We start from the raw sequence: 72,089 nt of genomic DNA on the forward strand, positions 1-72,089 counted from the left end.
CTCATCATTCCCATATGTCCCTCTGTCCCCTTAACTGAGCATGAAGATCCTTCTCAAAATGACCATTTCATTGTTCCTCCACTTCCTGTTCCTAACATTTCCAAAGAGAACTACCAACTCTTTTTTTTTTTTTTTTTTTTGGTACGAGGGATTGAACTCAGCACTGGAAACAACAGTCAGAAGTCAACAAACCACTGTCCTTGATATTGAATTTTGAAAAGGTAGAGGAGAAGGAGAAGTATGCTCGCAATTGTAGAAGTCCAAGCCCCTCACGGGTTGACTTAGCCACTCAGCGACACTGAAAGGATGTATTATTGTCTCACTTTACAGATAAGGTCTTACAGCTAGGGAATGGGAGTCAGAAACACTTGAGCCATTTCTCATTGCTAACCCCTGCAGCCTCCCTGACTCCTGCAGTGTCTCCAGTCCCTTAAAAGACAAGAGTACATCACTCCACTGATGGATTATTAATTGCAAGGAGAAAATGGCAACTATGCAGTTGAGACACCTGAGCACACATGCCAGCTTCACTGATGTGGTCTTCTGGCAGGACCACTTCACTGGAAACCAGTCCTGAGGAAACATCAGGGAACCCCCAATAGAGGAACATTCCATGAAGTCATTATAAATGGCCTCTGTTTTTCAAATATTTCAATGTCATGAAAGACAAAGGGATTGAGATATGCCTTAGTGGTAGAGCACTTGCCTTTAGCATGCACAAGGCCCTGGGTTCCATCCCCAGCATTACTAAATAAATAAATAAATAAGAGGGAGGGAGGGGGAGAGAGACAGACAGACAGAGATTGAGGAACTGTTCCAGAATAAAGAAAACAAAACGGATATAACACTTAAGTGTTGTCTGTGATGCTGAATTTGATTCTGCATTTGGTGGAGGAGATGCTCTCAAGCCCTAAGGCGGCAATTGATAAAACTGGAATATGGAATATGGACTAGGAAAAAAATTACTGTATCCATGTTAAATGTCCTGAATTTGATAATTGTACTTTATGTAAGAAAATGTCTTTCTTCTTAGGAAAATACATGCTGAGGCATTAAGAGGTAAAGAGGTATGCTATTTCAAGCTACTCTCAAATGCATGGGAAAAAAATTAAATATTGCTTCAGTGTTCCTTACAACAGCCAGCAGAGCGCTCAGCTCAGGTAATGAATTAAAAATATTTGATTACTTGATTAAACAATTCCACAGTCTCCTGACATTAAGGAAAATACTTTTCATAGTGGTTTTCTTGGCTTCTAACACTTCTGCTTTATTTCAGAGAAGGCACAAATAAAATTCTGATCCTTTACTGACTCCCTTCTCACTCTACTCCCAGCTGTTCTAAGGAAGGGGAAAACCCTCCTGTGAATTTGTTTTACCTCAGTATTATTTATAAACCCCTTCACAGTTCCTGGAAATTTATTTGGGATTTTTATTAATCTTATTGTATTAATAGGGTGGGGGAAAAACCGGCAGGATATGCTGAATGATTTCTCTGTTCTTTTCACCTTCTGCTCCTATGAAAATCTGAAGTCAAAATCTCATCCTACCAGATGGAGGGACTGAATGAGGCCTCTCTTGAAAAGGAATGTTGACTTTGATTTGATAAATATTGAATGCCTACTCCATGTGGTATAGAGCTCTTATCCTAGATATGGTAGAGAAAAAAACGCACTCTATTACTGAACCAAATGTTTTGGAACTACCTCCCTGTTCTTCATTGCTGAGCACCGTTTCATTAAGACAGAATTACAGCCCAGTCATTTTTGGCAGGATATACCTATATTAGTCAGGGTCTAAGTCGCAAGCAACATAACCTGCCTTGGATGATTTAAACAGAAAATAAACTATTAAGGGATATTTGGGAGCTCACAGAATCTCCAGGAGGGCCACAGAGACTGGGTGGAGGCCATCCAGCTGGGAATAAGGCCCAACCACGCTGTGGGCCCTCAGAAGGGGCTCCTGCCACCTCCCTGCTAAACAGTCTCCACCACTCACACTTCTGATGCTATAAGAAGCACCCCTTGTGGCACCAGGCACCTTAGCTCAGTCCAAATGCCTGGATAGGAAGCAATTCCTCTCAAGGGGCACTATTTGATGGGCAAATCCCAGCCACAAGAAAAGGGTAGGAGGGTGAGTTACCAACTTCTTAGGAAGGCAGAATGTCACATAATGTAGAAAAGCCCCTAAATATAGGAAGAGTTAGTGAAGATGGTTAGTGGCCACAAGTCATGACCAATATCATGTGGGAACAGCTAGCCAAACACAGGAAAAATTCCCAGTTTCTAAATTGTCTTGGTATTTATTAGTGAGCCACTGCTTTTTTTTTTTTTTTTTTTGGTACTAGCGATTGAGCCCAGGGGTGTTTAACACTGAGCATACAACCCAGCTGTTTTTATTTTCATTTGTTTCTGGGTGGTTTTTTTTTTGGTTTTTTTTTGGTACTTGGGATTGAACCCAGGGGTGCTTAATCACTAAGCCATGTCCCCAGCCCTTTTTCAGTTTTTATTTTGAAATAAGGTCTTGCTAAATGGCTGAGGCTGACCTCAAACTCGCAATTCTCCTGCCTCAGCCTTTAGAGTCGTTGGGATTGTAGATATATATATATATATATATATATATATATATATCACCACGCCCTGCTAGTGAGGTCGTCTTCTCTCCTGTCTTTTGTGATTTGAGCATTCTAAAGCTTATTCTGAATATGAAGGAGGAAAAAAAAAAAAAAAGCCCCAACCCTGAAAACTCTTGAATCTTGGTTCTAAAGTGAATCTCTGAAGAAGGGAGTGTGAGTGGTAATTATTCCAAGCACCTGGAAACATGTTGTTTACAGAGGAGGAAACAGGGCCTAGGAATGTGCAGTGTGGCCCTGGCTACACGGCTGGGTGGTGGCTGACATCAGGATGTCCCAGAGTGTGCTTTGCATAGTAGTCCTAGGTGGTGGGCCCAGGAGGCAGGTGGGAGGGAGAAGGGAAATGAGAAAGAAGGAGGGAGGGAAGGAGATAAAGAGATCCCTTGTCCCAGATAAAGTCCAGTTAGTTTCCTTCCCACAGGACTTCTGGGAAACTGTGACATGTTGCCAGGGACATTTATGTTGCATTTCCCTAACTGTTTGAATCAGAGGGATGTGAGGCATCTTGCTCAGGAGCACTCTTGGGGAAATACAGTGTTGCCCTGTGCCGCCTCCTTAGAACCCTGCAGAACACTTCGGTTCTCTAAATTCCAACTCTGTGACTTTCATGCAAATACAAGTGATTTTAAATGTCACTGGTTTCAGAGCAATTTTGCGGGGCTACTTTCAAAAAGGAAGGAGTGAACAGCCCTCTAGCCCCTTTCAAGCTCTCTAACTTGAGAACAGAATGTCTTGGGCAGTTGCTTTGCCCATCACTAGTTGATTTAGAAGTGCAGCCTGAGATCATTTCAGACCCCTGAGTTGAACAGGCCAGCTTTGTGGTCCAATGACTATAACTAACACGGGGTAAAATAAGGTTATCTAGTGCAGCAATGAGGGTATTTGTTTCTTATGAAGTCAATTTAACACATGTAAAATTTCAAATATATTTTGTTCAAACTGAAAACTAACATTGTCATTAGCTGGTTTCAGGTTTATTTTGTTGTTTTGTTCACTGCCAAGTTCAACTTGACAGATCAACTTCAAACTAACACATCTACACATACAAAACCTGCAAAAAAATTTGGCTCCCATGTGAGCTGGCCCCCAAGCCCCCTCAGCAGGACAGCTGCATAAACCACGGCATGCCATTTGCCTTAGTAATTCTTGGAGCACTTAATATTGAGATAATTTCACAGCCTGTTAAAATGCCCCCATCACTCCTGCTTTTAAAGGTGTTGTTTGGTTTCATCCAAATGGCCATTAAGATGTTGAAAAAGAAAACCATCTTTGAGGTGTGGCAAGCCCTGATGAATCTCATATTGTAAAAGCATTGAATTGTGAAGGTTACTATGCACCAACCAGTCCAGTTACTTTAAAAAAAAATAGTGCCTATCTTTTTTAAACATTTTGTTTTAGTTGTAGATGGATACAATATCTTTTATTTTTTATGTGGTGCTGAGGAGAGAACCCAGTGCCTTATACATGCAAGACAAGCGGTCTACCACTGAGCCACAACCCCAGCCCGTGCCTCACTACTTTTTAAAATCACAATATTCACTTCTTTTAATAAAAGTATACTTTTAATAAAAGTAAATAGTTTATGTGATTTTAAAATAAAATCACGTAAACTATTTAATCCCAACAAGAAAAACTAAAGGCAGATTGGCAATGTGAATGGTCTTATGGTTAAACTTGCTTGATGTGTTCTTGAACTATTTATATATAGGCTTTGATAGGACTAAATATTAAGAAACCTAAAAGGAATCTGTTTTCAGGGCCTTTCAAAAACCAAGCCAGTCATCCCACTCCTTTCTTGGTGTTCTCATTTCATGTGAAAACACATAATCCAGGTCCTAACCCTCAAATATCCCATGAGTCTGTGTGAATTACACTCTTGCACATCTGAAGTACTTTCTTGCGGCTTTTTTTTGGGGGTTTTGCTTTGTTTTGTTTATCCTACACAACTTCCTTCCTTCCTTCCTACCCTTTCCTCCCCAGGGCTTTTAGAGATAGGATAACCAGTAATCATGTCCTCCTGTAGTAGTGATGGGAGACCTAGATCCCACTCCTCCCTCAGCTTCTGGCCAGAGGAGGATGTAAGTAATAATGGCCACCTTGAACAACACTGCTATTCAGAGCATGGAGATCTGGGAAACATCCTTGAATTCAGAGAGCAAAATTAGCTGCTTCTTAAGTAATGTGCAGCTGCTCTGCGTGGAAGCGGAGGTACTGTCTCCCAGAAGGCAACATCCTCTTGCATGTCTTAGCCCCTTGCAGGAGGCCTTCCAATAAGTTGTCCCCACTGACAAGAGCCTCCCCCCACCCCCAGAGTGCTCATGCACTTGCCACCCTCAGTGAATCCACAAACAGAGGGCAAGTTCTTAGGAAAGCCAGGCAATTCAAATGCTTCCTTCCCAAGTGTTCTTCTGAAGGGCCATTGGGATTCCAGGAGCCACTGTGAACCTTAATAGCTGACATTCTTTCCATTTCTTGCCTTCCTGTTGTGAGTGGAGAGTTTGAAAACGCCATTGACTCATTTGTCAAGTTCTGATTTAAATCCAGGGCCTTGGGCCAGAGCGAACACCTGCTATGCAAAAGCTAAGCCTACCAAGGCAAAAGCCCAAATGGATCAATCTCCTAAGTGTGACAAGCTCCTTCGATCTAAATGCCAGTGGCCAACGGGCCCGTGCACTTGTTCACTCCCAGGGCTTCCACTTAATTTTCTTCATGGGAATGATTTGCTGGAAACAGAAGAGCAACCTCTTGTGAGGCACTTCATATCAAAGCGCTTTTGAAACTGCACTTGGGACACCAACCACTCCAGGCTGGGGACACTCGATTTTTTTTTTTTTAATTGTTGGGGGACACTCGATTAACTTGGAGTTAAATTAAGGCACATAAAAGACGTTGTTCCTGAGGCCTCTCGAGTGAGGGATAGGGTCAAGACAAGTCTCCCAAATTGATAGAGATGGACACAGAGACAGGAGAAAATGATCATGAGGTGTGAGAAGCAAGAGATGCTTCAGGTCAGCTCTGGCTCTATGACCTCCAAGCTCTGAGTCATCGATCCTTTATTTTGGGAGGAAGGACAGTAATGAGCTATATTTCCAGTCCATTTATTTAGTTATTTATTTAGACAGGGCCCTAAGTTGCTGAGGCTGGCCTTGAACCTGTGATCCTTCTGCTTCAGCTTCTGGAGTAGCTGAAATTACAGGCTTGTGCCATTGCTTCCCAATGAGTGAATGTTCCTTACTGTTCCTTACATCTCCCTTTTCTCATTTTATAAAGTGAAGATGAGAAATTCGTACTTGCATTAAATGAGAATGCTGGTAAAGTACTTAAGGCACAGCACCTGGCACTTAGTGGGTACTCAATAAATAGCGATGGTTATAGCTTTCTGTTGTGTCCCTGTTGTTGTTATTGATTCCTAGGGTTAATTTTAGGGCCAGATGACCTCTTTTGGCTCTGCCCACAGAAAGTCAAGGCGCTTTTAAAAGTTCAATAAACACTTGTTTAAGATGCATTCTTGTCTCCAAAAGGCAGTAAAACAAGGCAGGAAAGTGCAGCTCCTCTCCCAAGAGGAATCGGAAACAAAGGCCCTTTGAAATAGATGAGACTGGTTGGACTTTCCTTTGTAAAATGAAGGCACAGGAGGAGCCCTGTACAGTAAACCCCAGGATTCCCAAGAGTCCTGGTGACTATCTTTTAGGCACTGAGTCTTTGCCTCATTCTCTTAGAATAACTTCCAATTACTGAAACCTTTGGACAAACGTACTGAGATTCTTATCAGTTTGTAGCTGACTCCCTAAAAAAATGTCCTGGTTTCTGATTCATGTTTTTCCAAGTTCAAAGGACCCCTTCTAAGACTGTTGTCTCAATTTCTGGAGGTAAATCCAGGTATCTGTATTGTAATTAGCTTCCCAAGAGATTCTTATGTATCCCTAAGATTGAGAAGCACTGACCTGAATGTTGCTAGAAAGGAAAGGAAGGGGTGTGTGTGGGGGCGCTAGTTGGGGTTGGGGGTTGGGAGGGGAGGCAGAACACCGTGAAGACTAGGAATTCTTTAGTCTAAGTGGAAATCATTTACGCCAATATTGTCACAAATCCAAGATATCTGGAGTAAATGGTTTCCTCATTTCTCCTTCATAAATCAGCGTGGATATTCTTGGCAGGCTTTGCTCCTCTGCAGGGTGGGCAGCTGTGAGTCAAGCAAAGGGTTTATCTCCTCCTCTTCTCCTGACCTTGTCTTCCTGCCTTTTGCAGATGCAATTCTTTCCCGGGCTGCCTTGCAGATAATTATTTTAGCAGACAAGCTCAGGGCCTGAAGGATACAGGGTTTATTCTTGAAAGTAATAACTCCAATGAAAGGTCTCAGCTTCTGAATAAAACCAGTGAATGGGAGTGAGCTGCCATTTGGTTTAAGTTACCATTTAGCAAATGGAGGCCTCTAAGAATTTAAGGTGCTCTCTAGTATTTCATTTTATTTTAAAAAGTGAGGGGATCTAGGGAGCAGCAAACATTTTTGTGATCTGGGCCATACACAAAAGTTTTCCAGTGTCACTGATTTGATGGTGGGGATGAGGGTGAAGGCACCATAAATCCAGACCTCTTTAGATTCTTAAAACATGGGAATTTCAGTACATTAATCTCCCCTCTCACGTATTTATTCAACAAATCCACAAATGCAACAAAACAAAGAAAACTTTCATTTAGAATGTTCAAGGAAGTCTTTCTTATTCTTTCTAAAGAAACTGAAGGAACTTTTGTTGGCGCACATCACAAATCTTACCTTCTTTTGAATGGTATGAACAGATAAAAATGTTTAAGCTTAAAAGAGTGTTGTGTGTAAGAAATGCAAAGTATCATTATTTATCCAACTCTTTTCTGAGACAAGAGGATTAACCAAAACTAAAGAAATGAACATGAAATTGTTATACCACTTTTTTAAAAAATAGCTGAAATCAGAAAACAGTTTCCTAGTACCTCCTATATCTTACGTATTTGACAAAAGTAAATAATACTGGGGCTGGGATGTGGCTCAAGCGGTAGCGCACTCGTCTGGCATGCATGCGGCCCGGGTTCGATCCCCAGCACCACATACCAACAAAGATGTTGTGTCCGCCGAGAACTAAGAAATAAATATTAAAATTTCTCTCTCTCTCTCTCTCTCTCCTCTCTCACTCTCTCCTTAAAAAATTTAAAAAAAAAAGAAATGTACTTATAGCAGTTATTAAAATTAAAGTGTAGCCCAGCATATGTAAGATTATGGGTTCTATCCCCAGCACTGAAAAAAATAGGGGACTATTGGTAATTATGAACAATTAAACACTTCCACAAATTTCACAGCAAGGTTTCTTTTTTTCTTCTCCCCACCCCCCTTTTTTTTTAAGTGCTGGGGATTTAACCCAGAGGTGCTTTACCAGCACTACATCCCCAGCCCCCTTTTAAATTTTGAAACAGGATCTCACTAAAATGCCAATCTGGCCTCAAACTTGCAATCTTCTTGTCATAGCTCCCAGTAGCTGTGATTACAGGCATGTACCATCATGTCCGATAGGACTAACAAGATTTCTATTATCTGATCTGCATGTGTAATGAATTATACTATCAGATAGTGCTTAAAAGGCTGGAAGACATTTGTTGTGTGTTTTAGAATAAAATGGTAAATTTAAGGGAAGCTTTCATGGTTCAAATTGTAAGAATGGAATATGCAGGCAAACAAATAGTAAGAAAATATACCTATCATCAACTGTATACTGCCTAGATAACACTCTTATAAAAGTTCACTGGTATGGGCTATATAATTGGGTTGACAAAATAAAAGTTATTTTTTCTAACCTTAAAGGATCCTTAAAATGCTCCGTAGGGTTCCTGCCCTAAACACTAGTTATCTGTTTATGCACATATCTGCAGCTAGTACTTAATGTTTGTATATAAGATATTTAATGTATAACATATATAAAAATATATTTACCATATATGGTCATTTTATACTTACTATACAGTTTGCCCTCCCTATCTGTGGGTTCCGTATCTGGGGATTAAACCCAACACAGACTGACACTGCATTAGGTATTATAAGTCATTTGGGAATGAGCAAGTACTATGTCATGTCATATGACACTTGAGCATCCTCAGATTTGGGTATCTGTTGGCAGGGTGTGGGGCTCCTAAAACCAACCAATCCCCTGCAGGTACCAAGGGAGACTGTATATTTAAATATATTGTTGGGGCTTGGGCTGGGGCTCAGTGGTAGCGTGCTTGCCTAACATGCACCTCATACAAATAAATAAAATAAAGTTCCATCAACAACTATAAAGTATTTTTAAAAAATAAATATATGGGACATTAACTTAATATACAGTTGTACACACTCAGCACACACCCTTTTTCAAATCTCTGGCTGAAATTATCCCTGGCTCAAGAAAGCAAATGCAGGGAGGGCTAAACTTCCCTTCTCTTGCACTAGTATCAACTAAAATAATTCCACAAACTTCCAACTTTTGGAATCCAATTGGGTTAATATTCTAAAAATCCAGTCAAAAGACAAAGGAATTATGTAGAGATGCATCCAAAAATTTGCTCATTAGTAGCATGCACCTTGAAATACATCCTCCCCAGAAGTAGAGTTGTCAGGCAGGTAGCTTTCTTGGCCAAACTGCAAATCACTTCCATTCATGAAGGAGCTGTGAGGAGAAAGCAACTCTGCTATGTCACCACTTGTACCACTCAACTCCCATCTGCCCAGGATTCAAGTCTTATTCTAAAAACTAAATATTGACTCAGAAGCCCTTCAGGACAGTTACAGACCTTCTCTTCACTTAAATCACAAAGAGCTGCTAACCGTCCTTGGGTGTGAGAGTCTCTGGACTTCCTTTCAATCCACACAAATGAGTGACAGAGGATGCTTTAACCTTCCCATAATTTGCATTTGTCTTTTGAGTGAAGGATGTTTATCACCTACTTGAGCATTCATTTGTGAGAGGTGGGGGTGGAGGTCAGCACACTGGAGACCAGCTCTGGGAGTTAGTCTCTAAGTGGTTCTAGCTTTCCAAGGCTTCTTTCCTTTTCTGAGTTTTTACAACAAAGAGAAAGCAAGGGCTTGTAGGAGTGGGTGGGTGGTTCATCCTTTGGAGTCTGATTATCATCTTAGCACCCTACAGCACGAGCATGAAAGCTAGAAAAGAAGCAAACCATCGCCCCAGATTCTGTAGGTCCAGAGTGGATTTCAGAACCTTTATATTTTTGCAATGCAGGGGCTCAACCCCAGGGCCTTGTACATGCAAGGCAGGCACCAAAAGAAACCCCCAGTCCTTGCTTTTAAAGTTTAGATAATTATACTCCAGCTATAGCATTTCCTATAGGATAGTTAACGTATTAAAGAGGAAAAGGTGATATGATTGCATTTTATTTTAGGTGCTGGGAATAAATTCAGGGACTTGGACATGCAAAGCACTTGCTCTACCACTGAGACATCACCGCCCCCCAGCCTAATTTCATTTTCATTATACAGTCTTTTCCAGTCTTTCCTTGGTGGGTGGGAGTTGAAGGGGTAGATATGAATAATGTAGAAAGTCCCTTCTGCCAAAAGAGAGAAATCATTTGGATTTCCCCTTACCCAGTCAGATACTTTACATCTGCAGATAATGAAAACTGAGATAGTAAGTAGACTTTTTGTCACTGTCATAGCATAGAGGATTTAAACAAAAGTAAATAAATATAGGGGGCTGGGGTTGTAGTTTAGTGGTTGAGCACTTGCCTGGCATGCATGAGGCACTGGGTTTGATCCTCGGCACCACATAAAATAAATAAATAAAACAAAAGATAGTCTACCTACAACAACAACAACAAAAAAAACACAAAACAGATTAAAAAAAAAAAAAAAAAGTAAATATGGGCCAACATGATGGCACACACCTGTAATCCCAGCAGCTTGGAAGGCTGAGGCAGGAGGATCCAGAGTTTAAAGCCAGCCTCAGCAACAGCAAGGCGCTAAGCAACTCAGTGAGACCCTGTCTCTAATACAATATAAAATAGGGCTGAGGATATAGCTCAGTTGTTGAGTGCCCCCGAATTCAATCCCTCAGCACCAAAAAAAAAAAAAAAAAAAAAAAAACTAAATATGGTTCAATAGTTTTCTTTTTTCTAATTTCAGTTATAAAACAATGGAAACAAAGATGTTTTAAAAAACATTAAATTTGGCCAGATGCAGTGGCACACACCTGTAATCCCAGGCACTTGGGAGGCTGAAGCAGGAGGCTCACAAGTTCGAGGCTAGCCTCAGCAATTTAGCAGGCCCCTCAGCATTGTAGCAAGACCTGTTTCAAAATAAAAAAAATCAAAAGGACTTGGGATGTAGCTCAATGGTAAAGTGCCCCTGGGTTCAATCCCCTGTTCTACCAAAAAAAAGTTGGGGGGTGTGGTATTAAGTTTAATGTCCAATTCACTGAAATTTATATAATAGCTGCCTTGTTTGTGTCTTCCCTAACTCATTTACTTCTATTCTATGACTCAGGTTCCTTATAATGCAGTGGTTAGGCACTAATTTTGCCCTTATAGGTGGGTATTCCCACATGCAAATGTGTTTTCCTAAGTCCATTTCCTTAGCAAATCCACTTACCTCAGATGTAGCATTTTCCATCTTTGAATAGGCCAAGGAACTTGAGCCAGAGGGGAAAAGTGACCTTAAAATATGCCAGAACTAGCTGGGCACAGTGGCACATGCTTGTAATACCAGTGACTCAAGAGGCTGAGGCAGAAGGATCTCAAGTTCAAAGCCAGCCTCAACAACAACTCAGTGAAGCCCTAAGCAACTTAGCAAGAAGTATCCAAAAAAAAAAAAAAAGGAATAGGGTTGTCGCTCAGTGGTTAACCCCCAAATGGTAATACTAAGCTAATGTCAACACTGGTTTCTGGTTCACTTCAGCTAGATACCCTCTTTGATGGTTCTAAAATCAGCAGGAGTTAATAAATTCACAGTAGTCAAAGTTTGTGGTAAAGGAAAAAAAAAAAAAAGAGCATTGAGATTATATCCCTTCTCTCTATCAATAGAGATCCTGCCACTACATGATTCTTCTGGCAACTCAGAAAAGACACCAGAGGTAACCCTCAGGATGTTCTGAGGGACTCAGGCTGTGAAAGAATAACAAGTATAAAAGTTCATTAAGGAAAAACAAAAATACTTCATGCCTGCTTCCCAGCTCTCATCGCCCCACCCAAGGCTAGTATTAAAAAAAGGGTCCAGGTCAGTCAGATATTTTCATTCTGCTTTAGTTATTTTGTTAGGAGTATGCCTAAAAGTCTGCAGATGAGCTGAAAATGTCCGTAAGAAGCATGTTACATACAGGTCTATCTAGCATTGATAATACTGTGAAAGCCACCTTGGGAACGAAAATACTGTGTCGAAGAAAAAAAATCTCTAGTATAAATGTAATTTGCCCTCATTTCTAATTTTTTAAAAATATTTATCTAAAAATCATACTAGAAGTGAGTTTTGTCAATAATAGCACATTATGGTGAACTGAACTTGATCTAACAACCAGCATAAAATTTTCAACCCATCTTGGATTAGCAAAAATTAAAAGTATAAATAAAAACAAAATAAAAGAAACACTATAAAAGGAAAAACAAAGACAAAAGTTGAATTTACTGTGAAAAATCTGATTTTATTTTCTGAATCAAAAAGAAGTGTATTTGTGTTAAATTTAGAATGTTTAGTTTTTCCATTCATTTTTCAAAATACTTTCCAGACAGTGCTCAGAACTGTGTAAAAGTTACCATCCAATACCATGTTTTCTAGGAAACCTTTTCTTCAAGGCATTGGCAATTCTAATTTTAAAGTAAAAGAATTTAACTACTATTAGAAATCTCAGTGACAATGAGTTTCAAGAGCTAAATCATATTTGTTTTAAAGCAGAATTTAAAAAAAAAATTCTGAGGGACTCACATCTGACAACTCCAATGAAACATAATACCTCCCAACGTCCAAACTATTAAATGCATCACTTCAATAAGATAGGAAAATTATAAAATGGAATTTTATTGTGTGTGTGTGTACACACACACACGTATATATAAATATACCATTTTAACTGTCATGTTTGGTAGCAGAATCATGAAATAAAAACAAAATCTACATTCAAGGGACAATTTCGTAAATACTCTTTTTGTTACTTAAGAGTCCATCCTATTCTTTGTTGTTTTCTATTCCTGTATTTTAAAATCACGACCAAAGGCCAAGAGTTGATCTGAACTGAACAGTCAGTAGGTTCTACTGTTTCTACATACAGTACATGTGTCCTTTAACAAGCCCAGGACTCAAAATGTTGGAGAATTTCTAAAAAAACATATTTACGAATACTTGAAAATTCAAAGCGACTCTGAAAGCCACATCCCAAAATCTAGTAGACATTCTTCAAGGGCTGTTCAAAGGTACTGAAGCATGTCCAGCATGCACACAAACTTACTTGTTCAAACTGAGGTAAATCAGTGAACAATACAACAGAAGTTGCATAATTAAGACTAACCTTTTTTTGCTTATTCCACAAACTTTTAAATTTTCTCATAAAAAAAGAGAGCCAATTTTTCTGATTTCAGCCACTAAAAAATTAAGCCATTTCTTGGGGCGGGGGCTATAAACTCGCCAGTTGAGTGCTTGCCTTGCATGCACAAGGTCCTTGGTTCAATCCTCAGCACAGAAAAGAAAAGAAAAGACCATTTCTTTCAAATTTCAAACCCATTATTAGTGAAGAATGTTTTAAAGGAAAACATTTCCCCACAGAACCTAATACAATTTCTTATTATTTTTCAAATTTAGAAAGAACTCACGCCTGGATTTGATATTTTTTCAGACAGCAAGCAATACTGACAGGATTCATAAATAGGATTTTCTGACACATGCAGGAAAGTCTGCTAACATTCACAACATTCCAACCACTCTTCTTTCAAGCATAAAAGATGGCTGAGAATTGGCAGTTATTAGTTTTCAGTACAAATACACATTTAAGCCTTGATATTTTTTTTTTTGCCAACATTTTAAATAGTCAAATTTTATTCCACTTCCAGGGTTCAAATCAAACAAACAAAAAACAAATGAAAATTACAACTGGCAACAAGTCCCATATGCCAATGTTATTTTTAACCAGTAATTGTAACCTACTGCCAGTAATTATTTACATGTATCTGCTTGTTTTATTAAATAAGCACTGGTCAGTTATATAAGAGAAAATTTGCAAGAATGGTACTTGGCAATGGGTTATCTTAAAGCTTCTGGAATAAATAAGCATTTAGAAAACGCCAGCTCTTAAGCATTTTTTTTTTATCTGTAATTTGAGTTAAAAAATGCATTTTAAATGTTACTTTTCCACTGATAGATTCTGGGAGTCTAGTCCCAGGTAACATGGGTGACTTGAAATAAACAAAATAAACAAATCCCTAAGCCACATAGTAATGGAATAATATACTTGCTTTTAATATGATATGGAAACAGTTCCAGGCAGACAAAAAGAAGAAAATCTGTCAAATCAAAGTACTGTAAATAAGGTTCATTTTATATACCTCCAGCAGAAAACCTCAAAAAAATCACAATCAAAAGATTACCTACTCCCCCCACCAGGCAAAAAAATCATTTTAGTTCTGAGCTTAACATTTCCCTAGGATGTTAATAGGAGAAGATTTAAAGCACTTAGAGCTGCAGCAGTAACTGTAGAAAGCGCAACACTACAGAGAAAAGCCCTAAAGGGTTCAGGGCTGCCCACCCATCCATCCCTCACTACCCCCACACCCCAGTAATATGTAAAAGTTTTTCTTATGCTAATAAAGGCATACCACCTATTGTGCTAAAGACTAAAACTAGCAACATTAGAGCAGTAAAGTGAAAATAGGAAGCCTATAGGATTTATCTAAATGCCTACTTAGAAGAAACAAAGCAGCAGACAGGACCCTTTGCCCCCTGGTTGTGTTTGCAGGGAAGTGGTTATATTAAACAGCCAGATTAACTCATTTAAAAAAAAAACAAAAAACCAACAAACCTTCCCCAAGGTACCAGAATAAAACTTGACCTTTTCAGTCAAAGGGCACAGAGAGGCCTCTTCATGTCCTGGAGTTGAATGAGTTCAAAGATTGGCAATAAAGGAAGAAAGAAAGCGTTAGGGGTGTGATTGGAACAAGCCTTGCAGTTTATCGAACAGTCACACCAAGTTTTTCCAGCACGCGGACACCCTTTTCTTGGTACTCCTGTCGGGTCATCCAAAAGTTGTCTTTGTCTTTCATGATATCTGCTAGAACTGCGCCACCCAGGAAGACCATGTGCTTTCTGCGAGGTGGGTCTTCAATTCGAATCTTAAATTTCTGAAGAAAGGATAATAAAATGTCACGTAAACATAGGGCTTTCTATTTCATGAAAATGACTTTTTCCACATATTCACTTGCTGAATCTAAAAACAACCCATAATATAAGTAGGACAGCAGGATTTGGGATCCGAGGCCCAGAAACATTTAGCAATTTCTCCCGTGCTCCACTCTAATGTACTTGGAACAGTTCAATTCACTCCTATTGTCTCATTTTTAACAGCACCCCCTTTCATTCTCCAAAGCATGCTGATTTGAGCAGGGCAAGGTGGCGCATGCCTGTAATCCCAGCAGCTCGGGAGGCTGAGGCAAGCAACTCAGTGAAACTCTGTCTCTAAATGAAAGATAAAATAGGGCTGGGGATGTAGCTCAGTGGCCAAGTGCCCCTGAGTTCAATCCCTGGTACCAAAAAAAAAAAAGTACACTGACTTGACAGATAAGTTACACAACCAATCACCTTACCAAGAGTCAAAATACCAGATGATGGACAATGATGTTGAGGACACCAGAGTAACACTGAACCAGCTTTCCTTCCTTCTTATTTTTTTTCCACTGCTAGGGACTGAACCCAGGGTCTTGTGCACCCTACATAAGGGTTCTACACTTAGCCACACCCACAGTCCTTAAGTTCTTTTCTTGTAAGGAAAGCTCACTTTCTAAGGTCTCAAATTCAAATGAAATGTTCTTCAAATAAACAAGGCCAAATATGGTCAAAACAAATCATGGGGATGTTGGAGAAAATGAACACAGTAACTAAGACAATTGAGAAAAGTTTTATACTCTGTAGCTACTATAATTGTCTAAAAAGGATAAATCCTAATCTGTATAGTCAATATCTGAAAGAGAAACCTTCAAATGACATAGTTATTTTATGTCACAAATTCTGCAAAAAAGACTTAAAAGTAACTATGTCCTCCTGCATTATGGCTTTATGTCAATAAATAGAATTAGGAATCTGATAATCTATGAAACAATTTACTCATTAGTCAATTCTGAGACCAACCTACTGTTACTCTTTGCTATTAAATAGGAGTTGGCAAATGTTCTTTTGTAAAGGGCTAAGACAGTAAATACTTGGGGATTTTCAGGTTTATGGCTGCTACACCCATATGTAGCCAGAAGACAGCCATACACAGTATATAACAATAGCTAACACTATTGTAAACAAATGGGCCTAGCTATGTTCCAATAAAATTAACAAGGGCTGTAATGTACCCACTTCTGTTCCAAGGGAAACTAAATAGCCGCTGAAGACACACTGCTTCGCCTGCAGCTTTCACAACTGGCTGCTATTCTTCTGCTCATACTACCTTCCTAACCCTAGTTTGGTAACAGGAGTTCTTGTTCTTCATTGCTTCTTTTATCTCCCTCCTCCCTGAACTCCACAGCTGCTCTGAAACTCATTCTATCCAACTACTCCATCCATCAATTTTCCTTGTGGAAGTCCTGTTATCTATAGATTCTTGCAGACATCTACACATCTCCAGGTTATTTCCTCTCATACCTATTCTTGGTTCATGAATGCACATATTCTCTCCATTTCCTGAGATTCTTGGTAACTTTCTTCTTCTCTTCCTCTTATACTCACTTAGCAAATACCAACTTGGGTTATCACCTTTCAACTTTGCACCTACCCTCAAGCAGCTGAGTTGGATAGGAAAGAAAATCAACCACTTGCTTTAAATGTAAACGCGTCACTAACCTAAAAAGGGCCTGAGTGCTAAATGGCAATCCTATTGCATTTCTCCACTCTCTGTTCCATTCTTCAGGAAACCAATTCAACCTTCTCCATTTTAAACCTCTAACATTTCCATCTCACTTCTCCAAACTATGCTTCTCCATCTACCTTTGTTTCCTTCCCCTCTACGAGTCTATTTACTATAGCCAACTTATCCTTTTAATACATAAATCAAATCTTATCATTTCTCTACTCAAAACCCTCTCAAGACTTTTTTTTTTTTTTTTTAAGTTCCTCCCTGGAAGACTTTTCCCTTGATCGATACAGGTCTCTCATTAAAAGTGAGAGAGACCTTATCAGAGAGGTCTTTCCTGATCACACTTATAAAGAAACATACCACCTCTCCAACCACTAACATTGTTTTGCTTTTAACCTTATTTTTCATTATAGCACTGATATATTACTTAAACTAAAAGCAGGGACTTTATTTTGTTTACCACTATTTTGTTTGTACCAGCACCTAGAACAATGTTTGGCACCTAGATGGAGTCCAAGAAATGTTTGCTGAATAAATAAATGATCCTATGTGATGGATTTTAAATTATATGTATAATTCAATAAAATCAGAAAAATGAGCAAAGTACTTAGACAACATGGCTCCTGTAGTCTTAATTTGTTTAACATATGTTAAGTCCATACTCAATTTAATTTCAATTTGAGTCATCTGTGAAAGATGTAACATTAGTATTTCCAAAACATACAGTACTCCATAATATATAATCTCATTATCTAAAAAAGATGACCAAAGACAGTGAAACAAAGCTTAGAGATTAACTCAAGATTAAAAGACTCTTAGTTGAGTACATAAAATATATAGCATACTTCATATAGTCCACAGCATTTTGGTTTGTTTTTCTTTTTGTTTTTGGATACAGGGGAGGGCATATGCCAAAGAAGCATCAATTACCCCCAGTGTAAAAGTTTCTAATGTACACATTAACAATGACCAGTTAAAGTCTGTTCTAAGAGCTAATGATGGTTACAAGGATGCACAAGAACTGAACATATGATAGGAGAGATAAGACATGTAACAAATTGCCAGAAAATAACCTAAAGTCAGAATTATGATAGGCTAAGAGTAGTGCTGAAGGCCAACTACATATTCAAAAAGTTAAAAACAGAACAAAACAATACCCCAAATGGAACATTTATTGTTTCATAGTATATCAGATTCTCCTTCTGCACTTAGTGGCATGCTGGAGTCCAGGATGTGTGTTGTTGAACTAGGACATTTGGCCTGGACCTGGTCACCTCAATGCACTAAATAAGTGGTGACCTGGTAGCAACACCATTCTTGGATAGAATTTACCTTGAACCATTTACTTCCAGGCTACACTTCATTGCAGCAGGAATTTGTTTAGGAAGACTTCTTGCTCCCTCTGGTGGTTGTAAAGATCCACAAGCTTCTTTACATGGTTCTAAAATAACATTAACTACTGCATTGTTATTACTTACAGAAAGTTTTTCCACATCTCCTTTTAAAACTCTTTCTAAGTAAAGCTGTTTAAGTTCTCGTTCCAACCTTGATGGCAGGCCAGGATACATAGTAGATCCTCCAGAAAGCACAATGTGCTTGTAGAACTCAGATCTAAGAAGAGACAATAGGTATTCATTTGGGGGTTTCAGATTAGGAAAACAGTTAAGTCAGGGTTACTGCTATTTATTTTCTTTAATTTTTTTTTTTTTTAAAGGACAAAATCTTGCTATATTGTCCAGGTTGGCCTGGAACTTCTGGGCTCAAGTGATCCTTTGGGGGCCTCAAACTCACTACTATATCTGGTACTAGGGTTACTGTTAATTTATGTCAGCCTCAGGGGGGCTGCTGGGCGGATTAAATAAAATACCACACATAAACCACAGGGCTAAATGTTTGCTATTGCAACTGCTATTGGAGAACAAGTCCTCTTTACATATAAAGTATTAAAATCTGATGAAAATATTTCTAAAAGCACATGATACACTTATTACATATGTAATAAGTGACTACGGTTTACATTGAAAACCTCCAGTATTTAGACTGTTATCACAGTGTTTCCCTGAAGCCACGGGGATATGTGTGTTTACTATGATTAGCTATACTGTACTCTCACTGAATTCCCACTTTTCAATTTTTCCATTTGCCCTTTTAGTTTTCCCTTTTGTTCTTGTGCCTTAAGGCTGTCTTTCATTATTTGGCTAGAAAGATAGATGTGTCTGCTTCTCCTAGCAGTCAGTCCCTTTCTACTTTTTTAAATATGCTGCTGTTGGCTATGATTTCAGAAAATCAAATCTAAAATATCTTCATGTAGTAAAAGTAACAGAATCTTTTTTTTTTTTTTTTTAATATTTATTTTTTAGTTCTCGGCGGACACAACATCTTTGTTGGTATGTGGTGCTGAGGATCGAACCCGGGTCGCACGCATGTCAGGCGAGCGCGCTACCGCTTGAGCCACATCTCCAGCCCAGTAACAGAATCTTGATGAGAGTCTGAGAGAGTCTTCTCACAATAAAGTTTGGAGGCTGGGTCATTTCCATTTTTTAGCCAATTCCAACTGGCTTCTCAGTTTTTACCTGTCTCCAATGGCTAAGGCTTTTAGAAAACCTCTGTTTCCTATTTAATTGTGGAAATAGGAATTATGAAGTTAGCATAAGCCACACGTGTGAAATGTGGTTTCATGTGATATGCACATATATATCAGCATCCAGAATACACAAAACAAAATCAGTCGTGCCATTTTTCCTATGCAAGCTCTGTGGAAAGGGTTCTAAATTTGATGTGCTTTAGGAATGCCAGAACTTTAATCACCACCAATGGGCATGCACTCTTAAATGTAACTCTGTTGTTAATGTCATTAAATCAAAGGACAAAAAGACCTGCCTAAATAATTACCATGAGAATTTACCACAATTATGAAGGCCAGATTCGATTTTTTATCATCTTCTATTAGGCTTATAGTTTGTTGTAAGCCAACTGCTATTTTTTTTTTTTTTAGAGAGAGAGAGAGAGAGAGAGAGAGAGAGAGAGAGAGAGAGAGATTGAGATTTATTTTTTAGTTTTCGGTGGACACAACATCTTTATTTTATTTTTATGGGGTGCTGAGGATCGAACCCAGCACCCCACGCATGCCAGGTGAGTGCATTACTGCTTGAGCCACATCCCCAGCCCCCAACTGCTATTTTTATTCATTTCTATTATTATCTCTCCCCAGCCATCATAAGAAATAAACAAACAAATAAATGAATAAACACATACTTGCTTTACAAAATTGCTCCTGGGTCAATTTCTTTATAATTTGGGTATAGAGGACAGCTTTCTATGACTCAAGCTCTGGGTGCAACAAAAGATAAGATTTCAAATCTTTTGATATAACTAAATAAAAACAAATTTTTGCACAGCCAAAAACACCATGTGCAAAAAACAAATAGCAAATAGTGAGAAAGATACCTGCAACTGTTATCACAGAGCTAAATGAGTTTTTAAACACGGAGGAAAGGGTTGGGGATGTAGTTCAGTGGTAGAGCATGTACTTAGCAACGTGCCTGGATTCAACACCTAGCACCACAAAAGTAAAACAAATGAACAACACAGAGAGAAAAAAACAACCACACACACACAAATTCTATAAAACAGTCAAAAGCCACGGAGCAGACAATTCACACACATACACAAAATACAAAAATTGGCCCCTTCCCCAGCACCACTGTAGAGGTATATGGCAAAAAAGTGGCCCTTAAGCATAAGGCCTTGCTTTTAAGTTGCTGAGGCTGGTTTTGAACTCTCAATCCTCCTACCTCAGCCTCCCAAACTGCTGGGATTACAGGTGTAACTTCACTCTTAATAATAAAAATATATATATATAAAACAGGGCATGGTGGCAAACACTTGAAATTCCTGTGACTGGAGATTGAGGCAGGAGGACCTCAAGTTCAAGGCCAGCCTCCACAACTTAGTGAAATCCTATCTCAAAAATAAAAATTAAAAATAAAACAAGTTGGGGGCTGGGCTGTAGCTCAGCAGTAGAGTGCTTTCCTCACACATGTGAGGCACTGGGTTCGATCCCCAGCACCACATAAAAATAAACAAACAAAATAAAGATTAAAAAAATTTTTTTAAATAAAATAAAAAAAATAAAACAAGTTGGAAATGTAGCTTGGTGGTAACTCTCTCTCTATATATATATACCAAATGCTCCTGAGTTTGATCCCTAGTACCACATTAAAGAGAGAGAAAAAATACAAATTAAAACTAGACAGATTAATTTCTCACTGACCAGAGTGATTTAAAAGTAATAAAATTGACAAAACTTGGAACAAGGATGTGGGCAAAACTACTACCCTCATATGTTCCTGGGGGAAGGAGAATTTGATGGTACCTAACAAAAATATATGCATTTACATAAAACAAGAGCTTTTGCACAGCAAAAGAAACAACAGAGTAAAGAGGCAAACTATTAAATAGCAGAAAATATCGAAAAACTATACATCTGATAAATGGTTAATATCCAAAATATATGAGGAACACAACTCAAAAGCAAAAAATCAGATTTTAAAATGGACAAAGGAACTGAATATTCATTTCTCAAAAGAACACATACAAATGAACAACTGATATATGAAAAGAAATGCAATTAAACCAGAATGATGTATCACCTTATACCTGTGAGAATGGCTATTAGCAAAAACATGGAATACAACTTTTGGTGATGAGAAAAGGAAAACTTTGTATACTCTTGGTGGGAGGTACATATATTAGTACCGCCATTATGGAAGATAATGGAGATCCTTCAAGAAATTAAACAATAGAACTAACATCTGCTTTAGCAATCCACTCCTGAATATATACCAAAGGACTTAAAATCAATATGCTGAAGAGACAAGTGCACTCCCATGTTTGCTGCAATATCAGTTACAATAGCCCAGATATGGAATCAATCTAAGTGTCCCTTAATAGATAAATGGATAAATAAAATGTAGTATTATATGTAATATAATATAATTTCCCTTAAAAGGGAAATACGGTCATTTATAGCAACCTGGATGGATCTAGAGCAGATTATGTTAAGTGAAATAAGTCAGACATAGATAAATACCACATGATTCCACTTCGATGTGGAATCTCAAAAATTTGAACTCATGGAAGCAGAGAGTAGAATGGTGGTTACTGGTTACCACAGGCTGCGGGTAGAAGTAGGGAGATGTTGATCAAAGGTTATAAAACTTCAGTTAGACAGCAGGAATGAGTTCAAGAGTTCTATTGTATACTATGATGACTGTATTTAATAACAAAATAATAGATACCTGAAAAATCACTGAGTAGTTTTAAGGAGTAGGTATTAAGGACCGAACCCTGAGCCTTTAACATGCTAGGGAAGAGCTCTACCTCTGCTACATCCCTTGCTCTTTATATTTGAGACAGGATCTCATTAAGTTGCAAAGACTAGCCTCAAACTTGCTATCCTTCTGTCTCAGTCTCCCAAATAACTGGGATTACAAACCTGTGCCACCATAATCAGCTAAGAGAGATTTTTGAATGTTCTCATCAAAAATTGTATGTGAAGTAATGTATGGAGTTAATAAATTCAAATTTATCCACTCTATAATGTATTCCTATTTCAAAATATCACGTACAAACAGAAGGACAATTTTTGTCAATTAAAAAAGGCATGCATGCTAGGTTCAGCGGTGCACATCCATAATCCCAGTGGCTCAGGAGGCTGAGGCAGGAGGATCATGAGTTCAAAGCCAGCCTTAGCAAAAGTGATGCATTAAGCAATTCAGTGAAACCCTGTCTCTAAATTAAAATACAAAATAGGGCTGGGGATGAGGCTCAGTGGTTGAGTTCAATCCCCAGAACAACAAAAAATAAAAAGGCATGCATTTACCAGTTGACATAGCAGTCAGAATATACACATCCAACAATACAATACACACGGACACACATATGTTATTTGTCATCATGATATTGGAATCTATTAACCAATAATAAAAGATTCATTGAGCCAGGTACACATGCCTGAAATCTCAGTAACTCAGAAGGCTGAGGTATGATGACCATAAATGTAAGGCCATCTTGGGAAATTTGATGAGATTCTCAAAATAAAAAATAAAAGGATGGGGATGTAACTCAATGATAGTGTCCTGAGGTTCAATTCCTAGTACCACTCCCCTGCCCTGCAACAAGGGGGTGGGTTTCATTGAATGAAATAGAATATATTCACATAATAGAGTACTACACAAATGGAAAAAGAATGAAGACAAACTCGATGAAATGATATAGCATTATTTAAAATATATTGGTAAGTGAAAAAAAATTATAAAAAAGTATTTAAGTAAGCTACCTTTTTTATAAGAAAAGCAATAAGAAACACAGAAAGGACAAACCAGAAACTAATGAGATCATTTACCTACAAGAGAGGGAGGACTAAGGAAAGGTACTACTAGGTATACTTTTTTGTATAGCTGATAGTGTAGACAATGTTCTACATATCAAAACACATAAAAACTGATGGGGGGAATGTCAAAGGACACAGAAGCCTGCTTGGAAGGGACTCCTATTGGCCAAATCAGGAATAATGTAAGCATCACAACAGACAGCAATAAATTATAATTCACTGAGTAAAATCATGAGTCCAGGTTGATTAAAAATAATAATAATAATAATAATAATAATAATAATAATAATAATGAAGTCTGGGCTTAGTGGTGCACATCTATAATTCCAGCAATTCAGGAAGCTGAGGCAGAGGGATTCCAAGTTTGAGATCAATCTCAGCAATTTAGCAAGGCCCTAAGAACTTAGCAAGACCCTATATCAAAATAAAACATAAAAATAGAGCTGGGGGTCTAGGGTTGTGGCTCACTGGTAGAGCTCTTGCCTAGCATATGTAAGGCAATGGGTTCGATTCTCAACGCCACATATAAATAATAAAATAAATTTCATTAAAACCTAAAAAAATTAAATAAAGGGGGGGTCGGTGTTGGGGATGTGGCTCAGTGGTTAAACAACTCTGGGTTTAATTCCTGGTACCAAAAAAATAAAAATAAAAGAAAGAAAGAAAAAAGAAAAACAGAGTAGGAAAATAATTCCTTACACTGGAATATCAATAAAACAGAAGAAATAAATTAAAAAACCAACTCTCCACAGTCATTACAATAAAAATGGATTTAGGCAAAGAACACACATGGACGCCAAAGGCAGAGACAGGAATGACAGAGTGATGAGGAACAAAAATTTACACAGCCTCAATGTATTTCTCTACAAATTATTAATGAGAAAAGCAAAAACAGTAAATTTCACTAAGAGCTTAACACTAGCATGAATAATAACCCTAACCTCTGAAAGTAATACTCTGAGAAGGGAACATCATTTTACATAGTATTCTAGCCAAAAAATGCATATCTTGAATCTAACTGTAAGAAAATAGACAAACACAATTAAGAGAAATTCTCTACAATAACTGGCCTGTAGTCTGCAAAAATGTCAATGCCATGAAAGACAAACAACTGTACCAGATAAAAGGTGATTAAGAGAGCTGGGCACAGTGGTGCACACGTTTAATTCCAGCGGCTCAGGAGGTTGAGGCAGAAGGTTTGCAAGTTTGAGGCCAGCCTGGGCAATTTAGCAAGATTCTGTCTCAAAATAAAAAATAAAAAGGCCTGGAGTTCAGTGCAGAGGTCCTAGGTTAAATTTCCAGTATTAAAAAATTAATTAATTCTTATAAACTTGACAGCCACATTGTGACTTTCTAAGAGAGTACTTTCTTTTCTTAGGAAACAAACTGGTAAAGAGAACTGGTGCATTTGACTTAACTCTCAAATGGTTTTGGAGAAAAAAAGAATGATAAAGCAAACGTATAGAACATTAAAATTACTAAAACAATGAATGTAGACGAGTTTTCTGTAGGTATTAAATTACTTCAAAATAAGTACAAAGTGGCTTCTGAAAGTCAAGAATGATATGGTTTCTCTATGTGGAAGTTAGAAAGGAAAAAGGAAAAGAAGGGGGAATCTGCTGAAAAAAAGGGAGATCAGTAGGTAGAGAAAAGGGACAACAGGTAGGAAAGAGGGAAGGGAAAGGGGAAATACTGAGGAACGATATTGGCCAAATTATATTGTTTATATCACGTGCATGTATGAATAGGTAATAACAAATCTCCCCATTACGTGTAATCATAAAGTACCAATAAAAAACGTGGAAAAAAGAAAGTGGCTTCTGAGACACAATCATGTATTATATGTTATTCAACATCCAGTACTGTCCTATCAAAAATTTGTTTAATAACATGAGATAACAGACAACTTGTTCATTCTAACTACTGATAAATAGATCCATTTCTGATAAATAATTTGGAAACCATCATTTCTAATGTACCTGGTATCAATGTCAGCCGCCTGGATTGTGTTAAATAGCAATTCAGCAACACCGACTCCCTCAACATTGATCAAATGAGGCTGAAATAAAGCTTCTGGTGCTTCAAATCTCTCTCCCCCAACTTTAATAATGCGTCCATCTGGGAGCTAGAAACAAAGAATAACCAGGTTCTAGTCTCAGCCAAATATTCTCCAGAACGTCAGTACTTTTAAACATTAGTACTTTACAGTATTCTCTAGATACATTAGTATATTCTATAACTAAAATTGTTAAAAGCAATTAATTTTTTTTCTAGAACTTTTTTTATTAGTTGTTTAAAACATTACAAAGCTTTTGACATATCATATTTCATACATTTGATTCAAGTGGGTTATGAACTTCCATTTTTACCCCGTATACAGACTGCAGAATCACATCGATTACAATCCACGTTTTTACATACTGCCATACTAGTGTCTGTTGTATTCTGCTGCCCTTCCTATCCCCCTTCCCCTCCCCTCCCATCTTCTCCCTCTACCCCAGTACTGTAATTCATTTCTCTCGTTTTTTTCCCTTTCCTAAAAGGTTTTTTAAAAAAAGGGAAATTAAAATTTATTTAGATTCTTATTATTATGCTCTATTTTACATTTAAAAATGTATGTCACAGGGGCTGAGGCTGTAGCTCAGTGGTACAGTGCTTGTCTCACACATGTGAGGCACTGGGTTTAATCCTTAGCACTACATAAAAATAAATAAAGATATTGTGTCCATTAAAAAAAAAGTATGTCACAGCTGGGCACGATGGTGCATGCCTATAATCCCAATGACTGAAGAGGCTGATGCAGGAAGATCACAAGTTCAAAGCCAGCTTCAGCAACTTGGTAAGGCCCTAAGCAACTTAGCAAGACCCTATCGTCAAAATAAAAAATAGAAAACAGCACCCCTGGATTCAATCCCTGGTACAAGTACGCCATGCTCCCAAATAGCAGGAATTTCTTAGAGAACTCATCAGTACATATGTGCCTGACATCCATCTGTGTGCAGTATTGAACAACTACTAAATTCTCATTGCTGGTATGTGTTAATGCTTATTGTTTTAAATTTTCAATACATTTGTGATTTCATACACAATAAACTTTTTTTTTTTGGTACTAGGGATTGAACCCAGAGGTGCTTAACCACTGAGCCCCACCCCTGGTCCCTTTAAAAAAAATTTTAAATTTTTTTAAATAAAAATAAATGGGTCTCATTAAGATGCTTAGGGCTTTACTAAGTTCCTGAGGACAGCCTCAAACTTGTGATTCTCCTGTCTGAGCCTCAAGTTGCTGGGATTATAGGCTTGTGCCATCATGCTCAGCTCACAATAAACATTTTTAATAATTTTCTTTCGGGCTGGGGCTGAGTGATAGAGCACTTGCCTAGCATGTATGAGGCACTGGGTTGGATTCTCAGCACCACATAAAAATAAATAAATAAAATAAAGATATTATGCCTATTAAATAAATAAATAGATTTCTTTCATCAAATAACTAGTCTGTGAAACTATTACACTTTACCACTGTGTTATATCTCCAACCCTTTAAAAAAAAATTTTTTTTTTTTTTGGTGCTGAGGATCAAACCCAGGGCCTCATGCATGCTAGGCAAACACTCTACCACTAAGCCATATTCCTAGCCTAAATTTTTTATTTTGAAACAAGTTCTTACTGAATTGCCTAGACTGACCTCAAACTCCTTGCCTTAGCTTCCTAAATAGGTGGAATCACAGGCTTGCACCACCATGTCCAGCTTGGATACTAATTCTCAAATAATTTAATCCAAAAAATGTTCACCATCAAAAAAGTGAACACTGGGCTGGGGATGTGGCTCAAGCGGTAGTGCGCTCGCCTGGCATGCGTGTGGCCCGGGTTCGATCCTCAGCACCACATACCAGCAGAGATGTTGTGTCCGCCGAGAACTAAAAAATAAATATTAAAAAATTCTCTCTCTCTCTCTCTCTCTCTCCCCTCTCACTCTCTCTTTAAAAAAAAAAAAAGTGAACACTGACGTAGACTACTCTTTATAGGCTATTTTGTTATATCCTATCAGGATATAAATTCTTAAAAAACTGCTGAATACAATTTTAGTTTAAACCAGTAAGATTTAAATAACAGATCCCATATCATATCATGACCTGTGTAGAAAACTCTTAGGTCACACCATGTTTATATTTAATTAAATCAGAAATGTGAACTAGAAACCCTTATATTACACCTGACAACTTACTAGATTGATATAAGCAACAATATATGCTCATGAATGCTGGCATTAGATGCATTTCTAAGATATCAGAATTTTCTTTATATTCATATTTTAACAGAATACTTATTGATAAGTAATACATAAATTTATAATCATACTGTAACTATAGTTTTCTAACTATATTTATTATTTATATTTAAAATGACAATGAAGCACAAAACAAACATATTCCTTAAAACAGTGGCTGCTGAAGTTATTTGCAGATACGTGCAGAAAAATTACACGTATCTTATATTTGTTCACCCAGACTTGTACTTTTTACTCACTAGTTTACTATTTTTACACTTCTATGTATTTTTGTAACCTATCTCAAATTGTTTGAAAAAGAAGGAAAGATTTGCATTTTTAGTTCTCTTATCATTTGCCTTGTGCCACTTTCTTTCCAAACAATTCAGGTAAATGGCAAATAAGAAATCTACAGAAACTGTTGAGAGAAGATTTCAAGAATGAATCTCAAAGGCAAATTTGGAGATCATTTAGTTATAAAGTGGATTTTATTGTGTATTTGGAACAGTATCATAATAAAAAAATTATAAACATTTATAATTACTTTAAAAATAACTATTTGGGGCTCATTCAAAACCCTAGTTCAAACCCAGCACTATAAAAACAAAATAAAAAGCTGATGAAGATAACCTCCTTAAATTGTTATCAATAACTATGCCTGTTCATTTATAAACTGAATCTATATTATACACTGGATATACTTACTGTATAAGATTCAACTAATACTGTGGTTTCTAACGCCAGTTTCTGCTCCTGCTCAATATTGTATCCCACATAACACAGTTTTTCTTTAATCATGCGAACAGTTTCAAAATCAGCAGAATGGTTGAAGGCGTATCCTCTCAACAGAAGCAGCTGGTACAAAAGAAAAAAGAAAAAAAGAAAGAAAACACAGCAGAAGGTTCATAATAGGCTGTAATGAGTTCTACTCTGCAAAAGATATTAATGCTCATAAAATGACACATCAATTGCAAATACAATGGCAGTGTATCCTTGGTTCCTACTGAATATTGAAGTGGGAATTTTATCTGCTTTAAGAGGATATATATTTCAATTTCACAGAGAGTAAAAAAATTAACAGTTCATGAATAATAATTTGGTAAAATAAATTAGAAAAAAGTTTTACTTGCTCATGAACAATCAAAACTATATAATGAATAAATACTATGTTAGTAGTAGACTTCTGTAGCCTGCAATTTGCTTATTCTATCAATGCCATGTTTATAAAATTCCCCAGGTCCTAGAGAGTTTTATCTTTGACTTTTAGTACCATGTCTGGCACTATTGGTAGGACAACAGAATTTGTTAAGTGAATAAAAATTGTCAGGATACTTGAATCTCTTAGTTTATACTTCTTCCTCCCTCACTCTGTTTTCTTAGAGATGGGGTCTGTTTATTTTGCCCAGGCCAGCCTTGAACTCCTAAGTACAAGTGATCTGCCTCAGCCCAAGCATGTAGGACTACAAACATGTGCCAGTGAACCTAGCTCTTCATTTCTTAAGTGATAAGAAATATTAAAAAAGCAAACTACCTAGAGATAATAACTTAATAAGCCTCATAAACACAACAAGACTTTGTGAAGTCCTCTAATCTTTGTGTTTATATTCAAAATAGGACCCACAGAAACTCTGCTGGTTACCTAAGAATTTGGGCCTAGAATGAGTATTAAAATTCTCATTAATTTGGGCTGGGATTGTGGCTCAGAGGTAGAGCGCTCACCTAGCATGCTTGAGGCACAATAAAGATATTGTGTCCACCAAAAACTAAATATTAAAAAAAAAAATCTCATTAATTTCATCTCCTTACATGAAGAGGATTACTGTAAATGAGACTAAAGGAACCCAATGTCAAGGTAAAGACTTAATGCAACCTATGTTGATGCACAGTCAGCATTTCTCAATAGTAGCAAATAATATATTCTTATTAGTATACCAGAAATCATAAACGGAAATCTTATGTGTATTTTTACATGAATAATGGATAACTGGGTAACTTCTCTGATGGAGATTATCTAGAATCCTTATACACTGAATTTTGTGTTAAATCAGTAAACAAACTACTAAAACTAGTATTTTCCTTTCACTTACCTTGATAAGATATCTGGTAATATCTCTCCCAGCAATATCCAGTCTCCTGGTAAGATGAGGGAGAGAAAAACCTTCATACACTGGGCAAATGTGAGTTACACCATCTCCAGAATCCACTACTACACCAGTCAATAAACCTGCACAAAAACCAGGAGGTTTTAAATAAAAAGTCAAGTCAGAAAAATCAAAGATGACAAGTTTCAATATAGTGTAGAAGTCAAATGAGAAAATTAACCAAATGAGAAAGGTCTAGTAGAAGTCAGCACTTCTTTTTTATTTACTTATTTTGCAATTTGTTTGTAATACATAGATATTAAAGTTAGTGTTCTCTTGTGGGACTTATAGTATAATCATGTCTCTCCTCCCTAAGGAAATGGAAAGAAACAAACCCTGAGACCTAAATTACTAAAGCTCAGTACAATTCTTAATTTTTCCTTCCAATTTAGCCTTTTTTTTTTTTTTTTTTTGTACTGGGGATTGAATCCATGAGTATCTTACCACTGAGTCACATCCCTGCTCCTTTTATTTTTCAGACAGAGTCTCACTAACTTGCTTAGTTGAGTTGCTGAGATTGGCCTTGAACTTGTAATCCTCTTGACACAGCCTCCAAATTTGCTGGGATTACAGGTGTGACTGCACCTGGCTCTTCCAACTTAATCTTTTTAAAAAAAAATTTTTTATTTTTTAGTTTTAGGTGGATACAATATCTTTATTTTATTTTTATGTGGTGCTGAGGATCGAACCCAGTGCCTCATAGGTGCTAAGCAAGCACTCTACTACTTGAGCCACAACCCCAGCTCCTCCAACTTAATCTTGATCACTGACTTTACTAAAAGTAAACTTTTCTAAAGCATCATGGATAGCTTCTTTAAAAATCACTGTGAAAAAACACTGGGGCTTTGGATGTGGCTCAAGTGGTAGTGCACTCACCTGGCATGCGTGAGGCACTGGGTTTGATCCTCAGTTCCACATAAAAAAAAATAATAATAATAAAGATATTCTGTCCATCTAAAACTAAAAAATAAATATTAAAAAAATTGTAAAAACTGCACAAAATAACAAGTTGACCCGTCAACCTGTTGAAATCATATAATCCTTTACTGTTTTTTGGACACACAGCACATTCAAAATGGTTATTTTAGAAATGTCTACTAATACTGGATGGCTAGACTACTGAGAAACAATTAAGCTTGTCTAGCCAAAGTATTAGTTCAATTATTCACCCAAAACCAGAAAAACACTGCTGGTTCTACTTTATAATAAAAGAAGAGCAGAGAAGCCACTTGGCTTCTCATGTGTTCTACAGGAAAACAAAAATGGCTGCAAAAAGTTCCACCTTCTGCAACAGGGGGAAAAAACTTTTTTTTTTTCATATATATGTTTTTTCTTGTGGTGCTGGGAATTGAACCCAGGGCCTTGTGCATGCAAGGCAAGTACTTTTTACCAACTGAGCTATATTCCCAGCCCTTTTTTCCTTATATTTTTTAATAGAAAAAAATTAAACCAAAATATACATTATTTATAAGTTTACTCTTACTTTACTATTTACTTATCCCTAAATAGGCTCTCCTCCTCTTTCTTATTAGTGTAAGTTTGCATGTGCTATAGTATCTAATTGTTTTTTAATAAACTTATTCAACTACCTCCATTTTTTTTTTTTTTTTTTTATGTGTTGGGTACCAGGGATTGAGTTCAGGGGCACTCAATCACTAAGCTACATCCCCAGCCCTATTTTGTATTTTATTTAGAGACAGGGTCTCACTGAGTTGCTTAGTGCCTTACTGTTGCTAAGGCTGGCTTTGAACTATTGATCCTCCTCAGCCTCCCAAGCTGCTAGGGATTACAGGCAAGCACCACCATGCCCAACAACTACCTCTATTTTTAAATTGATATATATATATTTTTTTTTTTTACCTGTGGTATTAGGATTAAACCCAGGGCTCTATCACTGAGCTATATCCACAGCCCTTTTTATTTTTCATTTTGAGACAGGGTTGCTTAGTATCTCACTAGGTTGCTGATGCTAGCCTTTAACTTGTATGTTCCCACATCAGCCTCCTTCGTGGCAGGGATTACAGGTGTGTGCTGCTGAGCCTGGCCTGAAAGTTGTTTTTAAGAAATGAAATAAAATTACCTAGTTGCAGACAAGCACTCCCTCCCTTACACGAAAGTGATTTTTTTTCCTCCTCCTTCAAAGGAAAAGTTTCTCATAGCTGGACTAAAATCACCTTAAGAACAAAGAGACCATGTCTCTTTCTCTGCTATATCCTTTGTTCTAAACAGTGCAAGACACACACTACATTTCGTGAATAAATAAAGCTTCGTTAAAAATTTAACCCAAGGGCTGGGGATATGGCTCAAGCGGTAGCGTGCTCGCCTGGCATGCGTGTGGCCCGGGTTCGATCCTCAGCACCACATACAAAGATGTTGTGTCCGCTGAAAACTGAAAAATAAATATTAGAAAAAAAAAAATTCAAGCCAAGTATTTTCTATGTATCTATATATAGTACAAAAGGTATTTTTTAAACCCAAAATGTATTTTCCAAGTTTTTACTAACCTATGAGTAAAACCAAATAAATCACCATAAAGTTAAATTCTTCATTTCTGAATTTTTGTTCTCCCCGTAACTTCCTTGTGAAGCCAGAATTAGATAGGCAGTCAGTGTAGATAGGTAAATTGAGTCAGGTCAGGTCAAGGAGGCCAATTTTGAGTGAGTCTGGGAAGTTGGAGACTGTCCCCTGAGGAATCTTATCAAGAACCTGCCCCTGCTCCAACCTGTTGCCAAGGTAACCTGTCCCAGGGAGCTGCTTTAAGGTTGTTAATGTGTCCCTGTCTACTCCATCCTACCCTTCCCCCTTCAGCTCACCTGTTTCCCACCTTTAATGCCATCCCAAGAAGCATTCCTGGACCTAGTCATATAAGCAGGAAGGAGAAAGATAAGGGGGGAAAGGCAGAACACCTCGCCTCTCGGGATACCATGATACCAGCTATGGCCCCCTTTTCCCTCACGGGAGAAGTCTATGTTACCCATTTTTAAATAAGCTCTGCATCATATGCTTGTCTCCGTGTGCTTCTCTAATGTTCAAACTTCAACAGGTGGGGAAGCAAGGCTTGTCACCCGATAACCGGTGATATCACTTGAGGGCATCTTTTACTTCAATGCCTAAAAGACTCCTTGGCACATATTTGATAGCACCATAAATTCTCAATAGTTCTTGTTGAACTTACAAAGCCATCAAAATATAAAGGGCTCTCCCCACATGGCCACTATCTGATTCTCAATAAATAAGAAGGCAGGGTATGGCAATACCAAGAGAACATAGTAGATCTGAAACAGACCACCACAGGGATAAAGAGCAAATGCACTCCTGGGCCTTATTAACTCATGGCCTGACAGTCATTAAAAGATAGTATAATGTTTTTTCTCTCTTCTCTCACCTTCATTCATAACTTGTTAACTATTAAAAGCTTGGTACATGCCTTACCCACTCCCTTCAAACAACCATATCAGCTTCAGAGACCAGGTGCATCATTAGGGCCAAAACACTCTTGCCATGACTCTCTGACAACACAAAAGATTAAAACTGCTAAGGACTGAGCCCTTAAATTGTTATTTGCCATGATTTTGTGTTCTCTTACATTTCCCATCCATGTGTTCTCGTAACAGCTATAACATCTCATCCTTATCACAAGACAGAGATGTTTATACAGAATGTGGCATTAGTATGAAAACCTGTCAATACTCTTCCATGATGACTGCTGACAGTGCCTTCCTCAGAGTTAAGATGCTCTCACAGGAAAAGAAAAGCACACTTTTGAAAGGTACCTAAAGCCAATTAACATTCCTAAGCCTTACCCTCTCCTTCCAAACAGCCCTTTCACAGGAATAAAACTCCCTTTGTTCCAGAGGCTGCCTAGTTTTTCTCTTATGAGAAGCCCTAATAAAAGCTTTAAATTTCTTTGTTCTCTGTCCTGACTTGTTTTCCTTTCTAGAGTCACAAAGTCAATGTTCCAGTGTCTGCCACCAGTCTTTCATTAAATCCACCTCAAAAAATACGAACCCCAAATGTCCTTCTTTTCCCTTTTATTCCTCCTATTTTATATCTTGACAAGTCTGATTTTTAGGCTAATCTATTAGATGTGTGTGTGTGTTTGTGTGTATTTTTTAAATTCAAGCCAATTGTTAAGATAATTCCATTTTATTTTCTTCTGCATAAAAAATTAAAATAGCTTAAGAGGGAATATCCCTTTTTTCAAACTGGTCTTGGGTTGGGGATGTAGTTCAGTGGCAAAGAACTTCTCTAGCATGCTTAAGACATTGTATTCTATACCTAGCACTGGCCCCCTTCACCAAAAATTGGTGAATTGCTTTAAATCTTCCTGTGCAGTAAAGCAAATAAAAGTATATGATATTTTATTTGAGAAATAACAAATTGTGAAAATATTTCAAAGTGTGGTATATAAATAATGTGATTTTTCTGGGATTTCTAACTTAATGAGAAATCAAATTTCTCTGGCATAAGATTAATGGTGAATTAATTTTTCTAACAGTTAAGTATTACCTACCTTGAGCATACAAAGTCAGAACTGCCTGGATAGCTACATACACACCAGAAAACTGGTAAGTTTCAAACATTACCTGAAAATGTAGGAAAAAAAAAAGTGGTATTTACAAAGATGCATAATATATATTTATATGCTTTCTTTATGCTCATAGAGAGGATCAGTTGACCAAATAGAATTAAAGGGACCTGAACAGTCATCCATTCTAAACAGTTTCTCCTGCCTCTATAAACTCCTGCTGTCACAGAGCTCCAATGCTGACCATAATTTTTTAGATACATACTAAATCTCCAAGCATTCATAAGTGCTACAAAACAAAGATTTCTGAGAGTATTATAATTAGTGGCTAATTAGTGTGACAGAAAGCTTCCTGCACTTCAGCCTTGCAGTTAAAAACAAAGAAGTATGGACTGGGGTTGTGGCTCAGTGGTAGAGTGCTTGTCTTGCACATGTGAAGCTCTGAGTTCAATCCTCAGCACCACATAAAAAAATAAATAAAGATTTTGTGCCCAACTACAACTAAAAAAATATTAAAAAACAAAGAAGTAGAGTTGGGGATGCAGTTTAATAGTAGAGTGCCTAGCATGCAAGGGGCCCTGGATCCAACCAATTCCTACAAACAACACACACACACACCCCCTAAAATCATGAAATAAAATGAGATGAAGACTTTTATTAACTGTGTTAATAAGATGGCAGATAAAGAAATTGCTTAGCTGCAGAGCAGATGGTCCCATCATTGAACCAAGCCTATAACTCCTCTCTCCTCCCCATGAACTACACAGGAGGAGGGAGTTTCCTTTTGCCCTCTCCAGTCACACTTATTCTCTGCAGCCCAGGTCAGCTGGAATAACTTGCATTTCTTTTACCAATAGTCTCTAGTGCGCATGACTCATAGGGTCAACTGTCACTAAGAATATCTAGATACTTACAAATTTTACAATGGATCACAATGAGAATTATATAGAACTTAAATTCATATTATATATGTGCACATACCAACTTGAAAGTCTGTTAAAATTTATTTATAAAAGAAAAAAAGAATAAATAAATAAGGAAAAAAATTTATTTATATTTATAAGACTATTCAAGTACTTGTGGGTGGCAGATGTGGCTCAGTAGTACAGTACTTGCTTAGCATACGTAAACCCCTGGGATAAATCCTAAGCAAGTCCCCCCCCACACACAAAAAAAGTGTACAAAACTTAATACAAAAATTAAGTTTTAGCTTGAAATGGTAATGAATACCTAGTCTCTAGCTACCCAGGAGGCTACCAACAGGAGGACCATTGAGCCTGTCCATTCAAAAAAACAACAAAAAAAAAATTGAGTTTTCATTGTCTAAAACTATAAAATGTCATCTAACAAAAAATTTCTTCTAACCCTTTTCCAAAATTTTCTTCAACATCTAAATATATTCAGAGTAAAACAAATTATGTAAAAATTGGTTCATTTACATTGCATAGCAAATAGCAAGCTACTAAGATGTAGAAAGTTATCAAAAGTTTCTACATCATATAACAAAATGAAAGAAAAACTTGAAACTTTACCTATTAGAAATGTAGCTCTCCTGCTCTTTCTTCTCAAAGAAGTCCACACTTCTTTGTTTTACTGTATTTGTCTTCTCAGTTTCCCGCTGGATTCTCCGATCTCTCTGGTTTTTAGCCCTTTCACCCGTCTACTCTCACTGTGGCGAACAGTATGATCCTGAAGGCTCTCAAGTTTATATCTCCAGCCTGAACTCGATCTTGTATCTACAACTGTATCTTTGACATTTCTGCTTTGATGTCTAATGACAGCCTTAAACTTAACATATCGAAACTGAACTCCCGGTCATTTGCCTTAAATTCTTAGCTGATGGTAACTATGTCCTCTAGTTACTAAAGTCAGAACCTTCCTGACAACCCCACATCCAAAGCATCAGAAAATTCCTGTACATAATCTGATCACCTCTCACACTTCTGCTGTTATCCCTGATCTTAACCATCATTATCTTTTTTTTTTTTTTTTTTGGTACCGGGGATTGAACTCAGGGCACTCGACCACTGAGCCCCATCCCCAGCCCTATCTTTTTTTTTTTTAATATATTTTTATTTTTTAGTTTTCGGCACGCTTGCCTGGCATGCATTCGGCCAGGGTTCGATCCTCAGCACCACATACAAACAAAGATGTTGTGTCCGCCGAAAACTAAAAAATAAATATTAAAAAAATTCTCTCTCTTAAAAAAAAAAAAAATGCCAAAATGTTCCAACTTTAAGACTCACATTGGCTATTCCTTTCTGCCTGCAAGGCTCTTCCCGTATATATCCTGGCTAATTCCCTTACCAGTCTTTGTTTAAACATCATTTTTAGATAGAGGCCTATTACCACAACTTGTCTACAACTGCAACTGCCCACTTTCCTTAACTTACTCTATAGTTTTCTTTTAGCACCTATTATGTCCTAACAACAACAACAACAACAAAAAGCCTATATTCCCCTGCTAAAATATAAACTTCACATCATCAGGATTTTGTTTATTAATATATCCCACTTAGAGTAATAAAGACTTGCATATTCAAGTTGAGTATCCCTTATCTGAAATGCTTGGGACCAGAAGCGTTTCAGGCTTTGAATATTCACAGACTTTACCAGTTGAGCATCTAATCCAAAATTCCAAAATCTAAAATGCTGCATAGTCCAAAACTTCTTAAGCATCATGCCATGCTCAAAAAGTTTTAGATTACATATTAGGAATGGTCAAACTATAGAAAATGCAAAATAAATTATTTTTATTCCCTTTATCCATAGGAACTATGGTAAGAAAAAAGAATTTTTGATTTAATATAACATCACAAAGACACACATATGCATATCCCATCTAAAAACTTACCTCTACAATCTTCTCTCTGTTTTTGGTAGGATTCATAGGAGGTTCTGTGAGTAAGATTTTACAATTTCTGGTATCTATGTTAAGTTTCTCTGGTCCAAAGGTATAATCCCACAGATGTTTCATGTCATCCCAATTTCGTACAATGCCATTTTCCATAGGATAGTTAACTTCTAACATAGATCGTAATTCACTTGCCTCATCACCAACCATGAGATCCTAGAAAATGATAATATCAAAGTTTAAAACCAGTCAAATTTTTATATAAAGCAGCTTCAAAAAATTATATTCCCAAGATATTTCTGAAAACTTGGGAATAATTAATTTTAGACTTTTTGACACTTTTCAGATAAAGTTTTTATTCCACAAGTTAAAAATCTTTTTTTTAAAGAACAATGTCTTGCAAAGTTTAATCATGGATAATAAATTTTTATGTACTACATGGTTTAAATCAATAAATTGACCTTACCTTTAATATATATGTTTCCAAAAGAAGAACATTAGCACAAATAAACCCCATATTTTCATATTTTGGAGGGTTTTGTATGAGGTTTCATCTGTTTCTTTTGCTCAAATGTTCAAAAAATAAGTCCTGTGATATGTGAAATAGCACATCAGGGAAAAAAAAAAACTTGTAGAAAAATGCTCAATGCATGCAGCACATTTCTTTGTACTAAATATCAAAATAATAAATGTTAAGTACTACAAAACATAATTTTGAAAGAAGCAAAAATGATATTACTCTACAATAATGCATATATGTACCAATTAACTTGTAAATTTCACAAACTTCTCTCCAGATGTCTGAATTAAAATTTAAATAAAATTTCTACATATACTTTATCGAGATGAATGAAAAATCTGTATCAATATGAAAAATTAAAAACATAAGGAAACAACTCATTTTTAAAAATAATCTCAAGGACAACATTTTCAATCTTAAAGTCTAATACTAGAAATCTATGCTATCACAGAGGAAGCATAATACTCACAACTCTTGTCTCCAGTGTATGCATATTTAAGATGACCCACATTTAAAAAAAAAATCAAACTTTGTATAATAAGGCTAACAATGTCCTAGAATTAAAACTTATTTAGAACTTAGGTATGTGAGACATTAAATATTAATTTTTATATGTGCTGATGAATTCAATTTGGAAAATCAACATCAGATATAGTTACTATTCATTTAATACCAGTTCAAAATACAGGAAAATGAAGAAAAGCAGCAGCAAAGTTAACATGACTTAAGACAGAGCTTTGAAAAATGTGAGTTTTAAACTTAAGAAAAAATTAGATGTAAAACCAAGGTAAAGACCTATTAAAAAACAAAACTGATTTCTGACAAGTCCACTAATGAAACACCAAAAAGGGAAACAAAGTGAAAGCACACTAGAGATGCTCATTAAAACTTCATGTCGTAACCAATTTCTTATAAAGTTAATTTCCCCACAACTTAATATTCAAATTTCTTAACTACTAACTATTTAGAATCTTCGAGGGAAGAAAATGCAAAATTAAAAATTCTGTGTTTGTGAACTCTAACTAATGGCATGAATATGTTGAAGTATTTAGGGAAAATAATACTGATATCTGAAATCCATCCATACTGTTTTAAAATCCATCAAAACACATGATGGTTTATTAGATATTTACTTGGACAGACATGATAAATCAGTATAATATACATTAACATCAGAATCCAGGTGACAGATATGAGCTTCACTATAACATTCTTTTGACACTGCAGCCAGGTGTGGTGGTGCAGTCCTGTCATCTTATGGACTCAGGAGGTTAAGGCAAGAGAATCGAAAGTTTGAGGCCAGCCTTAGCAAGGCCATAAGCAACTTAACAAGAAAACCTTGTCTCAAAACAAAAAAGGAAAAAATACATAAAAAGGGCTGGGAATGTAGCTCAGTGGTAAAATGTCCCTGGGTTCAATTCCCAGTTTAAAAAAAAAAAAAAAAAGATCTTTTAACATTGTTCATGTTCTCAAACACTGTTTCACTGTTTAATAAAATGTTAGGGGGGATAAAAGTATACTTATAAGCACATATATTATTTTTGATCATTAACAAATCTAACTTAATACCTAATTTTGTTACTTACTTTCCTCTATAACAAAAATACTTTCCTTGTATTGTATGATCAATTAGATAATTATTTGTTTTATATTAGCTGGTTTATAATTATTATTTCAACCATTTGGAGTAAGTCTGACCTAATTTCAACAGAGTACTTAACTTTTATTCCACACAACAATAGGAATTTAAGTATGTCTGACCTAATGCCAACTTAAAATAAAAGCCTGTTCATGGGCTAGAGTTGTAGCTCAGTGGTAGAGTGCTTGACTAACATGTGTGAGGCACTGGGTTCAATTCTCAGCACCACATATAAATAAATAAATAAAATAAAGGTTCATAAAAAATGATTCAAAATTTAAAAATAATTTTTAAAAAGCCTGTTCGTGTATCTACTTCTATTACCACACATACCATAAAGAATTAACTGGGAAAAAAAATCAGTGCACTCTCTCTAAATATAAGACATTCTAAATGGAAGAAAATAAGTATTAGCTTATTTGAAAAATGCAAAATTTCTTGAGTAAAATTTCAATGCCAGGTGTGGGGTGCATGCTTGCTTATAACCCCAGCTATTCCAGAGCTTAAGGCAAGAGGACGCCAAGTTAAAGGCCGGCATAGGCAACTTAGTGAAACCCAGTCTCAAAGTAAAAAATAAAAAATAAAAAGGGATGGGGATGTATCTAGGTGGTAAAGAGCCTCTGGGTTCACATTCTAGTAGTGTTGAAAAACAAAAAACAAAAAGCTTAGAACAAACCACACTGGTAGCACATGCCAATAATGCCAGCTACTCAGGAGTCTGAGGAAGGAGAATTGAGAGTTTGAAGTCAGTCTAGCAATTTAGTAAGACCCTCTCTCAAAAAAATAAATAATCCTATGACACATAACCTTTCCTAGTACCCATTATCTTTTAAAAGTAAAAAATGTGCTAGGTGAGCCAGGCACATTGGCACACGCCTGTAATCCCAGCGGTTTGGGAGGCTGAGACAGGAAAATCTCAGTTCAAAGCCAGCCTCAACAATGGTGAGGTGCTAAGCAACTTAGTGAGATCCTATCTCTAAATAAAATACAAAATAGGGCTGGGGATGTGGCTCTGTGGCTGAGTGCCCCTGAGTTCAGTCCCCATATCCCTTCCAAAAAAAAAAAGTGCTAGGTGAGGTGGTACATGCCTGTAATCCCAACGACTTGGGTGGCTGATACTGGAGGATCAAAAGTTCAAGGCTAGCCTTGGCAAGTTAGCAAGATCTTGCTCAAAATAAAATATGCTCTTGAAAAGAGCTGGAGATTAGCTTAGTGGTAAAAGCACCCTGGGTTCAACCCCTAGTACCGAAGGTGGGGATGAAAAAAAAAAAAAAAGTTGTGTTCATGTGTTCAGTAACTTTCCCTCATACTTCAGAACAAAGTTATAAATAATCAGAGTAGGCTTTAGGTCTTTACCATCTGTCCCACAACCATCACCTTTTACTTGAAAGAATGAGAAATCATAGTAACTGGGAAGCTGTTTCAAAAGCACCTACACTTTACCAAAAGCAGATAGTACAGATTATATCTGAGAAGCAACCTTGTGAACAATGTCACTTTAAATTATAGAGAACAGAACAAATGCAAGCTTAAAACCACAATTACATCCCTACATACAAATCCTGCTTAAAAGAATCGTTAACTTAAGCCTACCCTATTCTCTATAGGTATAGCTTTTTAAAAAATCTCTTTAGGATTTTAAGACAAGTACATGATTTTTATTTAGGAAAAATATAGGAATATTCACTTTTAAATGTTTTTGTCTATTCAAAACAAATTTTCACAAAGTTACTGCTACTAGTTAAAATATATAATTAGAAATGCCTGATATTTATCTTTGTGAAAGTTGCTGTCAAACATTATATCAAAAAAAACTTGAAAATATTACTATAGAAGTATTTAGACTATCATAGAAAAATATAATGAGTCAAATATCTGAGATAGGCCCAGCAAGCTTCTAGGTGAAAAGAAAAAGGTATTTACAATGGTATTTACTTGGGGGTGGGGGAATTTCATTTGTGGGAAAATGGAAACCTTACAGGCACTTTACCTTTTTCTTATTTATCTTCAGATAATGCTGTCAAATCTACTTATCCGTAAGGATGATTTGGAAACAAGTCATTCTTTTATTTCTCTTTTTCCACTTATGATTCATTAGCATATCCAAATTTTACTCAGTTTATTAAGTACATATATGATACCATACTGAATGCAAATACATACACACAAGGTATGATAGGTAATGTTTAATTTAACATCAGTAAATAAAGTGAATTTATCCAAATTTCACGGATCACACTGATCCTGTATAAAGCCTTGGTTTCTAACATTATGCACACCACATTCCATTTTAATTATAACATTCATCTACAGAAAAACAAGTAAAACAATTCAAAACTATGTTAGTAATTAGTGCTTGTTTGGTCCATTGTATGCAATCAGGAAAGTACAGGACTTAATTAGTTGCTACCAAATTGAAGCAATGAAAAAAGGTTAAAAATTAAAGTACTTAAAATAAAAATATGGAATTACCCCCCTCCCCAATACTAAAGGGACACAAAACAACAACTACTGTCCCACCAAGCAAAAGTGGAAAACAAACAGCATGTGTGTAACCTCACTTACCATCTTTTTGTTATTCTACTTCAACAGGTCAAGAAAGGTGAAGAAAGAGAAGGTAGAAGTAAGAGTCAGAAAAGGCCTAAATAAAATCCTCACTGAAATTTTTAAACATACAAGCAACAGAGACAAATTAGGTTGAGGTCAGATGCAGTACTACTATATTTTATGGAGTTAATAATTAGGGCCAAATTAACATGGACAGTTATTACTCCTGAATGAAAATTAACTAAACAAATAATTTAAATTTCTATTTTTTTAGTCTACCATCACATTTTAGCTAACAAGACACACAAATATAAGTCTATCTACAAAGCTCAGAAATTCCAAAGTCAAGTTTCTTTAATTCATTACTGAATTTAAGAACTTTAAGGAATACAAATGACAACAGCAAAGATATAGCTGAGTAGGTAAGTAGAAAGGTAGATGGTTCAGAGTTGTTTGTCCAAGCTGTAGTATTCAAATTACATTTGACACCAGTCTCTTTGTTTTCTATTTGAAAATACCATTCAACTTGAAAGTAAGAGTGAAAAGAACCAAGCCAAAAGAACACAGAACCATTTAGCAAATACTAGGGAATTTTCTGGCAAAAATGTTTTATTGGAATATCAATGAGTTTGATTTCTATCACTTGGCCTTAAAAAGCAAGAAAGTGGGCATGAAGAGATGTGTAATTATTTATGCCTATGTTGAAGAATAAAAATGGCTATACACAATGTATCTTATGTCTCAAAAATTTTATTGTTCATAAGGAATATAAAAAAAGACAGATACTAAATTAAAATTTATTTCCAAACAGCAGTTTATTTTTATTACTATTTTTAGCTAAATTTCAAGCTGAAGTTCATTTATGATAGAATGCAACCAAAATGGAAGGCGTTCACAAAGAGAATGAGAAATTCCATATATTTCCCCAAAGAAAAGATCCTTTTTCAAAAAGCCTTATACTGAGTGTGCCATTTTAATTTGTGTAACATAAAAGAGGCCAGAAATTACCATTTTGTCTTTAAAAAATATAGAACAGTGTAACTCAATTCTCTAATCCTAACAGTAGAGGCCTACCAAGTAGCAAATCTCTACCACCTATTATCACCTCCCTAAATATTTTACACAAATGTCCCAGGAGGTACACCTTCATATTTCAAATGATTCATAACCTAACTGTTCACTGAATTCTTGCCAAGGACTATCCTGAAAAGATCAGCAATATTAGTGTGTTCACAAAGGATTCACTAAAAAAGTCCTTCGATTCTACTGCATTCTGTATAATTTAATCCCTAAGCCACCTGAAGGATTTAAATTCAATTGGTGACCACTGTCCTTTTTAATTCTCTTCTAGTTCGTTCTTTCTTATAAGATAATGTAATTCCCATTTGGTTTTTAATCCTTTGGGAGAAAGACCTCTCATCCTTAATGTGGAGTCTCTAGTGGTTATGTATAGTGAGTAGGCAATGACAACCCAGCTTCCTTTCCTTATGGTAAGATAAACAGTGCAAGGCCAAAAGATTGGCACAGGTTCCTCCAGCACATTATGGAAAAAGTTATTTTATTAGTGAAAAGAGGAAACAATGAGATTCACATTCTGTGTTTTCCTGACTACATAAAAAAAGTAGGGGGATCAGATCATGAAAACATAGGGGAAAAAAGACTATAAAGTCCCAAAGAGACACCAAAATATATTCAATTGAAAGACATAAAATTATCAGGCTCATTGTTTTAAAAAAATTAAATTATGTAATAGGACTTTAAGTCACTGATTGTGTTTTGCATCAATGTAAAAAAAAAAAACTTAAGTATTACACTCTAGACACTAACGGCATTGAGCCATACATAAACAAAATTACATTAAATTAACTTCAGTTTTTGTGCCTTTGTTCAGGTATTAGTATAAATTTAAAATGAGAAATTCTTCCCTCACCCTTTGCTTTTCCTGGCATCATATTTTGAAACAATTCAAAAAACATCTCACAGGTCTTGATGTTACTTTAACAATAAATAAAAATATTACCTTGATTTCAATGTTTCCCACTTTGGTGGTTGATCTGATAATAGGTCTTCCAACCAAAGCTGGGAAGATGTGTTCTGGAAAGTTAGAGCCTGCATATCCACACTTCACAAACTGGAAGGAAAGAGTAAAAGTGGGTTAGGATCAAGGTATTTACTATATGCATCTAAAAACATATCTGAAAAACACCACTTTGTGTTCATACATTATTTTACACTTTCAGTGCTTTCAAACCACCTACTCTATTTCCAGCAGCATCTCCTTTCACTTCTTTCATGGCACTACTTCCTGCGTTCGAGCTTATTTACCAGTTAATTGCTTACTCAGTATCTAAAAGCCCCCACTAAAGGAAAAGGCCCACAAGAGCAGGGAGCTAAGATGAACATTTCATGCTGGAACATGTTTAAAGAAGCCTTGGCACACAGTGATCATTTTTGGCTTCTTACATTTTTATATTTAAGTAAATATGTTTAGTAATATCCAATAATATAATTTTGGGCTGGGGATGTAGCTCAATGGTAGAATACTTGCCTACCTAACATATGGAAGGCCCTGAGTTTAATCCCCAGCACCACACACACATACACATACACACACACACACACACACAAACACAAAAGCAACATAATTTGGGCTGGGTTGTGCCTCAGAGGTAGAGCGCTTGCCTAGCATGAGGCACTGGGTTTGATCCTCAGCACCATATGAAAATAAAATAAAGGTACTGTGTTCATGTACAACTAAAAAATAAATGTTAAAAAAAAGCAACATAATTTCACATTCAGATAGTGTACTTCTCCAAGGGCACATCACTAATTCTAATATTTCTATCTTAGAAACTGCTATTTTAAGAGGTTCAACAATGACAGCAAAACTTAGAACCAAGGATTTTTAATATTAATAACATAATTTTTCTTAAGAGCAGACACTGCACTGTTAAGAAAAAGACAATTAAGGGCTGGGATTGTGGCTCAGCAGTAGAGCACTCGCCTAGTACGGCAGGACCCGGTTTCGATCCTCAGCACCACATAAAAATAAAAGCATTTGTTGCCTTTATTTGCGTCCATCTACACCTAAAAAAATAAATATTAAAAAAAAGAAAAAGAATTAAAAATCATAGGGTGTGACAATATATGCCTGGATATCAGATACTCAGGGAAGCTGAGGCAGGAGGATTCCAGATTCAAAGCCAGCCTGGGCAACTTAGTGATACCTTTTCTCAAAATAAAAAGGGTCAGGAATATAGCTCTTTATTAAGAGTGCCCTGGCTTCAATTTCCAGTACCACAAAAAAGAGAAAAAGAAAAAAATTCAGCGTGGGAGAAGGAAGCTTTATTAAGAAAGGAAATATAGCCAGGCATGGTAGCACATGCCTATAATCCCAGCAGCTCAGGAGGCTAAGATAGGAGAATCGCAAATTCAAAGCCAAACTCAGCAACTTAGCAAGACCCTGTCTCAAAATAAAAATAAAAAGGATTGGGGATGTGACTCAGATGTAGCACACTCCTGGGTTCAATCTTTGGTACCAAAAAAAAGATCTGTTTCTACATATGATATCTGTACTGAAAATGAACACATTTTTGTCATTATTCCATAAAATTCTTTACATTGTATTAGGTATTTGAAGTAATCTAGAGATGATTTAAAGTATATAGGATATTTGGAGGTCATATGCAAATATTATGCCATTTTATGTAAGGGCCCTTAGTGGGCAGGGGAGAGGCAGAGCAGAGGGAGAAGGAGAATGTGTGTCTATTCCCTGAAACTAATCACCTGTGGATACCCAGGGATGGCTATGTATTTAATATTCAGAAAGAATCTATTGTACTATAGCACCAAGCACCATATACTTCTCAATTAGGATGAAAGTACCTGGATATGATACACACAGAATAATACAAAGGTGCAAATACAATATTAATGTATCAGGGACAGGAAGCAACTATGTACAAGGAATTGTTTTGTTTGATGTGGTAAAATTTAACAATATCCTAAACTCACTGACTTTTAACTAACCCTCCAAAATATAAAATATCTTCAAATATCTTTACAGCAACCTGTTGAAAATGATGCTGATGAAGCATATTTAACTATAAATAACCTGGAACATTCTGCCATCACAATTTTACTTGTCTTTTAAATGTTAAAATTATGATTCAAACAGATTGAAATTTTATGAAAAAATCTGTTTCAAATTAGGAAGTTTCATATTCCCAATATCACCTTAATTTCTGCCCTTGTACTTTAAGTTTAATTTTAGAACTTAAATAAAACACACTGTTCATACGCCTTCTGCTAAATCCACAAAACCTAGTCCTCGTCAGTTTACCATTAAGCTACATATATGCATATTTCAAATATAGCTACCTATTTCTGAAAGTATAATACTGTATACATTTTTTTTGGAGGGGAGTACCGGGGACTGAACTCAGGGGCACTAAACCCCTGAGCCACATCCCCAGTCCTATTTTGTGTTTTATTTAGAGACAGTGTCTCACTGAGCTGCTTAGTGGCTTGTTTTACTGAGGCTGGCATTGAACTTGCAATTCCCATCTCAGCCTTAGGAGCCTCTGGGATTATAAGCGTACGCCACCAGGCCCAGCTATACTATACAATTCTTATGGGTCACCTTTCAAGATAGAAGTTAATGTGAAATGAGGGCATATGTAATAGGTAACCTGCCTGCTCATATCCACCTCCACATCTGACAGTGGTTAATAATGAAGAACATATTTTCCATTTCAAAGAAGTGTTGAGCAAAATTCAGGAGAACTTATTCATTTTTCCACATCTTCTTAAGTAATTAATTAATGTGACCAGGAAAGATTTGAAGGAACAAATACAACAGAGAAAAAAAATAATACCTAGTAGTTTTTAGTAGTATGTTTGAATTAAAAGGAAAAAAGCCCCACAAAATCTCTCTTAAATCACAAAATCTCTTTTGTCCTTAAATCAAAATAGAGTTCACCTGAACAAAAATGATATGAGAAGGTAGAAAAAGTATTATAGTTACCCCAACCAAATCTACATTTCGGTATAAATAAAATGTGGGCCTCCTGGGTACTTACCAAAGGCTGTGTCCTTACACTGACTATACAGAAAAAGAGGCAGATTAAACCTATCCTATATACAACTCAGTCCAGGCCCTATGCCTGATCTGTACTGTGAATGGGGGTGGGGGGCACGGAGTTAAGAAAAACAAACACTGCTCAAAATTCATACATCTCACCTCAAAGTAATGAACAAATGGGTGGGTCAAAAGTACCCATTCATCTGACTAAAAATGCTCACTTAACATGGATATAAATGTTCTCAAAGAAAATTAGATAATGAATGACTGAAGAGAAAATCTATAAGTTTATAAGAGCTGTTTTCTGCATATTAAATATATGATTTTATTAAATGAGAAATCAACAGAAGTCGAAGGTGGGAGGAGGAGCCTAAAACAGAGCTTAAGTAAACCCTGGGGTACAAAAGAGACTCCTAAGATTGACATGTCTACCCCTCATTCCGAGCCACATACACACAGTAGAAACAAGAACATGGCACAGCGACAAATAAACACACCAAGATTTTCTGATAATAACTGTTCGGATGGGTAGCTCATATCTTAATTCTTGAGTCTATTTCAAGTGACAAAAATTTGTCAAGTACCTTAAAACAAAAACTGAGATCTGAAACTACAGATACAAATGTAAACTCATTTTAACTGCTTTACAAAAATTTTTTTAAAAAGAAGGAAAAAGAAAAGAAAATTTGGCTTTTCAAATTAAAGATATCAATCACTTACTAATAAAACTATATAAGTAATAGCTTACTGAAAGCAGATGCTATCTTAGAATTCAGTGCTAGCATTCCCAAAGAGTATTTGGATACTCCACCAAAATAAGTAGAAACCGTACTACTTCACATTACTTCAAATGTGAATGCATTAATAATTCATAAGGAAATAATTTAATAATCCATTTGTCGATAACCAACAATCTGCCTATTCCTTTCTTACAAAAAAATGACATTTAAAAAATCTAAACCATGACATGATAAAATGCAAAGAAATTACTTTATTTTATAGACTATTCATTTGGTTTCATTTTAAGCTTTGAAATTCCTCTCCCATGTAAATCAAAAATGACTTGGTGACTTAGTTCTCTCATTGTGTGCAAAAGGTTGTGTTTAAGAAATAGATTTTACCATATATAGTTTCCTCTTCATAGTGTGTGGTTTAAACTGGCTCTCTTACTTCCCACTGAGTCATCAAATGCTAAAAGCATGAGCAGGGAAATGTTCCCTCAGGCAAAAATGAAGAATAATCCCAACCACATCTGTTCTAAAAGTACCTTTTTCCTTAAAAAAAAAAAAGGTGGGAGAGGGATTCGGGCTTATTGTCTTTATATTTTTCCCTTACTAATCTGATGGTTTGTGGGTATTAATTATATAAAAACTTCTTAGGCCACCAAAATATTTTGTATTTATTGCATAGCATTTGCAGGGTGAAAGCAAAGTTTCTGATCTGTTTCTATTTCAAACATTCCTAAATTCTACATATAAATTAGCATAAATATGATAAAGCAGGTCACAAGCAACTATGAATCTGAATTATAAATGAAAATATAATCATTCTAGCATTGTAAGCTTCTCTGTATCATTAGATCATTAGATCTTATTTAGCTCTGTGCCAGTAACAGCACTTACAAGTCTTCATTTTGTTCATAAATGAACTCACTGCTGATGAAATCATTCAAGTTTGGTAACAGGATACACAATACTAGTGATCTAGGCCCAACTATAAAGGGACCAAAACCTAGTGCTTCACAGATTTCCAAATTCTGGCCTCCCTGGCCACTTGCAGTGACTCTATTTTAGAAAGCAGGTTTGGATGATTAAGGTTGAAAGTCAATTTTTCTTTTTTTTTTTTTTTTTGGTAAAGTATATAAATTATTGAAATCAGATGAGTTTCCTTCCCCTAGGCCACCCTAATGAGACACTAGTCTAGCTGGGGGATAATGAGGAAATGCAGCAGGGCCTCATTAAGTTATTATACCAACATCTGGCATATGGTCAAAACAATGCACCTACTTTTACATCATTCAATTCTGGGACTGTTAGTGGAGTTTTAAAAATTTGACATCTAGAAATGTAGTTCAGTAGTAGAGTGCTAGTCTAGCATGCCTGAGGCCCTGGGTTCAACACAAAATTCCACCTCATATAGCCTAAAATTTTAAAACCTAAACCCTACCTCCCATTCCAGTGCTAGGAGATTGAACCCAGGGACTCACACATAGTAGGCAAGTGCTCCACACTGATCTACATCTCCAGCCCTTAAAATCTAAACCATATAAGGGCTAATGAAAACACTTTAGAGTAACAACTATTTCCATGAAGTTTTTAAAAATTAAATCTGAATAAATTATTTAACTGTAAAATAATCATTATAACTTCGGGTATCCAAACAAAACAAGATGTTCATTCATGTCCAGAAGTATAATTAGAAACAGAATATAGACTCTAAGTGGTTCCTAATTCTCTTAAATTTTCTTAAGTATCACAGCATTCCTGATTTGCATATGATTTACATATTATATCCGGGCTGTTTCTTCATTTTCAGCCAATCATGTTTATAGAAAACATGGATAAAATTTGTAAGTAACTACAACATCAAATACATAAATCTTTGTTTAAATTAATTATACTTTTTCATTTGCATCATGCTAAGAGATCTTTTATCCTAAAGAGCAAGATTTTAAAATTATGGATTATACATAAGACTAGCAAATGCATACAATCAGCTTTCTAATGTTAGCTAAATTAATGAAACAGTAGCATAAAAATTAGCTTGCAGTTAATATTTACACTTTTTTTTTTTTTTGGTGTGTGTGGTACTGGGTATTAAACCCAGGGTCTCAAGCATGCAAGGTAAGCTTGCTCTACCACTGAGCTACATCCCTAGCCTTTTTATTTTTTCATTTGAGATGGTCTCACTAAACTGCCCAAGATAGCTTCAAACTCCAAGGTTCAGGTAATCCTCCTGCCTCAGCCTCCTGAGTATTTGGATTACATGTGTGCCTACCACAGCCAGCAGCAAACACTCCTATTCTAAATGAACATCAAAAACTCCACTGGTGGCAGCTCCTCCCAGCAGCTCAGGAGGCAGAGACAAGAGGATCGGGAGTTCAGAGCCAGCCTCAGCAATTTAATGAGCAATAAGCAACTTGGTGAGATCTTGTCTCTAAATAAAATACAAAATAGGGCTGGGATGTGGCTCAGTGGTCAAGTGCCCCTGAGTACCCCTCCCTCCCCCCAAAAAACCCCACTGGTAGCTGGGCAAGGTGGCACACAACTGTAATCTCAGAGGCTTGGGAGGCTGAGGCAGGAAAATCCCAAATTCCAGACCAGCCTAGGCAGCCTAATGAGACCATCTCAAAACTAAAATAAAAAGGGCTGAGATGAATCTCCGGAGTTACAGCACTTGCCCACCACACCTGAGATCCTGGGTTTAATCTCCAGTACTGTAAAAAATAAAGTAAACCTCCTCATACAGAGGCTTAGGGTATAGCTCAATGGTACGGAAATTAGCTGGCATGTGTAAAGCCCCCTGAGTTTAATCCCCAGCACCACAAGCAAAAATCCCACATACATGTACCCATACTACAAATACAGGGTACCGCAGCTATATCCCTCAAAGAAAAAGAATCCATTAAAAAGAGAGTGCCTGACAGAGTCACAAAGTACTGTAAATTCACTTGAAAAGTATTAAATTTATATAGAGGTCAATTTGATACTATGGTGGTTATTAAGCTCATGGTTTTGTGTGTGTATGTGTGTGGTTTTGTTTGTTTTGTGGTGCTAGAGATTGAACCTTAATCTCTACCGTGTTAGGCAAGTGCTCTACCACTGAGCCATATCCCCAACCATGAGCTCATGTTTGCTTGTAATCCCAGTGGTCTAGGAGGCTGAAACAGGAAGATCACAAGTTCAAAGCCAGCCTCAATAACTTAGTGAGTCCCTAAGCAACTTATCGAGCCCCTGTTTCAAAATAAAATATAAAAAACATGATAGAGATGTGGCTCAGTGGTTAAACACCCCTCGGTTCAATCCCTGGTACCAAAGGAAAAAAAAAAAAAAACATTTTTTTTTTAAAATGCACCTTTACTACAGTCTTTTAAAATGCAGTTTTAACTGTTAAGGTAATATATATTTGTAATTAAATTAGTTTAAATATAATAACATGCTTTGTTTAAAAAAAAAAAAAACACTGGGGCTTGGGATGTGGCTCAAGTGGTAGCGCGCTCGCCTGGCATGCAGAAGGCACTGGGTTCGATCCTAGGCACCACATAAAAATAAAATAAAGATATTGTGTCCACCTGAAACAAAAAATAAACATTAAAAAAAAGAACTTTTTTTCCAATTATTCAGAGAATTCATGAAGCTCTCTCCTCTTACCTTACTCCTTTATTCCTTGTGCCAAAGATAACTTATAGAATTTCAAGTATTCCCTCCAAAACTTTCATATACAGACACAAATTTGTGGGCATACAAATATATTTAATAAAGAACACACATAAATGGGTTCATTCTAAAATTTTTTACCTTAATTAATTTTAGACATTTCCCTACAAGTGGATCTGCCTCCTTTAAAAAAATTATTTTGTATAAATGTCCTGTTGCATTATAACATTCTCCTTACCCTGGCTCATTTTTTCTTTTTTAGTACTTTTTAGTTTTAGGTGGACACAATATCTTTATTTTATTTTTATGTGTTGCTGAGGATGGAACCCAGTGCCTCATGCATGCTAGGCGAACACTACCACTGAGCCACAACCCCAGCCCTCTTGTCCATTTTTAACAGTTCAGAAGAACCTAGCATAATTTTTATTTGTAGAAGTCTATAACAAATCCAGTGGGGGCTGGGATGTACACAAAGCCCTGGTTTCGATCCCCAGTTCCAAAAACCAACCAAAAAACAAATCCAATCAAGAGCAAGATTATGGCAGTAAATGCCAACTCTCCTCCTCCCACCAACAATCCAATTTCTTTTTATTTTTTAATTTTTATTTGTTAGTTGTAGTTATTTCACTTATTTATTTTTATGTGGTGCTGAGGATCGAACCTAGGTCTCTCACGTTCGAGACGAGCACTCCACCGCTGAGCCACAACACAGTCCCAACAATCCAATTTCCATAAATGAAATTGAGAATAATAAAAAGCGATAGCACTTAAACCAAATACAATTTGTTTTAAAAATCTAAAAGAAAATATAATTTCCAAAGTGTTTTAAAGTTCAAATTAAACCCACTTTAATTCATTATATGTCACATTATATATGTGGGAAGGAGGAAATCACAAAGTTTGCAACACTAAAATAGAAATTACTATAGAACGCATCCAAAATAATTAAAGGGCGGGGGGTGAAAAGAAATCACTTTCAAAGAGTTTGTAAATTAATGCTTTCCTCGGATTTTTACAATTACAATCTTCAAGACTGAACATCTGTATTCTGTACTTAAAGGGGAGAGAGAAGGAGGAACTAAAACTGATTAACTTCCCCAAGTCAGTGGAATTAACACTCAGACCTCTCAAATCATCCCATGGAACACGCACGCTGGTCTCTGCGAGGGTGCGCTAGGACCAAACTATCATATGCAGAATAAAAAGCAATAGATACACTGCCAATCTGGTCTCCCTTTCTTTCAAGACAGGTAGAAGGAAGAAAAAGCAAAGAACAAACCCTCAAGAAGCACTACGAAAGGGCTGAGGCCAATTGCATGACAGCACTTCCTTTTTCTTTTTTTTTTCTGCTTCCTGCCTCCCATTCGGTATCTACAACCATACAGGAAGAGGAAGGCCTCTAGGTCTTTCTCCTTTTTACCCACCGGCGAGTCTGAGAAATGGAACCCTTCTCGATTGCACAAACTCAAGTCTTTTATCCAAACCTTAGGATATTTTGGCCAAACTGCTCCGGCTAGAGAATCGAGCCGGCCCCCTCGGGACAGCAGGTGGGGGTCAGCGTCCAGTGCCGGTCTCGCTACCGCTCAGACCTGGGAAATTACGGGGGTGGCGGGTCCGGAGCGGGTCCCGCTTGCTCCCACGCCCACGGAGGCGGGAGGCGCCATTCGCCACTCTCGCCCATTCACCCCTGAGGCCCAGACGTGCAGCCCCAGGCACCAAGGAGCCCCGTACATCCCTGTCCGGGCCTCTGGCCACCGCGGACTCCTCGCCCGGCACTTACCCCGGTTCCGTTGTCGCACACCACCACCTTCCTGCCCTGGCTATCCATCGTCCACCCCAGGGAGAGCCGCCGCCGCCGCAGCCGCCGCCGTCTCACAACCTACAGCAGTCGCCGCCCGGCCCTTGCCTCTTCCTTCTCCCTCTCCGTGGCCCCGCCTTCGGCCTAACTTTCTTCCCCCAACCGGAAGTTGCCGCCCGACCCCGCCCGCCACTTAGAGAAAAGACTGCGCGGAAGGGGCGGGACAGAACATAGGAGGTCGCGACTGGCAGCAGTGAAATCCAATAAGAAACGGCTCCTCCAGGTCGGCTGTCAGGTGGCCGCGCCCCGGTGTTCTTCACCTCTTCTATAGTTCCCTGCGATCTGCTTGACGCTAATGGCGGCCGGCGTCGGGGGTGCTGCGGAACTCTCCTTAAGATGTCGCAGGAGTTAAGGGCACGGTTTCACGGACTGCAGAAGAGGCAGGCAGGTGAAGAACACCGGGTCTGCCTCGAGGTGGCAGTGGAATGTGGCGGAGAAGCCAGAGCGGAGAGCGAACCTGGAGGTCCTTGGTCCTTGCCTACCCCAACCATCGAATGTGCCTTGGTGTGTCATTGCTTCTAGGCCTTTTCAGTCCACAGAGCTGGGATGGATACACACTCACACTTACTTGAAATCACGCCTTGATTCAATACCTCTGGTTGCATACCAGCTCTTCTTTGCCCAAACTCCCTGAGGTCAACTGAGCGAGAGTTTTCAGCCTCTTCGCTCCCCACTTCCCTCTTCAAATAGCCCCACGTTGCTCACATATCTTAAGTATTTGTACCTATTTGAACCCAGAGCCTCCACTTTGACATCAGACAACCCCAATTTCAGGTGTAGCCCTGCCAGTCAAGAGTTTTGTGTTGTGGGTAAACCCAAGGTCCCTTCAAAAGGATGATAACCTCTACCTCCAGGGGGTGATTATGAGAATAAAATTTTGTGCACAAAAGCAAGCATTTATTCAGTGGTATTATTATTATTATTATTATTATTATTATTAACCTATCTGTAATGCTCCTGGTTTCTCCTTTTAATCAATGGATACAGACTTCTCAGGCTCCAAGACCCAACTTGTTACATCTCTCTGATGACTTTGCTGATAACCTCCACATGTTCTTCTCTCCCCTTCCTTGTTATTACTTTATCATGAATATGTGAATAACATTATTGTATTTATTACATTCAACAAATATTTATTGAACGAATAACATTAACATTCACATAAAAAAGTGTCATTTTTGAGAACTAGAATTCTGCCTTCCACATGGCTATACATGTAGGACAATTAGAATAAAACTTGTATTATGAACTTCCAATCCAGTATTCTTTCTACAGTAGTAACAGCCTCTCACTTTTCACTTTTATTAGACCAGTGGTTTTCAAACCTTTCTAAAGGCATAGAGTACTTTATTCAAATTGGATCATACATAGATCCCAACACATAATATAGATTCTAAAAGTTAACTTGCCATAATTGTAGTTGAAAGTTTGAGAGTTTAGGATACTTAATACAAGTCTTGGGAACATTTTTCCCTTTCACTTGCTTCCATAGTCCTTGAGGTACCTCTGCCTGCTATTCTGTGCAGTGGTTCAAAATTTCTTTGAGTGGGGGCTGGGGAGTGGCTCAAGCGGTAGCGGTCCCCTAGCAAGCATGCGACCCCGGTTGGATCCTCAGCACCACATACAAAGATGTTGTGTCAGCGAAAACTAAAAAAAATAAATAAATATTAAAATTCTCTCTCTCTCTCTCTCTCTCTCTCTCTCTCTCTTAAAAAAAAAATTCTTTGAATGTATTGTCCTTATCTTACTTTTGTGGTCCCAGTTCCTAGCATTGTGCAGTTTTCCTGGAAGTACATTTAATTGGTCTCAATAAATTAAAGTCAAGCCTTTCTGTATTTATTTATTTATTTAATTTTTTTTAGGGGGAACCAAGGATTGAGCTCAGAGGCACACCACCAGTGAGCCACATTTTCAACCCTTTTTCTTATTTTATTTAAAGACAGGGTTTCACTGAGTTGCATGGCACCGTGCTTTTTGCTGAGACTGGCTTTGAACTCACAATCCTCCTGTCTCAGCCTCTGGAGCCTTTGGGATTACAAGCATGCACCACTGCACCCAGCTCAGGCCTTTCTGTATTCTTATACTTTTCCTTTTAATGGAATTAAGTGCATTATTTTTACTTTTTGAGAAAAAAAACCATTTTTTTCTTCTTATTAGAGAAACAGAACATATAAATAATAGAAAACATAGAAAAATGTATTTTCAGTACCCTACTAAAAATTCATCAAAACACTGTGATCACGCAAAATCAGATATAACACCCCATAGCGTATATAATCTGGTATCTACCATCTACACCAAGTTCATCCTGGTTATTTTGCTTTCTTCACAATAATGTAGTAGAGGGCTTACCTAGCATGCACGAGGCCCTTGGTTTGATCATCAGTATAGGGAGAAAAAAGTTCCAGAAGAAAACATGAGAAAAAAATGTTTTTGTATTGATTTAAGCAAAGATTGCTTAGCTATTGACACCAAATCATGATCTACAAAAGAAAAAATTAATACTTAATAGAAATGTAAAACTTTTAATTCATAGATCAAAAAAAGCCATAGAATAGGATAAAATATTTGCAAGTCATATATCAGCAAAAGATTTGTATTCAGAATAAATAAAGAACATTTGCAACTTGATAAGAATACAAAATATAGGCTGGGGTTATAGCTCATTTGGTAGAGTACTTGCCTCGCATGCACAAGGCCCTGGGTTCAATCCCCAGCACCACTAAAAAAAAAAAAAAAAAGAATACAAACTATAGCCAGCTGTAATGGTACACACTTATAATCCCAGCTACTTCAGAGCCCGAGGCCGAAGGATCGCTAGTTCAAGGCTGGCCTCACATTTTTGAGGCAAGTGCTGTACCACTGAGCTACAACCCCAGCCCCACATTGACTTTTTATTGTTGTTGTTTTTTCTTTCCCCAGTGCTTCGAACCAAATCCAAGGCTTCACACATGCTAGGCAAGCACTCTGCCACTGCGTTACATCCCCAACCCTTTTTGTTTTCTTTTTATTTTAAGAAGGGTCTTAGCTGGGAATGGTGTCACATGCCTATAATCCTAGAAGCTTGAGAGGCTGAGGCAGGAGTATCTTAGTGAGGCCCTAAACAAACTCAGCGAGATCCTGTCTCTAAATAAAATATAAAAAAGGGCTGGAGGGACTAGTGTAGCTCAGTGGTAGAGCACTTACCTAATACATGTGAGGCCCTAGGTTTGATCTTCAGCACTGCATAATTAATAAATAAATAAATAAATAAATAAATAAATAAATGTATTGTGGTCATCTACAACTAAAAACATTTTGTTTTCTTTTCAAGATGGGATCTTGCTGTATTTCCCAGGCTGGTCTTGAACTCATGGTCTCAGCAAACTGATCCTCCTCTCTCAGCCTCCTGAGTAGCTGGAACTACAGTCATGTACCACCATACCTAGCTCCTAGCTTGTTTTTCTTGTTTGCTGGAGTATTTTAGAGTATATCTGACTACTTTAAATATATTTTTCTAACAGGTAAAAATTTTAAAAAGTCATTACAATACCATTATTATAGCCAAAAAATAATAGTAATTTATTATTATCATCTAATATTCATGTTCCATTATCTCAAACATGTCCTTTATAGTGTTTTTTTTTTCAACCAGGATCTAAATAAAATCTACAAATTGTATATGGCTAGTATATCTCTTCAGACTATTTTGGTTATAACAGTTCTCTCTTATTTTTATTTATTATTTATTTATTTATTTATTTGGGTTTCAGGGTGTTTAACAATTAAGCAACATCCCCAGCTCTTGTTTATTTTGAGAGTCTTAATAAATTACTAAGGACTATGCTAAATTGCTAAGGCTGACGTCAGACTTGTGATCCTTCTCCCTCAGTTGTCCCAGTCACAGGGATTACAGGTGTGCACCCCCACACACAGCTCTCTTTCTCTTTTAAATGCCAACTTTGGTCTAGATCATTTGGTCTGTAAATTTCTCACATTCTGGATTTGGCTGATTGTATCTACACAATGTTGTTTTTCTTGTTCCTCTAACCTCCATATTTTTTATAAACTAGTAGTTAGACATGGAAGCTTGATTAGGTGTAAGTTTAACAAGAATATTCATAAACAGTGGCATCTGCTTCTTATTGGAGGAATATGATATGTGGGTGTCCCATGTTTAGTGATATTAAACTTATTCAGTGGGTTCTGTTGCTGTAAGATGATCTATTTAGAGCTCTCTGTGAACACACCACTTATAGCTTCAGTGGCCATTAATGATTGTTGCTTGATTGGACCATAATTTCTCATTTTCCAAGATAATATGTGCTTATCTAATTAGCCACTGCAGTTGCTTTCAAATAGAAGAATTATAGTTTTGAAGCTAGTTAATGGTTTTTAAAAATCAAACAACATTGGGCACAGTGGTGCCCACCTGTACTCCCAGCTAATTGGGAGGCTCAAATAGGAGGATCACAAATTTGAGGCCAGCCTCAGCAACTTAGCAAGACCCTGTCTCAAAATAAAAAATAAAAAGGGACATATGGATGCTGACACATAATGAGGGGGGAATATAAAATAGAAGTTCACTGGAATAGACAAAGGTGAAGGAAGGGAAGGGAAAGTGGGAGTAGAATGAAGTCAACAGAACTTCCTAATGTGCATGTATGAGTACACGACCAGTGAAACTCTTCATCATGTAAAAGCACAAGAATGGGATCCTAATTAGAATTAGGATCTCCTAATTCTCCATGTATGTATAATATATCAAAATATACTCTACGTCATGTGTATCTAAAAATAGTAAATAATAAAATTAAAAAGGTCTGGGGATGTGGCTCAGTGATTAAGCATCCCTGGGTTTAATCCCTGTACCAAATAAATAAATAAATAACCAACAAGCACAGAGTGTGGTAGTGCACATCTATAATCCCAGTGGCTCAGGAGGCTGAGGCAGGAGGATCATGAGTTCAAAGCCAGCCTCAGCAAAAAGCAAGGTGCTAAGCAACTCAGTGAGATCCTGTCTCTAAATAAAATACAAAATAGGGCTGGGGATGTGGCTCAGTGGTTGAGTGCTCCTGAATCCAATCCCTAGTACCCAAAAAATAAATTTTAAAAAAATGGTAAATGAAAAACAAAGATAATAAACAAGGCTGGGTTGTGGCTCAGTGGTAGAGTACTTGGCTAGCATGTGTAAGGCACTGCATTTGATCCTTAGCATCACATAAAAATAAATGAAATAAAGGTATTGTGTCCATCTACAACTAAAAATTTGGTAAATGCTGGCTAGGATGTGGAGAACCCCACCACCCTCCCGAGGTGCAGCCACTGTGGAGAGCAGGGTGGAAGTTCCTCAAGAGGCTAAACTGAACTACGACATAACTCAGCAATCGTACTCCTAGCTGTACACCCAAGAGAAATGGAAACAGTGTCCACATAAAAATGTGTACATAAATGTTCACTGAAGAATTATTCATAATAGTCAAAAAGTGGAAATGGGCTGGGGATGTAGCTCAGTTGGTAGAGTGCTTGCCTCGCATGCTTAAGGCCCTGGGTTCAAGCCCCAGCCCCACACAAAAAATAAATTAATTAATTAAAAAGTGGAAATAACCCAAATGTATATCGCCTGAGGAATGGATAAATAAAAAGTCGTACATTCATATGATAGAATATTATTCACCCATAAAGAAGAGCTTGGAAGTAGCGGGGCTGCAGGTCCTGGCTGGAAGGTCCTGGCTCGCCGGGTCCAGGCGGCTGAGAAGGTGGAAGCATTGTCTGAGGAGGAGGTCATCAAGTTTGCCAAGAGGGCTGGGGATGTGGCTCAGGCGGTAGCGCGCTCGTCTGGCATGCGTGCGGCCCGGGTTCGATCCCCAGCACCACATACCAACAAAGATGTTGTGTCCGCCGAGAACTAAAAAATAAAATATTAAAAAAAAAAAAAAAGTTTGCCAAGAAGCCATTTTGTGAAGCCCCTGTTGACTGGAGGCTGTTGGTGATGAATTCATGTATGGAGACTGCCATTCTTCATGGACCTTTGCATTTGGGAGATAGTGCCCTCAAACACTTCTGTGCAGCTGGGAATACAGGCTTCTGCTTCACTTTGAAGGAAGCATTAATGATTCATTTCCAGAAGAGAGAAGTGAGCCTCTGGTATCATGCAGGTTCCTTGCCTTGCCCATGGGCTAGAAGAGAGAAGAGTTGCTTCATGAGATTGTGATCCCCTTTGTCCTGAAAAGTTCCACACTGAGGCAAGTCCTTGGATCCCCTGCAAGAAAGTCTTCCGGCTGGAATGGCAGATGTGTCCAGATGTTGACTTGAAGGATATCAGCTCCTAGAAGCCCTCATCTTGGCTGCAGTGTTTCCTCCCGTCAATGCAAAGCAAGAAAGTGCAGTTGGCCCTGCACCCATTCTTCTGCATCCATAGTCCCAGCCAGCTGGAAATCCAAACTATCAGGAAAGGAGTTGTGTCTCTCTGGGCAGATCCTTCTCTCCTCATTGTTTCCTGGATTTTACAGTATTACAGAGAATGACACTGCCCTCTCTTTGTATTAGGTGTCAGAGTCATCTAGAGATAACGGAAGTGCTATAGGAAGAAGATATGAGGGGTTAAATGCAAATACTCTGACATTTTGTAAGAGCAAGTGTGGACTGGTATTTTTGGCGGACTTTGAACAAATCTCCCATGGATTTTCCTGTGTTTCTGGTTTCTGGACTTGGGAGTGTTCAGGACTTGAGTGTGAGTCATCCCCGTGGGGATGTGGTAGGGGGGCAGTTAGAGCTGTTGTGCAGACCTCAGTGATGGCTTGTAAGGCCACATCCAACACTGCAACCAGTAGCAGAGAAGGGAGCCCTCTCCCCATGTGTTAAGCTTCACTCTTGTTTTATCCAAAATCATGACTTGTGAAATGTAGCAGAAATTGAGTCATGCCAAGAAGTTGGGATGTGCTGGGGAGCATGGGATGTCATTCTATTTTGTCTCTGCATTATTGTGTGTTACGGGGTGGGGACTTGAAGATATGCTTAGGCCATGGATTCTCCTTCCCTGGGAAGGGGCTTCTCAGAGCAGCCCTTATCCCTGTTTCACCTGCTTCCCCAGGAGGACACAACAAAAATGTTCTCAGAAGTTGGCCCCCAGTCTTGGTCTTCCAGCCTCCCAAAACTGAGAAATAAAATTTGTGCTATAAATTAAAAAAAAAAAGGATATTATTTACCCATAAAAGACAATGAAATACTGATATGTGCCTCAGCAGGGCCAAACCTCAAAAACATTAAGGCCACATTCTATATGATCCTATTTATATTAAAAGTCCAAAATAAGCAAATCTACAGAGAAAGATTAGAGGCAGCTAGGATGGGGGTGGAGGGCAGGAGGGAAAAGTGGTAGAGAGATGATAAACTGATTTTCTTTTTCTGCATTGCTAGGAATTGAACCCAAGGTTTTGTACATGCTGAGCTTCATTCTACCACTGAGCTATATATCCACTTCCTAAGTGGCAGAGAAATGGGAAATGATGGCTAATAGGTATGAGGTTGCATTTGGGGATCACAAAAATGTTCTTAATTGATTGTGGAGATGTTTGCACAACTCTTACCATTGAATTATACACTTTAAATGAATGAATTGTATGGTATATGAGTTGTATCACAAGCTATTTTTTTGGAAAAGAAACTTTTGAGGTAAAAGTTAATATATGTCACATAGGGACATGCCTCTTTACTATTAAGAGAACTAGAGCTGGATTCACTGATCTATTAGTAGGCTTTCGAACCCAAAATTTAACCTTCCTATCAAATATCCCCATTTGTGATTGAACAAACTCCAAGTCCTAAACACGCAGTCTTGTTTCATCATGTAAACTGATATGAAGAGGGTAGTGTTCTTTCTCCAAGTCAGTTTGTCACGGGGTTAGGGTCCACACAGCTTTTGCTAAAGGAAGAAAAGGATCTCAATTCAGCTCTGGCAGATTCTTGACCGAAGCTGCAGAAAGGTATTTAAGGATTCATCGCAAAACTGTTTAAGCCCCTCTGGGTTCAATACCTAATATTAAAAAAAAAAAAAAAAAGGCCCAAGAGCCAGATACAGCAGCCTCCTAAATTGCTGGGATTACAGATGTTCCACTACACTCTATTCCCTTCTGTTTTCATAAAGTGCCTTTTTTTTTTTTTTTTGTACTAGAGGTTAAACTCAAGGGGGCTTAGCCACTGAACCACATTCCCAGTCCCTTTTATTTTGAGACAAGGTCTCGCTAAGTTACTGAGGCTGGCTTTGAATTTACAATCCTCCAGCCTCAGCCTCCTGCGCTGCTGGCATTACGGGAGTGTGCCACCATGCCTGACATGAAGTGTTTTTGTTGTTGTTGTTTCTCTCTCTCTCCCTCTTTCACTCTGACGTTCTGAATCTGTCTTATTTCACTCAACATTATGCTCTACATTCCATCCATTTTCCTGAAAATGACATAATTTCATTCTTTTTATTTTTAATTTTTTTTAGTTGTAGATGGACTCAATACCTTTATTCTATTTATTTATTTATTTTATGTGGTGCTGGGAGTGGAACCCAGTCCCTCACCCATGGTAGGCAAGCACTCTACCACAGAGCCACAACCCCAGCCCCCTAATTCTTTGTTTATGGCTGAATAAAACTCCATTGTATATGTATATTGTGTTTTCTTTATCCGCTCATCTGTGGATGGACACTTAGGCATGTTTTAGAACTTGGCTATTGTGAATACATGAACATGCATGGATTGCTATAGTATGCTGACTTGAATTCTTTGGGGAAAATGCCAAGAAGTGGCATAGCTGGGTCATATGGTGGTTCCATGCCTAGTCTTTTGAAGAACCTCCCTACTGATTTTCATAATGGTTGTACTAGTTTACTATCCCACCAACAGTGTAGAAGTATTTATTTCCCTCCACATTCTTACAACTGCATTGATGTTTATTATCAGTCTTCTTCTTTTAAAAGAAACTTTATAAATGGTGACATGAGAAGCATTAGTGGGGAATCAGCTGCATTCTTTTGCTCATGAAGCACAGGGCAGGTCACAGTGGTCTGGTTCTTTTCAAAACCTTTAGGCTGATGTTATCTAGTTAATGGAGGGTGCTTAGACTATACTCATATCATGGATTTATAGCAATATCTCTCCAGACATCTTTTAATTAGTGTAAAAATACATTCTGTAACAAACAAGGTATATAGGCACTAACTAACTGGACTTACAGTACTATAAAATTTATTTGGTCTTTTTTTGAGGGGGAGATACTAGGGATTGAACTCAGAGGCACTTGACCACTGAGCTACATCTGCAGCCCTTTTTTGTATTTTATTTAGAGACAGGGACTCACTGAGTTGCTTAGTGCCTCGTTGTTGCTGAGGCTGGCTTTAAACCCGTGATCCTCCTGCCTCAGCCTCCCGAGCTGCTGGGATTATAGGCAAGCCCTTGGGATTACAGGGATGTGCCACGGCACCCAACCTTACTGGATCTTTTAAGAATTTTTATCCCAGCGACTCTGGAGGCTAAGGCAGAGGATTGCAAGTTCCAGGCCAGCCTTAGCAACGTCACAAACCAGTGTCCCAAATTTTAAAAAAAAAAAAAAAATTAAGGGCTGGTGAGGTAGTTCCGTGGTAGAGTGTCCTGGGTTCAATTCCCAATACTACAAAAAATAAAAAATAAATGAGAAAAAGAGGGAGGGAGACAGACAGAAAAAGAAGGGGGCAGAGAGAGATAACTAATGAATAAATTTAGGTCTGGAAGAAAAACAGGCCTAGGAAGCAAGGAAAGGTGTTTATAGAGGTTTTAGATTTGACGTTGCAGGTTGCAGTCCCTCTTCCCTCCTGCTTATCTCCTTCCTACCATTCCCCATTTCTTCTATCCTACCAAGCTGAGGTAATAATCCAACTTAAAAGACCATTAGACTGACAAGGATAGCCATAGAGGCCTTTGTAATGGTGGCATAGTATAGAGGGTAAGAGCTAAGTATTCGACATCACATAGACTTGGGTTTAAAACCCAGTCCCTGGGCCGGGGTTGTGGCTCAGTAGTAGCGCTTGCCTAGCATGAGTGAGGCACTGGGTTCAATTCTCAGCACCACATATAAATAAACAAGATAAAGTCCATTGACAACTAAAAAAGCATTTTAAAAACAAAATGACAAAAATAACCAAACCTGGTCCCCTTACTTCCTAGCTCTCTTCTTGAGAAAATTACTTAATCTCTATTATGTATTATCTCATTTGGTCTTCACATCCGCAGATATTCTTAGTCTTTCCCACAGCCTCCATTTTTAACAAATGAGGGACTAAAGCTCAGTAAATTTAGCTGAGACAGTTAGTTCCCATTTCCATAAGTAGTAAAACTGCTGTTCACACCTTTATTTGCCCCCTAACAAGCTATGCCCCCTAATCAATTATAAACCATAACCTCAATTTATCAATCATGGTGTAAACATATTTTATTTACTTATTTATTTTTGGTATCGGGGATTGAACCCAGGGGTGCTCTACCATGAGCTACATCCCCAGCCCTTTTCAGTTTTTATTTTAAGGCCTTAGTACATTGCTGAGGCTGGCCTTAAACTTTTGCTCCTCCTGCCCCAATCTCCCATTGCAGTGATAACAGGCTTGCACCACTACAGCTGACTGAAACACACCTTTTATAAACCAAAAAATATGAGTCATCTCCTCAGAGATCTGATATTCTGGTGCCACCTGGGCATGGTGACCCACACCTATAATCTCAGCTGCTCAGGAGGCTGAGACAGGAGGATCTTGAGTTAAAGGAAAAAAAAAAAAATCCAGCTCCAGCAACAGCGAGGCACTCATCAACTCGGTGAGACTCTTTCTCTAAATAAATACAAAATAGGGCTGGGGATGTGGCTCAGTGGCCGAGTGCCTCTAAGTTCAATTTCTGGTACACCACCTCCAAATTCAATATTCTGGTAAATTGAATTTGTAATTTGGTATGTGAATATGGTATCTGAACAGAGAGAGTGGAACTATCCCCTGCAGAGAGGATTCTGCTCTCTTTTCTAACTTCATTGCCCTTGCTTTTATGAAGTTGACCTTCTTGTTGGGAGAGATAAATATTAAGAAAACAATGGGGTTGGGGATGTGGCTCAAGCGGTAGCGTGCTCACCTGGCATGCGAGGGGCGCTGGGTTCGATCCTCAGCACGACATAAAAATAAAATAAAGATGTTGTGTCCACCGAAAACTAAAAAAAATAAATATTAAAAAAAAGAAAGCAAACTTTAAAATATGATAAATTCAGATCATGAGTAGTGCTACAAGGGAAAAAATAGAAAGTGACTTAGGCTAGGGGACACCACTCTGAGGAGGTAACATATATCCTGAACCTGTCATTGTGAAATTCAGCTGTGACAGAAAACAGTGATTTAGAAAATCGGAGTTTATTTCTCTGCCACATAAATGCAGTTTGTAGGTAAGCCTTCTGTGGCTGAGTGGCACTCCGTGGTATCAGGGACCTAGCCTCCGGTGGAGGTGGCTTGTTGCCTCACACCCTCATTAAGCAGCTTCTGTTTCCTAGTGTGCAGGGGTTGGTTGAGCTACAGCTAACAGGAAGGAGGAAGGGGTGGGGGTTGGGGTATGGAGAGGATCAAGAAAAGCTAACTTCTTGTTAAAGACTCTTCCTGAAAGTTACATATATAATTTCTAGTTCTATCCCCTCTGGCTAAAGCCTAGCCACATCTAGCTAGAAAATACTGCCTCTGTTCTGGATGGCCATGCTGAGTTAAAAATTAGGGGTTATATTTCCAAGAAAGAGGAGATAATAAATATTGAGAGACAACTAATGATCTTTGTTTTAAAGAAAGACATAGCATGAAAAAAAAAAATGGCCATGGTATGTTCATTCAAGGAAAAGAAAGCCAATGTGGTTGGAGCATGTAAATAAGGGAAAGAGTGGTGGATGTAGGGCTCTGAAAACCACAGGGAGATTAGATTGAATTACGGTAGTGGTGACACATCTTTGGAAGGAACTGCTTGCAGTATGTTCAACATCAATTGGTCTCCTCAATATCTCCTTCAGCCCCTGCAGTCAGATCACCCCCTCCCCTGTTCCTCTATAATGGAATGAAGTGGTTTTATTCTCAGGTTGGTTGAAGAAAAAGGTACTCTACTCTTAAAGACAGTCCTACCTGAAGACAGGGGCCCTTACTGAAAACAGGGAGATTACTAAGAAGTCAGTATTCTAAAAGGTGAGAAAACCAACCTCTTCCTATGGAGCTGCCTATAAGCTAGTAACCCACCCCACCCTGCTTTCCTTCCTTTCTTGGAAAAACAAAGCAATATTCTTTCAGAGGCAAGACCTATAGATAATGACAGTCACCTAACAAAAACAGTCAATTCCCGGTTAGAAGGCAATACTGTGAGCCCAATGCAGTGGCAGTGACACATGCCTGTAATTCCAGCCATTCTTGAAGCTGAGGCAAGAGGATCACAAGTTTAAGGCTAGCCTTAGGAACTTAGCTGCAACCCTCAGCAACTTAGTGAGATACTATCTCAAAAAATAAAAAGGACTGGTGCTGAGGGCCATTGCGGCAGACTGGAGATACAGCTCAGTAGTAGAGTATCACTGGGTTCAATCCCCAATAGCAAAATAACTAAAAATTAAAAGATTAGGGGTGTTCCTGAGTAGTAAAGCACTTTTGAGTTCAATCCTCAGTACTACCAAAACAAAACAAAACAAAAAGAAATATTAAGAAACAATTTTTCTAGGTAGGTTCTTTTTCTCAGAAAGTTACTGAAGGATGTATTCCTAGAAATGAGGTATTCAAGAAATATGAAATTGGGGCTGGAGATACAGCTTTGTTGGTAGAGTGCTTGCCTAGCATGCATAGGGCTCTGGGTTCAATCCTCAGCACTACCACGGGGGAAAAAAAAAAGGTTCTAAACCATATGAAGTCATAGTAACTAGGAGACCAAGGATCCATCATAGGGAAGAGGTAAAAATTCCATGAAGGATGAGGATCATGACATAAAAATCCTCAGGAATCAACTCTGCATCAGTCTAGGGCCTAAAGTAGGAAAGAAATTTCTCTCTCTCTCTCTCTCTCTCTCTCTCTCTCTCTCTCTCTCTCCTCACACATGCTAGGCAAGCACTCTACCACTGAGCTACAGCCCCACCCCAGAAACTCTGTCTCTTGATGTCAGCACATGTAGAGGTGGGATTTTAGTTGTGCCTGCCCTCTTCATCAAGCTTCTTGGGTCACACGTCTTATTTCCATCTGAAGTCTCCCCCTAGGAGTGTGTATTTTACTATACAAGTAACATAAAGGTAACTGCGTGTTACTTTGGTGACTATTTTAGGCATGTGTTTGCCCCTTACCACCTGAAGCTGTTCCTTATCATCCAGGAAAGTCTTCAATATTCTTATTTTCAGAAATGGACACCCTGCTTTGTCTGGTTGTCGCTGACATTTCTCCTGACCACATAGTCTCAGAAGGCTGAGCTGCCTTCCCAGCCTCCCACCCACCTCCTGGGGTGCTGTCTTACTCTCCATAGCCTTGAAGAATGATTCACTTTTTAACTCCTGGTTTTCGGGTGTGGCTGTTAACCCCACAAGGCTCAGAGTTAGCCTGGCTGTCTTCTTTTCCTGAGAGGTGTTCATCTCTTAGGCCTAAAGTGTCCTGTTTTTCAAGAGGGGAATGATATCTAACTATGTCAGTAGGTAGATGTTAGGAGGAGAAAGGGAAGAGAAGCATGTGGTAGTGGGGGTCATAAGAGAGCAAAATGAGGGGCTGGGGATGTGGCTCAAGCGGTAGCGCGCTCGCCTGGTATGCGTGCGACCCGGGTTCGATCCTCAGCACCACATACCAACAAAGATGTTGTGTCTGCCGAGAACTAAAAAATAAATATTAAAAATTCTCTCTCTCTCTCCCTCTCTCTCTCCCCTCTCTCACTCTCTTTAAAAAAAAAAAAAAAAAAAAGAGAGCAAAATGATCTTTCTTAGTAGATGGTTAATAAGTGATGTCTACATTGAAAAAAGAATTTAGAATAGCTGAGTAATTATGTTTATAAATGCAGCATTAACTATTAAATATTAAAAGAAACAACTAAAAGAGTTGAAAGAAATTACCTTGAGGGAGTAGATATTCTGAGTAGAGAGGAAATACAGGGAACTGATCTTCATCTTTAAAAGCTTTATTAAGCCTTTTGACTTGTTTGGGTTTTGAGGTACTGGTGGTTGAACCCAGGGTCTAGTGCATGCTAGGCAAGGGTTCAACCACTGACTGAGCTATAACCTCAGTCACAAACAATTTGCCTTGGGGGAAGATACTGACAGTTGAAGCCAAGAGTGCTGTACTTCTGGGCTACATTTATGTCAACAGCTTCCTCACCTCATCCCACCCCCCACCTTTGTTTCTTTTTTTGAGGCACTAAATTGCCCAGGCTGCACTTGAACTTGTGATCCTCCTGCCTCAGCCTCCAGAGTTACTGGGATTACAGATATACACAACCAGGCCCAGCCTACTGAACTTTTTAACATGCACATGTGAGTGTGTACAGCGTACTTTTTTTTTTTTTTTTTTTTGGTGCTGGGATTGAACTCAGGGCCTTGTACATGCAAGGCAAGCACTCTACCAAAGGAGCTATATCCCCAGCCCCTGTATTTTGAATATTTAGTACTAAGTAAATATGTTACTTATATATATATATTTTTTCAATATTTATTTTTTAGGTGTAGATGGACACAACATAATGCCTTTTTTTTTTATGGTGCTGAGGATCAAACCCCGGTCCCGCCCATACTAGGTGAGGGCCCTACTGCTGAGCCACAATCCCAGCCCCTACTTATATTAATAATATATATTATAATATATATATATATATATATATATATATATATATATATATTATTTAGTGGCTTTAGACTGCTAGAAAAATGTGAAAGACATTCTACCATAATTTTTGGCTTTTGTTGTATATGTTGCTACCAAAGGTCAACTACTTAGTTTTGATTCCTACCTATTCCCAAGCTGAATATTAAGTCTCTGAGTTTTGCTGATTCAATCTACTGTCTAACAGATATACAATATCTCTCTTGTTCATAAGTTTTATTATAAAATGACATCACCACATGTAGAGGTGGGATTTTAGTTGTGCTTGCATTTTTCTTCAACACTACACACTATAATAAAATATATATTACTCATAGTCAGATGCAGTCAAGCATGCATAATCCCAGCTGCTTGGAAGGCTAAGGCAGAAAGATTGTGAGTTCAAAGCCAGCCTCAGCATTTAAATGAGGCCCAAAGCCACTTGTGAGACCTTGTCTCTAAATACTAAAAAGGGCTAGGATGTAGCTTAATGGTTAAGTGCTCCTGGGTTCAATCCCCATTATGAAATAAATAAATAAATAAGTAAATAACTCACGTAACAAAAAAGTACTCATATCCAATATAACATAAGTATGATAAAACATACCTATAGGATCTATTCCACCATAATATATCATTTTTATTAGAATTTGACTTTAAGTAGCTGTTCCATAAGGGTCTAGTTCCCTAAATAGATTTTAAAATAACTAACTAAATAAATAATAAAGTTGGAGTTTTTCTTTTCATGTGCCTGACAACAGTATTCAACATCAAAACTTAAGCTTCTGACCTTGTTGTAGGGGACAGACAAGACAGAGCACCAAAGATAGCAGGAAACAGTATTATTTGGCTGCAGCCAGGCTCAGAGGGCACAGCTTTCACTGTAATCAATTAATCCCTTGAACACAGAGTTAGGTAGTTGCAAAACTTAATACTCAGCATGGAAGGGGAGGGGCTCAGAAGTTCCCAGGCACCAGAAGTTCACAAAAAAGTAGCTTTTTCTTTCACTGTTCTGGGCAAGTTAACCCTTCAAGGACCACACCTCAGAAGGGGAGAGCTTCTTCTTCCCTTTCTTTCCTCCCCCTGCCAGCTGTTACCATGGGTCTCAATTGGTAACTTCTCTTAGAAATGTAGACATCTCTGTGAAGCCCAGCTCACAGCCAACACACTTCTACAAACTTCTATACTGGATAAATTTTGGTGAAAAACTAGTAAAGGGGTGTTCAGCACCTGGAGTGCTGATTTCCCCCAGGCCACTGGCCAAGTAAAATAGAGCAACAGGAAAACAGGAAGTTTACTTACATTGAACTCTTTTGTAGAGACTCTTTTGCTGATAGTCCTAAAATCAATCATGGTGAACATTTCTGGAGGGGCTTAGTTAAGATTTTCTGTGGAGGAAGGGGTGCCACTATAATTCCTCCCTTTAATGATGCACCCCATAATTCAATCCTTTAAATTTAAAGGCATCGTTACCATCATTTTGGCTTAAAGCCTTATGTAAGGCCAAAACCTTAGTTGTTGTTTTCCTTTCAACAACCTCCAAATGATCCATCATCACCAAAAGAAAAGTAAATGATCCGAGCAACAGCAAATGTTTAAACTTACAAATCATCCAGATTATCTATATCAGATGCATCAGATTTGATTAAATATATATAATTTGATTAAATATATACATGATTTGATTTATACATACCCACAAAAAAAACTAAATAAGATACTCTGTAGCTTTAATTTTGTGATTAAAATCTGGATGTTAATAAAATTTTCTATTGAAAAGAGAACAAAAAGAATTTTAAAAAGAGAACAAACACAAGGCTTGTGGGGGCAGTGATAAATTTGAATCCTAATGAAACATTAAAAAGGGATGTGTTCCCCAGCCAAGTTCCCCAACAGCAGTGTCTGGAACAGCATGAGCTTATTTGCACAAGCTGTTTCAGGCCTTGAAGCTTAACAAATAAGCCTAAAATAAAAATATCTGAGTTTATGGAAATGAAAATAGAGCCTAGTAAACTTAAGCTCAGGCCCTCTGTCAGTGGCCTGGAGGCCTAAAGTATAGCTATCTCATCTACCTTCCTCGGGGGACTCTTCAACTCTGACTCATCTCTTCCCCTTTCAGATAAGGTGTAAACAAGAGGCCTTAGCAGGAAGTTACTTACCTCTTTCTGCCACTCTAAGAGAGCAATTTAGTGTGGTGGTTTCCAATCTTCTCACTGTGAGGATCCATGGAGAACATTTTGCTGCTTAATATTGGATGTTGCTTTTCTTTTTTTCTTTAAAGACAGATCTTGAACTCCAAATGATCCTCCTTCTTCAGCCTACTGCTTCAAATGGGACTATGCTACCATGCCTGGCTTTGGCCAGACATTCTGAACTCTCTTGCCACACAAAGCATGCACAATGAGTTCAGCATGTGCAGATGACCATCTGACATGTGACTCTAATACCTGTATGGCAGCACATCCTGACACAATCAATATCATGTTCTTTGTGGAATAGTGGAAATAACTCTCAGGTGCTCTGACTATCTTCATATCTGTTTCAATCTCCTTATTTTCTCTCTTTATTTATTCTGTCATGCTAGGAAACTAACTTAGGGTCTTGTTCATGCTGAGCAAGTGCTCTACCACTCAGCTGCATCCCCATCCCTCAACTTCCTTATTTGAAAAATGAATAGACTGAGATGCAGTGAGGTTAAAAGATAAAATAATTAATATACTGTTGACCTTGGAAAAACACAAATTTGAAATACACGGGTTCATTTATAAAATATTATTTTTGAGATTTGCAATAATTTGAAAAGCAGACAAACTGCACAACCCAGAAACATTGCAAAAACAATAGCAGGGTATGACATGAATGCACACAATATATTATTATTATTTTATTTATTTTTTTGAGGGGGTACCAGGGGTTGAACTCAGGGGCACTCAACCACTAAGCCACATTTCCAGCCCTTTTTTTGTATTTTATTTAGAGATAAGGTCTCACTGAGTTGCTTAGTGCCTCACCATTGCTGAGGCTGGCTTCGAACTCATGATCCTCCTGTCTCAGCCTCCTGAGCTGCTGGGATTACAGGCATGAGCCACTGCACCCAGCTCACACAATATATTATTTAATATGGTCTATATTAGTGTACATTAGCATTTACTACCATAAGATGTGTACATACCTATTATAAAGTTAAAATTTATCAAAACTTTTGCATGTAGACTGAATGGTGCCATACACAGTCAAGAGAAATGTCAACAAATGGAAAGATGCAGTGTTAAGTCAGAACTGCATAAAATTAGCTGTACTATATACTATACCACTGCAATAATTTCATAGCAACTTCCTGTTGCTATTGTGGTGAGATCAAGTATTGCAAGTGTCCGCTTAAAACACTGTGTGAAGCCAGGCACAGTAGTAAATGCCTATAATCCCAGCAGTTTGGCAGGCCAAAGCTAGAGGATCACAAGTTCCAGGCCAGCCTCAGCGATTTAAGGAGAACTTCATCAACTTAGTGAAACCCTGTCAGTGGTAAAAGGCCCTTAGGTTGAATCCCCAGTACCAAGAACAATAAACACTGTGTGACTCTAACCATCTCCATGTGAGCAGTTCCTCTCTTTAATAGTAAAGAGTAAATTGCCTATCAAGTAAAAAATAATGTCTCGTGGTTTTCACATATCTGTCACTGAAATACATATACAAAGTATATGTTAATCAACTGTTTTTTATTAATTAAAAAAAATTTTTTAGTTGTCAATGAACCTTTATTTACTTATATACAGTGCTGAGACTCAAACACAGTGCCTGACACATGCTAGGTAAGTGCTCTTGCCACTGAGCTCAACCCCAGCCCCTGTTAATCAATGTTTGTTGTAAGACTTCCAGTCAACAGCAGGCTATTAGTAAAGTTAGGGTAGAGTCAAAAGTTTTGTGGATTTTTTCCTTCATGGAGGTGGGTGTGCTAACCCCTGAGTTGCTCAAGGGTCAACTGTAGTTAAATGATGAAATAATTAGTGGAAAATATACTGAGCTATGAATTAGAAGTCTGTAATAATACTTAACTTTGTGATTTTAAAACTACTCATTTTGATTAATTGTTGATTTTTGCCCCCCCCATACATGTATTAATCTTCTAATTTAAAAAAATATATTATTTTACAAAGCAATTAGGACGCTGAAGTTGTATTCGCTTGTATTTCTTGGTGAAGTGCTATTTAGCATGTGCATTAACATGATCAACAATTATTTTTCTTTTTTTTGGTACCAGTGCACTCAACCACGAAGCCACATCCCTGACCCTTCTTATATTTTATTTTGAGACATGTTATCGCTGAGTTGTTTAGGGCTCACCCTTACAAGTCACTGGGATTACAGTTGTGCGCCATCATGCCTGACCATGATCAGA

The 72,089-nt window shown here is 37.6% G+C and overlaps 1 protein-coding gene and 1 non-coding gene across 2 annotated transcripts; one reads left to right on the top strand and one right to left on the bottom strand.

The window, feature by feature from the left end:
- Positions 1 to 12,255: 12,255 nt before the first annotated feature.
- Actr2 (actin related protein 2) lies at positions 12,256 to 52,978 on the bottom strand. The gene is made up of 9 exons (XM_005322075.5): positions 52,801 to 52,978; positions 43,582 to 43,692; positions 36,856 to 37,071; positions 33,987 to 34,059; positions 29,420 to 29,556; positions 28,038 to 28,187; positions 25,048 to 25,193; positions 18,153 to 18,285; positions 12,256 to 14,959 (listed from the first exon to the last, which is right to left on the bottom strand). Exons 1-9 carry the CDS (start codon positions 52,846 to 52,848, stop codon positions 14,789 to 14,791), a joined length of 1,185 nt encoding a protein of 394 aa, XP_005322132.1. The 5' UTR covers positions 52,849 to 52,978; the 3' UTR covers positions 12,256 to 14,788.
- LOC120885162 (small nucleolar RNA SNORA51) lies at positions 46,625 to 46,752 on the top strand. The gene has a single exon (XR_005727665.1). It is a non-coding gene; the product is annotated as a small nucleolar RNA SNORA51 (small nucleolar RNA).
- Positions 52,979 to 72,089: the final 19,111 nt, after the last annotated feature.

The sequence above is a fragment of the Ictidomys tridecemlineatus genome, chromosome 12 (assembly GCF_052094955.1).
Source record: "Ictidomys tridecemlineatus isolate mIctTri1 chromosome 12, mIctTri1.hap1, whole genome shotgun sequence".
In the NCBI taxonomy this organism is placed as follows: domain Eukaryota; kingdom Metazoa; phylum Chordata; class Mammalia; order Rodentia; family Sciuridae; genus Ictidomys; species Ictidomys tridecemlineatus.

What these genes read in the sequence shown, in the direction of transcription:
- Actr2 (XM_005322075.5), bottom strand. Translation starts at nt 52,848, where the DNA reads ATGGATAGCCAGGGCAGGAAGGTGGTGGTGTGCGACAACGGAACCGGG. An exon ending in ACAGAGAGAAGATTGTAGAG is followed by an intron (nt 34,060 to 36,855) that starts GTAAGTTTTTAG and finishes CTACATTTTCAG; the next exon opens with GTAATGTTTGAAACTTACCA. An exon ending in GAGATGTGGAAAAACTTTCT is followed by an intron (nt 14,960 to 18,152) that starts GTAAGTAATAAC and finishes TCCTTTCTTCAG; the next exon opens with AAATTTAAGATTCGAATTGA.